Source organism: Artemia franciscana, chromosome 21, assembly GCF_032884065.1.
Source record: "Artemia franciscana chromosome 21, ASM3288406v1, whole genome shotgun sequence".
In the NCBI taxonomy this organism is placed as follows: domain Eukaryota; kingdom Metazoa; phylum Arthropoda; class Branchiopoda; order Anostraca; family Artemiidae; genus Artemia; species Artemia franciscana.
The window spans coordinates 23,678,573-23,750,661 of NC_088883.1; the positions used below are offsets into that span (position 1 = coordinate 23,678,573).

The window sequence follows — 72,089 nt, forward strand, 5'->3', positions numbered from 1 at the left end:
CAGTCCTCTGTGTTTGTACTTGAACTTGTACTAAATCCTGAGGTTGGCATATGCCAATAGCAAGAACTCGCCGTTGGATATTACTATGTAATTAATTGAGGCTGGGCTTTATTTACTAGTATTAGTAGGGAGTGGGGTGGAATGCCATGGTTAGGTATCCACTGGGTTTGTCAGGCTGTTACTATATGCTGGCCAGGATTGATGACATTTTGATCATCATTTTTAGCTAAAACTGGTTGAGGGTAAGCACTTTGAAGAATTTCACTTAAAAAAAGACAACTCACATTTTACTGATTACAAATTAGAATTTTCTGATGGTACATTTCTTAGCTGTTTGGTGACACTGCTGCACTGAAGAAAGTGACTATTTGGTGATCATCGATGCTCTGTCTGAGTCAGACATAAACTAGCAATTAGTGCTGTTGCTAAGCAGCAATCAATGGCATTGATGACAATTGTGCATCATTTTCACCTAAAGTTGTTGAGGATAAACACTTTGGAGAATATTAGATAGAAACGAATCACTCGCAATTAACTGGTTACAGATCCTAATTTGGATATAGCATCCATTTTGCTGTTTGGTGATATTGCTGCACACAAGAAGGTGACTATTTGACGACTCCCAGTGCGTTGTCGGATAGACTGAGAGCACAACTTGACATTTCTTAAAACTAGCGATCAGCACTGTTGCTAAATGTTTTGTCTCAGTATATTTGTTTGTAAAGATGGCTACTTTTACCTTGGAAAGCAGGATAATTAGAATAATCACCTTTCGAATAAAAGGCCACACAAACACATTTTTACTTGCTTGAAACAACTGCAGACATCACTGAAAGTCACTAAATTCATTTAATCCTGTTAAGACACTTCAAGCTGATTCTTCTAGGTCACTTGCACTGATAGTTCCATGCTGTAAATACATCTGAAATGGAAAATAAAATAATAATCCTCTCCCTGTAAACTAACTTTTCTTTTCAGTCCTCAGATAAAGTTTTCTTAGAAATTAGAGCATGCGCTCTGTTTCTACTGATTAAATCGAAAATACTTGCTTGACAAGATTCGTTTCCAACACCTCTATGATTTAGACATAACAAATATTATAATGTCTGCTTATAAAATTTGTAATTTTGAATGATGTTTATCATATCACTCAAATAAAAGAATAAACATAAGAGACAATTGGCTTTAAGTTAAAAGCGGATATCGTCTTATTTTCGAGTAAAATATATTAAGTGGAAATGTTGGTTTAAAAAAGGCTGAACTTTATTAAGCATAAATATTGCTTTTTAACGGACTAAACCTTATAGACCAAAATCGGATTAACGTAGAGTAAGCTTATTTCCCGGGAAATATTCAACTCTGCATGGAAAAATTTTCTCCTCCCCCGCATAAAATTCCTCCATAGAAGGTCCCTCCCGAGTAAAATCTTTACTATCCTAGGGAGATTAACCCCCAGACGGCTCTATCCTCCCTGCCAATTCCTCCTTTCTTGCGGACCTTTTCGCTTTGAATAAATATCCTTAGGACACTTTCAGTTGAAAAAATAAGTTATATATTTTATTTCTGATCGTTCTTTCAAGCTATGCCAAAAACCCCACACCCTAAAAGAAATTTTTCATAGGTCGTCCCCTCTCCCTCAACGAAAAGTCTTTCCTACTGAAAATTTCCCCATGGAAAATTTATTCTGGTGATAATCTGCGCATGGAAAAATTCTCCTGCAGAATAATGATGTTTATCCTGCCGATTGTCCGAAAGGTGTATCTCAAAAATAGATTTGGGCTTGAAGTTGGAAGTTTCTGAGAATGCTTAAAGGAGAAAATGGATGGAACGAAGGGCTATGCATCCATGCTACTGCTGATACCAGTAGGAAGTTCACTTTTAATCATGGATCCCTAATCCTATCCAACAGTTGCAGTTCCGTTTTTGTTGTAGTTCTACTGACAGAAATTTTACTTCCCAATCCTTCTGTTTGAAGCTAGTGTTTCCACTTGGCATTGTACAGAAAGAAGTAGGCAGAAGTATGTAGATTGGAAGTAGAAACGAAATTCAAATATAAGTAGAAAATAAGTAGTTTACGTATAATTTGTTTGAATATTTGAATAGGAAATTAGACTTTCCAAGGCTCATATAAGGCTCGGATAAACGACTTTCATTGCAAAACCAGCACAAAAATTGAAAGGGATAAAATCAGATGAAATTAGATCTACGTTGTATGGGCAACGTGAGGTGCTACGGCAACGTTTGTTCAGCTTCGCCAAGCAAAGTGTTGCGAGAGCAACACTTTGGTTTTGTTTCCTCGTTTCGATTAAACACTGAAGTTGTTAATCTGTAAGGATCATAAAATAAACAAGTCCCCTACATGTCTTACCACTGGAACCAACATGGTCTTACAATCAAATACACCGGCAACAAATAATAGATACACCAACTAAGCAAACTCATTGCCAAGATAATTATGAACTATCAGCAGACTGTTGCTTAAAACTTCCGTATATGTCTCTCAATTGGTATTGGCCTATTTTTGGTTTCAGTGTGTACCTTAATAATGAAGTTACCCCTTTCAAACTTTCAAACTGGTACATCTCATGAAGAAAATTGTCTACCAAAAAATGAATGACATATACTATGATCAGCTCATCAAGAGCTATCGACTGCCGTCAAAAAAAAATAATCTGTGTTAGTTCAAAAGTTGACTTTTTTTGCCGTAAGCCAAGTTTCTAACATCATCACTTAGAAAGGAGCAAAGGATAAACTCTAATTTCTGTAGCACTGAGAGAACTTTTAAAGTTTAAGAGGCACATCTGATACCATTTCTTTATAGCAATCCCAAGTGCAAAAAAAAAAACAACAAAAAACGAATGATAAACTCAGTCGATGTTTCTGTAAATTTTTCTATTTATCACTATTATCTATTATCACTTATGAGAATTTTTCAATTATCACTTAAGATATATTGGCTGTGGGGCCGGCATTGCCTGACATTCGTCAGGCAATGCTCGAAAGTTTACTCGTCCGTCGATACAGAGCACCAACAAACACGTAAAAAATGCTAATTCTGTAAGCTTTCGTCGGGCAACGCTCGAAAGTTTACTAGTCCATCGGCAGAGAGCACCAACGAACACATAAAAAAGCTAGTTCTGTAAACTTTCATCAGGCAGTGCTCGAAAGTTTATTTGTCTGTCGGGACAGAGCGCCAACAAAGACAGATTAAAGCAAATTTTTTACAGCATATAAGAAACAAAAGTTTGTCAACTTTAGTTGGACAATGCTCAAAATTTTACTAGTTTGTTGGAACAGAGCGCTAACAAACACAGATTAAAGCAAATCCTTTAAAGCATATAAGAAAAAAAAGCTTGTCAGTTTTTGTTGGACAACACTCGAAAGTATACGGGTCTGTTCGCACAGACCACCACTAGCAAACACAGAATGAAGCTAATTCTGTCAACTTTCATCGGGGAAGAATATAATAAAACATACATAGCGCCAACAAACACATAATTAGTCGGGCAATTCCCGATAGGGAATTGCCCGACAACATCTCTGTTTATACGTAAAAAAGCAGCTGACCAGAAATTGCAGCAATTCGGAATGTCAGAAATACAGCATCGGGGATGAAACCGATGGTGGGTAAAATTCTAGTTAATTGACTTTTTGTAATCTCGGGAAGGGTTTAGATTAGAAAATGAAACTTTCAGGGATGGGTCTACAGGCTAAACTATGTCCCGGGAAGGTATTTTAAAGTACCCACCTCCCCTCCTTCTCCCTCTAGAGTACCCTGAAATTTGTCTACATGACAGGTCTATACCTATTGAAATTTTGACAGAACAACATTTTACCTTAATTTTCAGTTACTAGTTGCTTTTTCTCTGCCTTTAGTTCTGAAAAGGCAATTCTTGTTATTTGAGTAGAATTTTGAGCCATATCAATGTTTGTTTGTTTTTTTCAAAATTTAGGAAATGTATTTGCATATCTTTAAAACCTTATAAAATGGAATTGAGCAAAGCTATAAAGCTGAAAACAATTTTGCTGTACTTCAATTAAGCAGAGGATCTATTTTGCAAGGTTTCACTTTTATAACACACATATTTTTAAAGGTCATCAAACGTCAGGGCCCTCTAGAGGTAGGGAGAGTGGAGTTGGTTGGTTCAAAATACCTTCCCGGTACATACTTTAGTCTGCAGATTCATCCCTGAAAGTTTAATTTTCCTAACCTAAGCCCTTTCTGAGATAGCAAGAAGTCAATTAACTAGAATTTTACCCCGATGGAGCCGAAGATCTCGCGGTAAATACTACATTAAGTATATTCGTTCTCAATTCGAAAGAGAATAGGGTCGAATCCATATACAACCCTAAGTGAATTCTTAATGTTGTCGAAATACAGAAAATGCTATTTCACTAGGAAACCAAACTGGTTTTTTGTGAACGAGGGAAGCTCAAATTAGACTGCCATTTGTATCAAGTTCCAAAATGTCAAGGTAAGTGTGATTTTGAATTAGTGCAACATCGTATCTATAAGATACGAAAGTTCGGTGTATTGTATTGTGTCGTGCTTCGATAAGAGAATATGTATTGAGGACAAGGAAAAAGCCAGAACTTGGACGAAGCTTGTTTGTGAAGTTTGCAAGGAAAGAAAGAAAGATGAGATATTTTGAATTCAACCCATATTATCAAGCTACCCACTAGCAAAAGCATCATTCTGAAGAACTGAAAAACAGAACTGAGGTGAAGATCAAGCCAAAGAAAATGCAAAAGACGACCCTGTTTGACATTCCGAAATAGCTTCGGCCAGGTGGCTCGCAGAAAACCCCAGAAGAATCTGTGGTTGACGATAGTGATCTTGAACAGCAAGATGTAAGCATGAGTCAATTTAGCGCAGTGAAAAGCATTGAATCAGTCTTTAGAGGTGCCTCTTCTTTTAGTGCCTCAGAGTCACAGCCTCCTCGCGTCCTCGTTGTAAGTGTAATTCTACACGTAATAAGTTAGAGAGGTAAATCTCCCGAAATTTGGACACTAAACGCATAAACTAGCTGTTACAAACTTATCTGATTAACTAATTGTGGGCAAATTTTATCGTCAAACAGAGCTGAAAAATATGTTTCCCTAAAGATGTAGTTATCGCCTTTTGAGACAATTTCAGTTGTACGTAATTAAGACGAACTAAATACTAAAATGAAGGAGTATTAAGAATTTCAGGTAGGGAGAAAGAATAAAAATTTGATTAGTAGACGATTACTTTGAACTAACAAATAAGAAATAATTAGCAATTCTTTTAGCTGAGCAGTTGCAGGTTGTTCGGTTACAAAAGATAGCCCGGTGTATGAGGCAGCAATTGTTCTGTTCCAAATATTGAGCGTCCTTATATTGAATCATTTTTTGGTACAAGAAACTGGATATGGAATAATAATAATCATAATTTATTTCTTACCCACAACAACACTATAAAAGTATTAAAATGTGGAGTACAAACAATTAAATACACACAAAAAAAGCAAAACATACAAAAAATGAAAAGTAATAACAATATAAATTTTTTACGTTAGGCTAATACAACAAATTAAATAATACACACAAAGGGGATAGGCGCGCAGAAGCTGTACTGGAGAGTTGTCTGTGAAGAATCTCCAACTTTAAAGTTATATCAGGAACTGAAATTTTTTTAACAAGAGTCCGGTTTTTTGTCCAAGGTTTAAGATACAGAGGAAATTTGCAAAATTTGAAATAATTTATCCGAATTCTTTTTAAATTACCATTATTAAGAAGGGGAAAAGACCGGAAGCATAAAGGACAGAATGATCACAGAAAGTAGAATAAAGCTTAGCCATTGCACGTCTATTATACTTCCCTCTATTTGCAACAATTTTTGCATAACCAATCTGAATCTTTTTACTTATATCACAAACAGTACGCTGACGTAAGCTCAAAAGATTGTTAGTAATAGAGATACCAAGCCAACGAATACAATCAACAAGAGGGATAGTGAAGTTATTACAGTGAAGGGGAGTAGCAGTAGTACAGTTATAGGGAAGAAACTCACATTTATCTATATTAATTGAAAGGCCAATATCAGAGAAAGCATCAGAAACTATAGAGACCATTGTGGAAAGACCCTTTTTGGAACGGCTAATCAGAAGCAAGTCGTCAGCATACGCAAGATAAGAAACATCCGCAAGACCAGAAAGGTATGTACCTGAAATCTTAGCCAGCACACTAGAAATACAAATCTTAAAAAGCGTAGGGGACAGAACACCACCCTGCCTAACTCCCCTTCGCATTCTTATAATAGTGTCTGGTGCAGATCTTAATTGAAGAAACGAATTTGAATACCAAAACCTAAGAAGCAATATAACAGAGAGATTGACCCCAGAATTATACAAGGAAAAAATGAGCTGACTATGGACCACGCTATCAAACGCTTTCGAAAGATCCAAAGCACAAATATAAAGACCATTTCCCTTGGAAGAATTATCAGCCAATAGAGAAGACAGAATCTTATGCGCATGCTGACAACCCACCCCACTCCGAAAACCAAATTGGTTCTCATCCTCAATAATATTACTAGTCAAAAATGGTAGAAGGATATACTCAAAAACCTTACTAATATTACAAGATACAGTAATAGGTCGATAGCAAGAACAATCTGTCGGTGAATTTCTCCTTTTTAAAATTGACAAAACAGTGCCACACAGAAAACTCTCAGGTACGTATGAAGTACATAGACACATTTGAAAAAGAAGCTGAAAGTGAGATATAATGGGGGTGCATTCAATCGGCATATGCATCTTAGAAATACCATCCTTATCTATTTTAAACTTTTGAATCAGATTTTAAACTTTTAACAGCATTAATTACGGAAGAAAAAGATATGGGCACTATATGGCGTTGCGAAAACGTTGAACTAAATAGGGGGAGGGGTAAGAAGGCGAGTATATACAGAATGTACTGAATAATTAATCACTGAAAAAATCGAAGAATAATGTTTATACCAAGCTGAAGGTGGAAGGCAATTACTTGTCATAGTTTCATCATTTATCTTATCAGGATTGATCACTTTTCGCCAATCCTCCCTACTTACAGGGAAATCCATACCGCAGTAACGTGCCGACCTCAGATAACATTTATAATTGGTTTTAGTTTTACGCTTGATATCAGCGACACACCCAGAACTTGGCCGACCACATTCATTCCATATCTGGAGCCATAATTTTGCTTTATTTTTTATCGACTTTAAACAAGGGTCCATTGACCAGATAGGTTTTTGTGTTCCTTTATGAATACGTTGTCGAGGTACGTTAGCTTTTTCTGCCCTTTTCATACACATCACAAGTTGGTTATAATAACAGTCAATATCGGCTTTACCATTCGTATGTACCTGGCGCTGAAGAAGATGATATGGAACACGTATGGTAGAAAGAAGGGTTGTCAAGGTAGAGATGTAGTGCGGTATATTGGCTTTGCTCCAATTACTTTTTTCAAACCGCTTCGATTTTTCTCGCGAGCAATTGGTTTCCGATAGATCAATATCCATTGTAAATGTCGCTGAAATTGGCATGTGGTCAGTATCTTGCTCGTTAACATGAATAGAAGCAGAAGAGATAATACCAGGCGAGCAAATAATATGGTCAATATCACTTGTGCTTCCAGAATGATGAACATATGAAAAATTGTGGGATTTGGGCACAACCTGGTACGAAGGAAGACACTCAAAAAGCAATTCACTTCTCACAAGCAATTCACTTCTCACAAGCAATTCACTTCTCACAGAAGATCGATTAATATCAGTATTTAGGTCCCCAATTATTATATACTGTAGAGAGTTTAACAGTACCTGATTCACAAGATTCTTAAGCAGACCACACGCCTTTCCGAATTTAGTTAAGGATCTGATCGAGTATCCTTCATATGGGAGATAAGAGTTTATAAATACAATTCTGCCGACAAGCACAGCCAAAAACAATTCGTCGGAGTAGAAGAGTACTGGGGAGGGTAGATGAATGTCCCGTTTAATGACACAGGCTAGTCCGCCGGAAAGGCGACCGCCAGTAGCTTTTGCTGGACTCAGGAACGCAGTATGATGCTGACTTCGACGCAAAAAATTCAAACTTCAAGCAGTGAGAAGATGCTCCTAGAGGCATACCAAATCGTAGGAACAGTACAACTCATAAAAAAATCCTTATCTTTGGTGCCATTTATAAAGAACGAAATAACTGAGATTGATGCACTCATGGTTGAAAGGTGGATTTGCACTTTATTCGATTCTTAATAACGGGGCAGGAAAAGATATAGGAAGGGTGTTTTTTGCAGCAATTGGCGCAATTGGGATCAGCAATGCATGGCTCATCTTTTGTTGATATGTGTGGCCCTCCACAACGAGCACATTTCAGGAGAACGCTGGGACAGAAGTACTGTAGATGGTCTAGTGATCGGCATTTAAAACAGCATTTGGGTAGGTCCTTAAACTCATAAACAGGAAAAATTTCATAGCCTACTCTGAGGCCATGCTTGAAAAACGTAGATTGCGCAAAAGAATCCAAAAACTCGATTTTCACAGACTTAGATAGGCCCAATCTCTTATCATCTTTGATACCGTGTTGGCTTCCGAGTACCGTAATGTCAACGTCGGTAGGAATATTACGTGATATACCAAAAAACCGCTTGGAAACCACTTTTGTTGTAGTACCGGAGATTAAGTTCTGGATTGACGAGCAGAACTCCTCCGTAGCAGACTTGTCCATATTAATATACCACTTGTCATTGATGGGCTTCACGCTATGTACTAATTCATGTCCAGTAATTTGGTCTATAGCAGCTTTTCGCTTAAGAGGGTCAGATAAGGCGTCCGGCACCTTTGAGACGATAACTGTTGCATGCGAATCTAGCACTGAAGCCGGCTTGGGTAATTGGGGGAAGCTCAGTTCATAATTGTCAAATTTTGAAGACATTACCAAAACAACTTCATGGATCTCATTAAATTTTGAGAATAAAGAGGTGTAGGCAGTGGCAGGGAGGCAGGGTACTTCCGTAGGACGCTTTATAACGAATGTCGGAACATCAGTGTCAGTCTTGTCAAGAGATTTTAATAAAGTAATTATGTCGCTGAAATGGCTAACCAATGCATTATTTCCCTTCCGAATAGGGAAATCTTCATGACCAGGACAAAGCTGCCACAATAACGTCTTTGCCACCTTGACCGAATTAGAGTCAAAAAACTCGACTCCGTGCCTTTTAATCACGTCATCCTCTGCTCCAGCTAGCCAATTGCTCTGTATAAAATTCAATACCGGTGAACAAACAAGGACAGGATTACCGTCACTGGTAACAGGCATCACGCTGGTTCAATTAATTCAATAATAATAGCTCGATATTTTTGTTCTACAATTCATGCACAAATAGTTCTTTTGATAATCCTCTTATGTAGGTCAAGGTTACATGTCACTTTATCCTTAACCAGCTATTGCGAAACCTTGAATTATAATGAACTAATTTTCATTCGATGAGAGCTTATAGCCGAGTGTTGAAATAGTTCACAATTCTTAAGCTAAAACTCTAAGCTAACTTAAGCTAAAAGCGACCCGGGTCAATAGTAACCAAAACTCTAAAATATAGAATTTTGATACCAATAGCTACATCAAAACAATCACATTTTGATGCTGATTTTAAATATATAAGTCATCAAGTTTAGTCTTGTTCATCAAAAGTTACGAGCCTGAGAAAATTTGTCTTATTTTCGAAAACAAGGAGGAAACACCCCCTAAAAGTAATAAAATCTTAACAAAATCACACCATCAGATTCAGCGTATTGGAAAACCCTAATGTAGGAGTTTCAAGCTCCTATCTACAAAACTGTGGAATTTTTATTTTTTGCCAGAAGGCAGATCACGGAAGCGTATTTATTTGTTTGGGTTGTTTTTTTTTCCAGGGGTGATCGTATCGACCCAGAGGTCCTAGAATGTTTCGAGAGGGCTAATCCTAATGGAAATGAAAAGTTCTAGTGCCCTTTTTAAGTGACCAAAAAATTGGAGGACACCTAGGCCTCCTCCCACGCTAATTATTTTCCCAAAGACAACGGATCAAAATTCTGAAATTGCTATTCTATTTAGTGTAGTCGAAAAACCTTATAACTATGTCTTTGGGGACAACTTACTCCCCCACAGTCCCCGTGGGAAGGGCTACAAGTTACATACTTTGACCAGTGCTTAAATATAGTAATAGTTATTGGGAAATGTACAGACATCTTCAGAGGGATTTTTTTGTTGGAGGAGGGGTTGAGAAGAGGGGGTATGTTGGGGGAGTTTTCCATCGAGGAATTTGTCATGGGGGAGAACATTTCCATGAAGGTAGCGCAGGATTTTCTAGCATTATTAAAAAAAAAAAACACTGAAAAAATAAATACGAAAAGTTTTTTCAGCTGGAAGTAAGGAGCAGCATTAAAACTTAAAACGAACAGAAATTATTACGCATATGAGGGGCTCACCTCCTCCTAATACCCCGCTCTTTACGCTAAAGTATTTTTAGTAATTTCAACTATTTATTCTACAGCTTTTGTGATTCAGGGGTCATTCTTAATGAATTTGGACAAATTTTAAGCTTTAGTGTAAAGAGCGAGGTACTAACGAGGGGGTGAACCCCCTCATATATGTAATATAAACATGAGAATACAAAAGTTTATTACGTAGGCTAATTTATAAGTTACGTATATCTTTTACTAATAAAAACATTTGTAAATAATCAAAAGTTCTAGTCGCCTTTTTAAGTAAACAAAAAATCAGAGGGCAACTAGGCTTCATCCCCTGCTGTTTTTTTTCTCAAGATCATTCGATCAAAACTATGAGAAAGCCATTTAGCCAAAAAAAAAAAAAAATATGCAAATTTTGTTTTAATTATTCCTCTGTGGAGAGTCAAAATCAAAACATGCATTGAGTCAAAAACGTTCAGAAATTAATAAAAAAAAACAATTTTTTTAACAGAAAGTAAGGAGCGACTTTAAAACTTAAAACAAACAGAAATTACTTCGTATATGAAAGGGGCTGCTTCCTCATCAACGTCCCGCTCTTTACGCTAAAGTTTTTTACTGTTTTGAAAAGAAGAGTTGAGAGAAAGAGTCAAACTTTAGCGTAAAGAGCGGGGCGCTGATGAGGAAGCAGTTTTTTACTGTTTTAAAAAGAAGAGTTGAGAGAAAGAGTCAAACTTTAGCGGAAAGAGCGGGGCACTGATGAGGAAGCAGCCCCTTTCATATAAGAAGTAATTTCTGTTCGTTTTAAGCTTTAATGTCGCTCCTTACTTTCAGTTAAAAAAAACTTGTTTTTATTATTTAATTGTCATCAAGAATGTGGGGTTTGACTCATAAGAAGGAAGCAAGAATTGGTTGAAGTTTTCAAATGAATATATTGGAGCAAATGTTTCTACACAAAATGCCATGTATATTGACAGAGGAAACAAAAGTTTGACTTAGTTTATAGTCGGAAGTATTTTTCTAAGGAGGAACCGTCTGAAGACCTTTCGTTAAAAACCTAATTTAGAACTTAATTTTGCATTGGGTTTATACTACTTGTCGAAAAATGAAATACTTTCTCAGAAGCAGGGCCGTATCTACAGGGAGTTTATTCCCCCCCCCTGAAGTGTTTGTCAGACTCGTAAACACAGCGAAAATGTATCTAAACCAATTTTGATGTTTTTTCGTACCCCCCCCCCCCAAAAAAAAAAACAACAACAAACAGAAACTGCCTTGCTTAGAAGTCATACAGACAATTTTTTGCCCCTGGATCAGTGGCGTAATTTTGTCAAAAATCCAGGGGGGAAGGGAGTTGGAGAAAATTTGACCAAATCAAGTGAATTTCAAACAGTTCGTGGTAACGAACTGTAGCAAGGAACGACCCGGCTCAATAGTAGTCAAAACTCTAAAAAATGGAATTTTGATACCAATAGCTACATCAAAAGAATCGCATTTAAATGCTGATTTTAAATATATAAGTTTAATCAAGTTTAGTCTTACCCATCAAAAGTTAAGAGCCTGAGAAAAATTGCGCTATTTTAGAAAATAGGGGAAAACACCTCCTAAAAGTCAAAGAATCATAACAACATTACACCATCAGATTCAGCGTATCAGAGAACCCTATTTTAAAAGTTTCAAGCTCGTATCTACAGAAATGTAGAACTTTATATTTTTTGCCAGAAGGCAGATCACGGATGCGTGTTTATTTGTTTGTTTGTTTTTTGTTTTTTTTTCAGGGTGATCGTATCGACCCAGTTGTCCTAGAATGTTGCAAGAGGGCTCATTCTAACGGGAATGAAAAGTTCTATTGCCCTTTTTAAGTGACCAAAAAATTGGAGGGAACCTAGGCCCCCTCCTACGCTAATCATTTTCCCAAAGTCAACGGATCAAAATTCTGAGATAGCCATTTTATTGAGCGTAGTCGACAAACCTTATAACTATGTCTTTGGGGGACAACTTACTCCCCCACAGTCCCCATGGAAGGGGCTACAAGTTAAAAACTTTGACCAGTTATTACATATAGTAATGGTTATTGGGAAGTGTGCAGGCGTTTTCAGGAGGATTTTTGGTTGGGGGGAGGGGTTGAGAACAGGGGGGTATGCTAGGGGAACTTCCTATCGAGGAATTTTTCATGGGGGAAGAAAATTTCCATGAAGGGAGCGCAGGATTTACTAGCATTATTTAAAAAAAAAACAATTCAAAAATAAATATGAAAAAGTTGTTTTTTTCAGCTGGATTTAAGGGGCAGCATTAAAACTTAAAACAAACAGAAATTATTACCCATATGAGGGGCTCACCTCCTCCTAATACCTCGCTCTTTACGCTAAAGTATTTTTAAGTTTTGCCAACTATTTATTCCACGGCTTTTGTGATTCAGGGGTTATTCTTAATGAATTGGGACACAAATTTAAGATTTAGTGTAAAGAGAAAGGTACTGACGAGGGGGCGAATCCTCTCATATATGAACCCTCTCATATAATGAGAACCCTCTCATATAACCTTCTCATATAGATCTTCTAAGTGGAAAAAAGGTATCTGGTTACAGTCCTTGCAAAATAACAGAAGAATAAACGGTGAAAACTTCTAATCTTCGGAAACGGACAAACAAATCAGAAAAGAAATTACGCAGCCATGAATGGGAGATATATGACCAAAACGAAAGAGAATCCGAGTTTGTCTAAGGGTGATCAAGATTACGGACCAAATTGCAACAAGTCTGATATTAATACCGATGAATTTCAAATCGCAAAGGCTGCTTATGTTGCAAAAAATATGAATCTTGATGGAGCCAAACTGCAGGAGATCTACGAAAAATACAAAGGGGCAAAACGATAACTGGTTATTTGAGAGGAGCAAAAGGGTTACTGCCACTTATTTTCATAGAATAGCTTCTCGAAAAAAAAAAACTCAAACCACACCCATTGTCAAGAATATCCGAATTATAATTTCAAATCTATTCGAATGCTTAGGGGAATTCAACTGGAGGCTATTGCACTGACGGCGTATGAGCATAGAAAAGGAGTATCATCTGGCAAGTACGCAGAGGGGGGGGACTTCGCCCCCCCCCCGAAATTTTATGAAATGCTTAATTTCCCCATAGGTTCTTGGGATTTCTGGCAAAAGTAGGACATTTATTAAGAATCTAGATACATGTGTGAAGCCTTTTTTGGGGGATTTTACAGCATGCAATTATCCGGTCAAGTCAAGCCCAATTATTAACCCATTTTCTGTCTAACTTTTTACCCTTTTTGAAGTAATTAGCAATTGTACTGTTAATTTTTTTGTAAAGAGTTTGCTTTCCACAGCAAAACAGAATTATTCTTGATATTAGGGCGTTTATCCCCCCCTTTTCAGGATAAAGTACAGCTTTTAATGGATCAATTTTGGAAACTATCATTTTTCATTAAAATATACATTCTTGCAATAGAAGAACTACCCCCCACATCACCAGTATTGCACTGTTAACTCTAAAATTTCCCTTTCAGTGGGATATAATAGACTGATCACTGGTTCTAAATCGCTATGAACATAACCTGAGCCTAAAATGTACTTTTGAGGCTTCAGTCTTCTTCCCCCTATCCACTACAATACTACAGATTAATCTGTATTTTCCGATATACGTGCTGTTTGCGTTACTAAATAAATAAAAAAAATGTTACTTTATATCTGCTGTTTCGAAGGTTTTGGCCCCCCCACCCCGAAAAAAATTCCTGCATACGTTCCTGAGTATCATTAATCAAAGGAGATCAAATGGGACTACTCGTTCATCCAAATATCCAGTTTCTTGGAGCTTCTCTTGATGGTCGCTTAGAAAACGGCACACCAGTTGAAGTGAAGACTTTCCATAATATTCCCAGAGGAATAATTATAAGGGAAGTGGCACCCCAAAAAGGATTGGTAAAGAACTTTTTCCTATGGTCACACAATTCAAAATTGGAGTTAAAGAAAAATCACAATTGAAATGATCAAATTCAAGGTCAGCTAGAAATAACCAATCAAGAAGAATGCCACTTGGTGGTATATCATGAGCGTAATGTGGAAATTTTAACTATTCCAAGATCAAAATAGTATTTTTTGTCCATATTACCAAAGCTTCAGTAGTTTTGGAGCGATTGCTTACTTCCGGAAATATTAGACTCGCAGTTGATTAGAAACATGCCACTTAGAGAGCCTGCCTTAGTCCGGGCTGCAGCAAATCGCAAAATGAAACAGACTTTGGAGCCAGAAGACAGTGGGTGTGAGAAAATTACTTGGCCCTACACTGAAAGTGAATTTCCCATTGACATCCGACACGTGAAGAGCATTGACATGTGAATAGTTTATAGATTGTTTAGGGGTCATAATGGATTAGTAGCAGTGCTGTCAACCTTAACCTATTAGGGTTGACTGAATAGTAGACTATTATAGTTAACTATTAGGGTTGGTGAATAGCATATGTATATAAGCGAGTAAGTTCTATTAAAGAAATTTCAGCCTTCTGTCGAAACCCAAACCATGTTGATAAATAAACCCTAATTACATTGAGAACTATTTTTTTTTGTCAATGGTATATAAATATAAGTAGTTTCAACAATTTATTAAATACTCCTATGGGATTTCCTTTCTCCCTTACCTGCATTTATGACCCTAGGGCAAGGGTGCCCAATGTTTATTACGTACCTTCAGGAACATATCACTTTCAATGACATTAATTTAATACTATATGCATTACTCCGCAAAGCAAAGTATGATTACCCCGGTTCCAAACCCGGGTAATCAGTCATTTATGAACGGACCTATAAGTAATCAACTATCTGAGATAATGGGGGAAAACCAAATTATTCTAAGATTCGGCACTATCTATATATATAAAAATAAGTTGTCTGTGTGTGGATCAGGTGACGTCATATTTGTCCGCATATGACGTCTGAATTATTTCACACTAATACAAAAGAAGAAAAAAACTAAAAAAGGTAAAAACTACAAAAAAAACTAAAAAGAAAAAAAAAACTAAAAAAGCTAAAAAACTAAAAAAAACTAAAAAAAGGTAAAAATCTAATAACTAAAAAAAAACTGAAAAAAAATAAAAAAAGGCAAAAACTACAAAAAAAATAAAAACTAATAAAAAAACTAAAAAAGCTAAAAAACTAAAAAAAACTAAAAAAAGGTAAAAAACTTAAAAAAAACTAAAAACTAAAAAAGAAAAAAACTAAAAAAAAGGAAAAAAACTAAAAAAAAGGAAAAAACTGAAAAATAAAAGAGAAAAAGAAAACTAAAAAAATATGAATAAATATATATAAAAATAAGTTGTTTGTGGGTTATGTCTGTCTGTCTGTCTGTCGAGTGACGTCGTGTTTGTCCGCATATGACGTCTGAATTATTTCACACTAATACAAAAGAAGAAAAAAAACTAAAAAAGGTAAAAACTACAAAAAAAACTAAAAAGAAAAAAAACTAAAAAAGCTAAAAAACTAAAAAAAACTAAAAAAAGGTAAAAAACTAAAAACTAAAAAAAACTAAAAAAAGGCAAAAACTAAAAAAAAACTAAAAACTAATAAAAAAACTAAAAAAGCTAAAAAACTAAAAAAAGGTAAAAAACAAAAAAAAACTAAAAACTAAAAAAGAAAAAACTAAAAAAAAGGAAAAAACTGAAAAATAAGAGAAAAAGAAAACTAAAAAAATATTAATAAATATAAAAAATACAAATATAAATATAATATAAATTAGCAATCAACAAAGCACCGAGACACAAATGACGACCGGGACACAGGGAGTATAAATGACGACCAGGACATAAGTAAAAAAAAACTAAAAAAATGGTAAAAACTACAAAAAAACTAAAAACTAATAAAAAAACTAAAAAATCTAAAAATCTAAATAAAATAAAAAAGAAAAAAAAGAAAAAAGGAAAAAAATAAAGGAGAAAAACAAAACTAAAAAACGAATGTATATACAGACCGGGACACCGGGATACAAATGACGACCGGGACACAGGGAATATAAATGACAACCGGGACACAGGGACACAACTACAATGGGGACGCCTGGGGGCACAGGGGGATATAAATGACGACCGGGACACCGGGACACAAGGAATATAAATGACGCCCGGGACACTCAAAGAGAAATCACAGACTGGAACACCGGGACACAAATGACGACCGGGACACAGGGAATATAAATGACGACCGGGACACAGGGACATAACTACAAAGGGGACGCCGGGGTGCACAGGGGGATATATAAATGACGATGGCGACTCAGGGAATGGTCGATTAGCAATCACCATCAACAAAGCTCAAGGGCAATCATTAGAATCATGAGGTATAGATCTGAATACGGATTGTTTTCCCATGGACCATTATATGTTGCATGTTCAAGAGTCGGTAAACCTGACAATCTATTTATATGCACAGACAATGGGACAGCAAAGAATGTTGTATATTCGCAAGTTTTACGTAGTTAAAAACATATATATATATATATATATATATATATATATATATATATATATATATATATATATATATATATATATATATATATATATATATATATATATATATATATATATATATATATATATCTATATTCACAGGTGGGACATAGGGACACAACTACAATGGCGCGTAACTAATATGGCGCGTAACGACTTACGCGCGCGGGGGGGCTTGGGGGGGGGCGCGAAGCGCCCCGACCAACTAGGTGTTGGGGTGGCGCGAAGCGCCACCCCAACAGCTAGTTAGGAATAAAATAAGATGCCGTGGAACTAAAATGGACGAATAGACTATAACTTTAGATTAAAAAAAAATAATGTTCATGCATTTTATAGGCCTACAATCAGTGTTTCTTTACTTTTAAAGGCCAATAATGTTTAAAATAATGTGTATTTAAGAATGATATTCTTTTTAAAAAATAATGTTCATATATTCTATAGGCCTACAATCAGTGTTTCTTTACTTTTAAAGGCCAATAATGTTTAAAATAATGTGTTTTTAAGAATGATATTCTTTTTAAAAATAATGTTAATATATTCTATAGGCCTACAATCAGTGTTTCTTTACTTTTAAAGGCCAATAATGTTTAAAATAATGTGTTTTTAAGAATGATATTCTTTTTAAAAATTATGTTCATATATTTTACAGGCCTACAATCAGTTTTTCTTTACTTTTAAAGGCCAATACTGTTTAAAATAATATGTTTTTAAGAACAATATTCTTTTTTAAAAATAAAATTCATACATTTGATAGGCCTACAATCAGTGTTTCTTTACTTTTAAAGCCCAACAACGTTTAAAATAATGTGTTTTAAGAATGATATTCTTTTTAAAAACTATGTTCATACATATTATAGGCCTACAATCAGTGTTTCTTTACTATTAAAGGCCAATTATGTTTAAAATAATGTGTTTTTAAGAATGATATTCTTTTTAAAAATAATGTTCATACATTTTATAGGCCTACAATCAGTGTTTCTTTACTTTTAAAGGCCAATAATATTTAAAATAATGAGTTTTTAATAATAATGTTCTTTTTAAAAATAATGTTCATACATTTTATAGGCCTGCAATCAGTGTTTCTGTACTTTTAAAGGCCAATAATGTTTAAAATAATGTGTTTTTAAGAAAATTGTTCTTTTTAAAAATAATTTTAATACATTTTATAGGCCTACAATCGGTGTTTCTTTACTTTTAAAGCCAAACTGTTATCTGCTTTGTAACAACTATATAACCAAAATTGTATGATTAGTCAAAGCTGTATGATTAGTACAACACTTTTAAATAGTAAAGGAAGAATATCTTAAATTGGCAATTTTAAAGAAAACTGATAACAAAAAAAATTCACTGCCAAAAAATTTTGGAATCTTGAGGCAAATCGAGAGGCTACTTTACAATTCTCTACGTCTTCTAAAAGTAGTTTTATTACTATTTATAAAATTAAAGGTGTTCCCACGAATAAATTTTTTATGAAGCTCTAAAGAAAAAAAATGCATGGCCTGGAGGAAGCAGCTGCCGACCCCCCCCCCCTTCATATAGGAAATTACGCCGCTGCCCTAGATCAATTAAGAAATGGCTTGCAGATTGTGATAATAAGGGGTACTTGTAAGCACCACAATTACGCTCAGGGCCCTGACTAAGTCTTAGGCTGTATTTTCTGCTTTTGTGATAGAAGCTCTTGTACTCTTTACGAAATCACACATCTTTTTATGCATTAAGGGGTTAGAAAATTCATACGCATGGGGCTTTTCTTTTATCTTGTGGTCCAGACTGACCTTCAAATCAAAGGAAATTTCGGTTAATTTTGAAGAAATTCTTACCATAGTTTTAACTTAATCTACACGGGAAAATAAGAATAACAAGAACAGCTAAGAAACGTAAAATTATATCCAAGACATAGTGATAACATGTACATGTATAAATGCATTCGTTTTCAGCATTTGAGTTTTTTTAGTGCATTCAGTATATAAACACTAATTCTGAATGACATCATCTTTGAAACCATGTATGCAGTTTTGTTTACCCGTCGACCCTTTTTAGAAATGACTCGCATATTGCCATATTTTGTGGTCTTTTTTCTGTCTAGAAATTAGGGTAATAAAGCTTCCCTACATAATATTGATATAGCCCCTGTGTTACCATTGCTGTAACATTAAACTCAAAATACAAGAAGTCCTCAAACTACAAACAATTTTTTTTTCAGTTGCCTGCCTCCAGGATAGGCCTACCTTATTTCTGTGGCTAAATTTTTAGACCATGTAACAACCAATATTAAGATATTCCCGATATGAATACATGACGATATGCCAAAACAACCCAGCTCCCATTGAAGCTTCAGATAAATACATAAGTAGTTCCAAGGGAGAGACGAGCGAAGGGCGGAGGTAAAAATTGATATAACCCGCAAAGGCGTTAACGGAGATTTTGTTCAGGGGGGTGGGGGTGGTGGGAGAGTGGTAAAAAACCTTCAAAACACATAAAAAGTAAAATTGACATTTAATCTCTTATGATATCTGGGAATATTCTTGGTCTGCGCTGCTATTATGGAAGTAAAGAGTAACATTAAACCTAAAAAGGAGCAGAATTTATTCTTTTTTGAAAGAGAAAGGCCCCTTCTTATGAAAGAGAAAGGGAGATCTTACCAGATCTCCCTTTCATCGTCACAGTAACTTTGGAGGGGGCTCATCAATTTTGTTTTGACTCGTTTTAACGTTAGATAAGAGTTTTAACTTTGATCCAACTTTTTGCTTACATTTGAGTATAGAGGAAACATATACAAAGTAGAGACAATAGGGAAAATCTTTTCAAGACAGTGGAAATCAGTTCTGTGGATATTTCGGCCCTATGTCCAAGGGCCGTCTTCGGCACAATATAAGAATAAGAGAGAAACTCTATATACATTTATAAATAAACTTACATCAAATTGTGAGAATTAAAACTAAATAATTAAAAACACTTTTTAAAACTTTTTTAAAATAGCCCTAGCATCCTTACTTCAACGAAGTTCAACCAGGACTGGCAAAAAGAATGAAATGAGAATATAAACTCATTCAAACTAAAGAGAACAAAATGATTAAATGCAATTTCTTAGAGCCAATCTTGCTTGTTTAGCAGCCTGTCTCAAAGGCCTGTCTGAAGACGTTCCTTGGACATAGGGCCGAAATATCCACAGAACTGATTTCCACTGTCTTGAAAAGATTTTCCCTATTGTCTCTACTTTGTATTTGTTTGTTATGGAAAGGCAGCGTGGTCTTCGTCGCTATTTTTGAGTAAGGAGGGGGTGCTATAATTCTCTGGGTATTACCAGCCCTGGTAATTTCTCTGTATATATTGGTATAATGCAATCAATATTGAACCCCATCACTAATTGATTGTTTGCAATATAATACAAAACTTCCGTTCTTTATAATAATAATAATCGTAGTATTAATAACAATAATCATAAAATTTACTATATGCAAAACTGTAAGAGCAGTGATATAACACCAACAAAAAGGGACATGAAAAGCTAAGGAAGTAAAAATTTGCCGGAGGGCTCTCCCCTTCCGTAAAAATGCAAATTGTGTTCTTGTCTTGAGAAGGCATGGGAGTTACAAAACGGGAGTCAGACCTACTCATGTTAAGTTTCACACTTGGAAGATTATTTTTGCTCATTCTTAGTTTAATAGAGCTCTTTTGTCTTTGAAAAACCTATTTTGTGGAAGGTTGCTTACATTAATTACACTTGAATAAGCTTCAAATTATTCGAATAATAGATGTATTACCTCGTAGCAAATATCCAAACAAGGTAAAACCCATGCAAAAACTGACCTAATCTTTCAATGAAATTTCATACTTGCGAACAACTGTCGAACTAGCCACGCCTAGTTATTTATTGCGTCTGTCATTTGTAGCTGAGGACAAAAAAAAAAATAGAATAATTGTCACAAAGCTAAATACAAGAAGAAAAGCATACCATCAAATTCAACCTCATTACAAAATATAATATGTGTAGCTTCACTAGCGGATCAGGGGGCCTGGGGAGACCCTAACCCCCCTCCCCTTCCAAGATTTTCCTCGTACCTTTTTACCTTTTCTTTCTTTTTTAGGATACATTTTTCAATTTGGTCAATTATTGGCATCTTTGTCACATTGCCCCCACCCCAAGATTTTACAAATTGGTGAACTTGTCACATTTTGCATTGCCCAAGATTTCTTTCTAGATCCACCCCTACCCCTTACGCAATTCTTCTTTCTAAGATTTTGTTTTTAATTAAGAACGCTTACTTCTACCAAGACCTCTAAGAAAGATAGTACTCTTCTTTATCCTTTTAAATGCAAACTTGTTTTTTAATATATTTTTTTCAAAAAGTAGTTTTTCAAAGAAAAGTAAAGAGCACTCTTAAGGGGTGAACGGTTTCCACAGACAACAAACATACAATTCAGCTTTTATAATAGGTGGATTCGGAAATAAACGGGTTTTAAAAGGAATGACCTAGGTTTTAAAAGGAATAACCTTTTAACTGAATGTGTTGTGATAACGAATGGACTTTGGGGGGGGGGGGACAGCTTGGCCTCCAATCAGCTTTTACTCTTAAAAGGGACACTAGAACTTTAATTTTGAATCCAATTAGCTCCTTTAATGTTTCAATGATGTTTATAGCTATTACAGAGCAACACTGTCGATGGTAACTGTAACTGTACTGATAGTATCAGTAGCATACACATAGTGCCTTCTGGCTAGTTCAAAAGTCACCAAAACCTACCCTTGAAGGTCTAACTCGAAAATATAAGCCGTTCTTGAGAAATTCCTATGTCACCTTTTTCAAAATCCATATACTAATAGTTTATTTAGATTTAGTTCAGCATTTGACTAAATACTCTTTAAAAGCTTCACATTTTATACTCACATTAATGCTTTTAGCTTGGGTAGTAGCGATATTTGCAGTGGCTATAAAGGAACTATGCGCGTAGCAGCTTTGGTCTCTTCAAAACCCTCTCACCTGCTGGAAGTTTCTACTTGTTACCTTTAAACTACGCTGAACAAAATGCCTATATTTAAATTTTGTTTGGATGGGTTTGGGGAAATGATTGGTGTAAGGTGAGGGGTGGTGGTGGTGGTTGCCCTCAAATTAGAATTATAATTATTCTAATATAATTCTCTAATATAATTATATTATCTAATATAATCTAATATAATTATAATTAGAATTATCTATTTTAGCCAATTTTCAGAAGAATACCAAGATACATTGGAATACTCCACCTCCATTCTAATTACCTTATATTTCTGCTTGGTAAGATTAAATTTTATTTATGATACTAATGAAAGTGATTACCATAGCATAAATGTTAGATCTTAGCATACTCATATTAGAATTGAGACATTTATTATTTTATTATATATTTTTTTTAGGGCATTTTTACCTTTCTATAATTTTTATCTTTTAGGCATCATCGTAAGCCTATTTCTTTTCAGCTTATTCCAGATAACATGCCTTTTTCAAATCCATCGTACTGATTTTAAATGATTAGAAAGAGCTACCAGGGTCACGATTGATTTCACCGATATCCCCGACAATAATAACTGCTCTATTTTAAGCTTCAATAATTTGAAAATGAATAGACTAAATGCCACGAATAACAAATTATCTAATTTTGAAAACTTTCTTTTCATGAAGAGGAAGAGTATTTTCTGGTAATTCATCTTATTTTCGCTTCAGATAGGCTTTATTTTGGAATCTGTTGCAAAAGTGCTCGATTTTACATCTGTGTTGTAATTAGACATTCTTTTTCCATATTTTTTTTTTTTTTTTTTTTTTTTTTTTTTTTTTTTTATCAGACTTCGTATTAAAATTGTTTACTTGACAGGTTGGAATTTTTGTATTCCACCTTATAAAAATTCTCACAAAACATTCATTTCAGTCTCTTTTTTGTCTTTCAGTTTTGAAAAATGCAGTTTCTGTTACTTCAGTGTTTACAAAATATATTTATGGTGACTTCAAAAAAAACCTGAATCCCCCAGAGAATGGCCTTATCTAGATAAAAATAAAAAATGAATCATTCGAATTAGCATGGTCAAAAACCTTGAATAGGGGAATTATAGTCCCCCATCTTGAACAACAAGGAAAACCACTTTTTTTGCATCGGTAGCACCAATCCGTCTCTCATCTTTTATATATATATATATATATATATATATATATATATATATATATATATATATATATATATATATATATATATATTATTTATTTTTTATTATTATTTTTTAGGCCTAGCGGGTTACAAGAACATCTTAGAGAGATGCTTAATGGATCTATTAAAAGTTTTTGTTTATATTTACCGGATTTTTAAAAATTCTACCATCTTTTAGATTTCACAATGGTAGCCAAGTTTCTTGGGAGAATTTGCAATGAATTATTTGTGCTGGTTGAAGCAGTAGCTGCAACCTAGTAAAGAGCTAACTACTGCCCATAGTAACTTAGAGTTAAAAATGTTAAAATAGTCTTTTTTTCTTCTTTTTTGCAGGTCTAGTAGGCTACTAGACATAATAGAAAGATGTTTTAGAGCTCCCTCAAAAGCTGTCTTTCATACGCACGTGGTATATATAAATTCTGTCATCTGCAAGCGCCATATGGCATGAAAAATGGTACTATTTACGCCATTTCTCAAGTGGTGGAGCTAGCGGGCTACTGGAACATTATAGAAAGATTTTTGACAGGTCATATCAAAGAAATATTGCTCATATCTAAGTTCTTCCTATAAATTCCACCATCGGGAAGGTCCAAATACCACTAAAAAAAAACTTTAGTGTCAAGTCTCAAGTGGAAAAGTTAAAGCTAGTGGGCTACCCGAACGTTTTAGAGTGATGTTTGATAGCTTATTTGAAAACTTTCGCTCATATCTACGTGCTTTTTTTATCAATTCTACCATTCGTAAGTGATGTACAGCACTGAAAACAACACTTTTGGCGCCACTTCTTAAGTGGAAAATCTTGTGAATATTTCCTACAAACACCAATACATTAAACTAGATTATAAAAGGCCTGGTTCTGTTAGAACAGCGTTGGTTTTCAAACTAGATTATCATGCGGTCGATTCCTGCTTGGACTTTTGGACGGTTTTTCCCTTCTTGTGATTACTTTTCAGATAATCAACTATCTATGCAAATGTGATGTACTCTTTTTTTAAAGTATATCCCGGAAAGGCTCATTTTAAAGCTATTATTCGTATCTACGTAACTTTTATGCAATTTACCATCCATGAGTGCCGTATAGAACTAAAAACAGCCCTTATGGTGCCACTTTTTAAATGGAAGAGTTTGGAAGCATAAAACGGTAACATTACAATAATTATGGTCCAAAGTCCTTAACTGGAGGTTTATAAGAGCCCACCACGCATACTCCGCCTCAAACTCTCGAAAAAAGTTAATAAAACTAAAATTAATTAAAACAAAAAATTTTTCAACCAAAAATCTAACAAAAATTAAGCCTGAACGATCAACAGTTTTGAATTGAACCTTCAAACTCTATAATGAAGCCTGTATGCTAGTTTTAACAGCAGTAATCAAACAGTTCGTGGTAACGAACTGTAGTAAGGAGCGACCCGGCTCAATAGTAACCAAAACTCTAAAAAATGGAATTTTGATACCAATAGCTACATCAAAAGACTTACATTTTAATGCTGATTTTAAATATATAAGTTTTATCAAGTTTAGTCTTACCCATCAAAAGTTACGAGCCTGAGAAAATTTGCGCTATTTTAGAAAATAGGGGGAAACACCTCCTAAAAGTCATAGAATGTTAACGAAAATTACACCATCAGATTCAGCGTATCAGAGAACCCTATTGAAGAAGTTTCAAGCTCCTATCTACAAAAATGTGGAATTTTATAATTTTTGCCAGAAGGCAGATCACGGATGCGTGTTTATTTGTTTGTTTGTTTTTTTGTTGTTTTTTTCTTTTGTTTTTTTCCCAGGGGTGATCGTATCGACCCAGTTGTCCTAGAATGTTGCAAGAGGACTCTTTCTAACGGGAATGAAAAGTTCTACTGCCCTTTTTAAGTGACCAAAAAATTGGAGGGCACCTAGGCCCCCTCCCACGCTAATTATTTTCCCAAAGTCAACGGATCAAAATTCTGAGATAGCCATTTTATTCAGCGTAGTCGACAAATCTTATGACTATGTCTTTGGGGGCAACTTACTCCCCCACAGTCCCCGTGGGAGGGGCTACAAGTTACAAACTTTGACCAGTGCTTACATATAGGAATGGTTATTGGGAAGTGTACAGGTGTTTTCAGGAGGATTTTTTGGTTGGGGGAGGGGTTGAGAACAGGGGGATATGCTGGGGGGACTTCCCATCGAGGAATTTTCATGGGGGAAGAAAATTTCCATGAAGGGGGCGCAGGATTTACTAGCATTATTTGAAAAAAAGCAATGAAAAAATAAATATGAAAAGTTTTTTTTTCAGCTGGAAGTAAGGAGCAGCATTAAAACTTAAAACAAACAGAAATTATTACCCATATGAGGGGCTCACCTCCTTCTAATGCCTCGCTTTTTACGCTAAAGTATTTTTAAGTAATGCCAACTATTATTCTACGGCTTTTGTAATTCAGTGGTCATTCTTAATGAATTGGGACAAAATTTAAGATTTAGTGTAGAGAGAGAGGTACTGACGAGGGGGCGAATCCTCTCATATATGAACCCTCTCATATAATGAGAACCCTCTCATATATGAGAGAGCGGACCCTCTCATATAACCCTCTCATATATATCTTCTACGTGGAAAAAAATATTTGGCTACAGTCCTTGCAAAATAACAAAAGAATAAACGGTGAAAACTTCTAATCTTTGGAAACGGACAAAAACAAATCAGAAAAGATATTACGCAGCCATGGATGGGAGATATATGGCCAAAACGAAAGAGAATCCGAGTTTGTCTAACGGTGATCAAGATTACGGACCAAATTGCAACAAGTCTGATATGAATACAGAAAAATTTCAAATCGCAAAGGCTGATTATGTTGCAAAAAATATGAATCTTGATGGAGCCAAACTGCAGGAGATCTACGAAAAATACAAAGGGGCAAAACGATAACTGGATATTTGAGAGGAGCAAAAGGGTTACTGCCACTTATTTTCATTGAATAGCTCCTCGAAAAAAAAAAGCTCAAACCGCACCCATTGTGGGTTCGGATCAAGAATATCCGAATTATAATTTCAAATCTATTCGAATGCTTAGGAGAATTCAACTGGAGGCTATTGCACTGACGGCGTATTAGCAGAGAAAAGGAGTATCATCTGGCACGTACGCAGGGGGGCCTTCGGTCCCCCCCCCCGAAATTTTGTGAAATGCTTGAAGCCTTTTTTGGGGAATTTTACAGCATGCAATTATCCGGTCAAGTCAAGCCCAATTATTAACCCATTTTCTGTCTAACTTTTTATCCTTTTTGAAGTAATTAGCAATTGTACTGCTATTTTTTTTTTGTAAAGAGAGTTTGCTTTCCACGCCAAAACAGAATTATCCTTGATGTTAGGGCGTTTATCCCCCCATTTCAGGATAAAGTACAGCTTTTAATGGATCAATTTTGGAAACTATTATTTTTCATTAAAATATACGTTTTTGCAATAAAAGAACTACCCCCCACAGCACCAGTATTGCACTGTTAACCCTAAAATTTCCCTTTCAGGGGGATATAATAGATTGATCACTAGTTCTAAATCGCTATGAACATAACCTTCAGGAACCTATCACTTTAAATGACATTAATTTAATAGTATATGCATTACTCCGCAAAGCAAAGTATGATTACCCCGGTTCCAAACCGCGGTAATCCAGTTATTTATGAACGGGCCTATAAATAATCAACTATCTGAGATAATGGGGGAAAACCAAATTATTCTAAGATTCGGCACTATTAGGAATAAAATAAGATGCCGTGGAACTAAAATGGACGAATAGACTATAACTTTAGATTAAAAAAAAAATAATCTTCATACATTTTATAGGCCTACAATCGGTGTTTCTTTACTTTTAAAGGCCAATAATGTTTAAAATAATGTGTTTTTAAGAATGATATTCTTTTTAAAAATAATGTTCATATATTCTATAAGCCTACAATCAGTGTTTCTTTACTTTTAAAGGCCAATAATGTTTGAAATAATGTTTTTTAGAATAATATTCTTAAAAAAAAATAATGTTCATACATTTTACAGGCCTACAATCAGTTTTTCTTTACTTTTAAAGGCCAATACTGTTTAAAATAACGTGTTTTTAAGAACAATAATCTTTTTAAAATAATATTCATACATTTTATAGGCCTACAATCAGTGTTTCTTTACTTTTAAAGGCCAATAACGTTTAAAATAATTTTTTTTTTTAAGAATGATATTCTTTTTAAAAACAATATTCATACATTTTATAGGCCTACAATCAGCGTTTCTTTACTTTTAAAGGCCAATAAGGTTTTAAAATTAATGTGTTTTTAAGAATGTTTCAGTGTTTCTTTACTTTTAAAGGCCAATAACATTTAAAATAATGTGTTTTTAAGAATGATATTCTTTTTAAAAACAATACTTATACATTTTATAGGCCTACAATCAGCGTTTCTTTACTTTTAAAGGCCAATCATATTTAAAATTAATGTGTTTTTAAGAATGATATTCTTTTTAAAAATAATGTTCATACATTTTATAGGCCTACAATCAGTGTTTCTTTACTTTTAAAGGCCAATAGTATTTAAAATAATGTGTTTTTAAGAATAATGTTCTTTTTAAAAATAATGTTCATACATTTTATAGGCCTACAATCAGTGTTTCTGTACTTCTAAAAGCCAATAATGTTTAAAATAATGTGTTTTTAAGAATATTGTTCTTTTTAAAAATAATGTTACTTAATTTTATAGGCCTAAGATCGGTGTTTCTTTACTTTTAAAGCCAAACTGTTATCTGCTTTGTAACAACTATGTAACCAAAATTGTATGATTATTCAAAGCTGTATGATTAGTACAACCCTTTTAAATAGTAAAGGAAGAATATTTTAAATAGGCAATTTTAAAGAAAACTGATAACAAAAAGAATTCACGGCCAAAAATTTTAGAATCTTGTGGCAAATCGAGAGGCTACTTTATAATTCTCTACGTCTTCTAAAAGTAGTTTTATTACTACTTTTAAAAATTAAAGGTGTTCCCACTAATAAATTTTTTTATAAGGCTCTAAAGAAAAAAAAAATGCAAATTCGTTCGCCCTATTCATGTTAAAGCTTTTCAATGAAGCCACAGTATTTTTTTCATCAAAGAATCTTTTCCTGTCTGTTGTGAATAAGCATAAACCTGGGAGAATGACCTTAACAAATTTATTGATCGAGTCTTCAGATGGTGATGGCTGAAAATTTAATGGAACAATTCCAGCCAATCAGACAGTTTCGCCTAAAGAACTATCGTGGAAACAGTTAGGAAAGGGGAAAGGGGAAACAAGGGGATGCGCACTCTCGGATTCTCATTAGATACGTGAAAGGTAAACTTCTAAAATCTAAAAGCCTTAGGAAAATATGTTTACAATCGAAGTTGTAAAACAGGAGCGGATCTACAACAAAATCTGGAGGGCCTTTTGTGAAAGGCCACCGATGAGAAAAACATTGGGGGGGGGGGCAATGGGACAAAGGTGCCAATAATTGACCGAATCAATAAATTTATTCTAAAAAAGAGAAAAACAAGGAATGAGGGTGACTTAAGAATTTTGGGGGCCTGAATCCACCACTGTACTAAAACGTATGTTTATAAAATTCCGATCGGAATTACCTTTTGAATAATTAATCGCTGCTATTATGATGAGTCGCTAAATTCAATGCAATATTAATTATCCTATATGCTATGAAAAGAGATCTTGCTCTATGAGCAGACATATCAGCAAAATGAATTTGTGTACAAGGAACCTTTAAAAAGGGATCAAAAATTTGACGGGTTTATTTCTTCTGATTTAATTACCAGAAAACCAAAAAAAAAATCATAAGTGACACCTGGTAGCTTTTTTTGTAAATGGTCTGGAGCGTAAAAAACCTAAAAATTGGAACAAATTTAAAGTGGTATAAATTAAAAAAAAAATATTAAAAATTTATTGACCGGATTAAAAATTCTAGATTTATAAAATTTACTTCCCTACTATTTTTAATGCGTTTTTAAATTTTGGTGTCCAGCGGGGCATAAATAAAAGCAACGAATACATATTGAACTCAAATTATAGGTGTTTTTATGGCAATTGGTACTTACTAAGTGACACATAGCGTTCGCAATTTCTGTCGATCTGTCTGTCGGCTTCGCTTTCGCTAGTTCGGGCACTTCCAGATAAACTAGGACGGTGAAAGTTGGCAGGCGTATCATGAACCAGACTAGAATAAATTAGAAATAATATCTTCCCCAATTGAACCACATGAGGGGGGGGAGCGAGCAAAGGAGATAGTTGAGAGGAATTTTCTTTGCTGATCCAACAAGAGCTAAGAGCTCATTTGGCACTTGTGACGAGGCCAGAAGAGCTAAGAGCTCATATGGTATGAGCTCTAGCAAAATCCTAAGATTCAATAGATAGATTTAAAAAGGAAAATCCGAGGCTTGATGTCGGTCGGGAAAATAAGAGCTCTGAGACACGAGGTTCTTCTAAATATTAAAATACATTAAGATCCGATCAACCACTCGTAAGTTAAAAATACCTCGTTTTTTCTAGTTTTTCCTCTTCCTTCAGCCCCCCAGATGGTCAAATCAGGGGAAAAGACTTTAGGAAGTCAATTTGTGCAGGTCCCTGACATGCTTACCAATTTTCATCGTTTTAGCCAGTCCAAAAGCACCGAACTCGCCAAAGCACTTGACCCCCCCCCCCAATTCCCCCGAAGAGAGCAGATCCAGTCCAGTTATATGAATCTCGTATCTACGATATTTGCTTATTCTACACACCTCTGTGGGTTTTTGTGGATTTGATAGAGATAATAAAAAATAAACTGTCACATCGACTTTTCTAAAAACCTCTATTTCAAGACCATAGAGATAAATGAAAATATGAATGGCATATTGTTTGAAACAGCTTGATTATCTAAAAGAAAATTTCGAAGAAAATTTAACTTATGTCGTCTAATTTCTTCAAAAACTTGTTTTTAGTTTTTTTTTTTCGAAAACGAACTCTATTGAAACGACAAACTTTTTTTTTTTGGCCATATTACAGCCTATAAATTCAATAATGATCAGGGATTGGTAAATGGTTGTAATGATGTATTTTTAAAGAAGATATTGCCTTTTTTATTACATAAGAAACTGTCTTCTGATGCCATTGTTTTTCATTCGATTACGGCCATATATTGTTTTAAATACATTTATCTTTGGACACAAAATTATTTCCTGTTACTTAGGAGTGTGGATTCCACATTGAATCTTATTTACAGAATTGGGTTGACAACGACTTGATGTATTACGATTTAGATAATTTTCTGGCAAGGTGTATGTCAAGGGCTCGTAGATAACTATGCATGGAGTATTTAAGATACCAAAAGGATTACGTTTCAATTGCCTAATTTTCTAACCCTCAATCCGCCTATAATTAAAAACCAAAAGAGTCTTCGGGACTTGTTATCTAATTCTTCTTAGTTTTCACGTATACTTTCAGGTTACAACTTTATTATTTGTCCTACTGCGGAAGGGGGGATAGTAGTCCTAGTAGTGGGGGCTTAAAAAGGTGCTTAAAATTTTTGTTCCATGAGTCTCCTCCCGATCTTGTAGGACCTTTGGTTTGATGGAATTACTCCTGAGAAAACTTATACCATCGAAACACATATTAAAAACGCTTCCAAAGGGAAAATCCTGCCATAGAACTTTTTTCCTGCTGAAACTTTCCTCGGGACAATTCCACTTCAACATTCACCCCGTATGTAAAGAGGAAGAAAGACAAAAAAAAAGAATTAGGGAGAGGAATTCATGGTAATTCTTCCCAAAAATTTTCTTCCCATTGAAATTACCCTAGGCAATCTCCTCCTCCCCTGCATAAAACTCCCTCGTAAAAAATATCTGCATGGTTCCTAATAGTAGTGGCCAGTGTTTACCCGAACCCCCTCGTGGAAAGTACCCATCGGACAACACCCCCCTCTTCATGCACGCATGTAGAGATGCACGCCCAAAGAAGAAAAAAAAATTAAAAAAAAGAATTTGGCTGAGAAATTCTAGGTAATTCTTCCCAAAAATTTTCTCCCACTGAAAATATCCTAGACAATCTCCCCCTCCTCTGCATAAAACTCCCCCGTAAAAATATCTTCATGGTTCTTAATAGCGGTGGCCAGTTTTACCCCTTACCCCCCGGGGAAAATAACCCTCCGGAAAACACCTCGTTTCTCCGTGGAGTATATAGGAAAATGGAACATGATGGTTTCTAATAGGAAAAGAAAAATGTTAACTTTTTCCATGAAAAAAAAAATATAATAAACAGTCCAGCGCAATAACGCTGCATAAGTAAAGAACGATGTTGGGATTGGGATGATCCATTTTTAATTTTTTTTTTCTTTTTTTGATCATGGCACTTCGTGTATAAGAAGTTGACGTTGAAATGTTGAATGGCTCATTCTATCGAAAATTAAGAGGGTTAGTGCCCATTCTAATAGTCGAAAGTGACTGAAGGGCAAATAGATCCCCCCCTCCCACTCCTATCATTTGCCCAAAAACCTCCGACCAAGATCTTGATAGCAATTTTGTTCAGCGTAGTTGAAACGTCTGGAAATTATCTTTGAGGATGACCCCCCCCCCTCAGAGTCCCTTTTAAGAGTCAAAAAAGATCGTGGGCAACTACCCCCCCCCCCTCAATTCATATAATTTTTTTCGAAATGCAACTAAAAGACATTTTGAAATAGCCATTTTATTCAAAATAGTCCGAAAATCATATAAAAAGGCTTTCCGGGGGGCATTTTCGAAGGGATTGATGTTAACCTTCAAAGGAGGCTCATTTGGTTGAAAATTGTTTTATTGTTTTGTACTTTGGGAGGGATGGACATACATCAAAGGTTGTATTTTAATGCCAAAACATCTAAGCTCTCATTGAGCCTTCAGAAAAAAACAGAATTAGTTTTAAAGCAATGACGAGGGGAGGACGGAGGTAAAGATTGATATATAAACCCCAAGAACATAGCCAGGATATTTTTTTTTTTTTTTGGGGGGGGGGGTATATATCCTGGAGAGGAGTACAACAAAGACTTTAAAGACACATTGGAAACCGAATAAAATTGATATTTCATCCTTTCGACTTTCATTATACACCATTTTATGATACATTCATTATTTTCACCGTTTTACATTAGTAACTAGTTGGTGGGGACGCTTCGTTTCTTCGCACATTCTTCGCTGTCCTATTGTATGTGCATATAAATAGAATGTCAGGTTTACCGACTCTTGAACATGCAACATATATTTGTCCATGTGAAAATCAATCTGTATTCAGATCTATACCGCATTTTTCTAATGATTGCCCTTGAGCTTTGTTGATGGTGATTGCTCATCGACATGCGTCCCTTTCGTCATTTATATATCCCCCTTCTGTGCCCCCCGGCGTCCCCGTTGTAGTTATGTTCCGTCGTTATTTATATTCCCTGTGTCCCGGTCATCATTTGTGTCCCGGTGTCCCGGTCTGTAATTTCTCTCTGAGTGTCCCGGTCGTCATTTAAATTCCCTGTGTTCCAGTGTGTTGATCTTGATTTTCGATTTGGGCACACCAAACGACGTCATTTGGAAACATGAGGTATATTTTCTGATGTTTAATAAAAAAAAAAACGGTTAGATTATGACGTAGTTGCTGTAAGCAGTCTTCAATGGCTCTGGTGGTGCAGCCAGTTGAGGAAGCTTAACTTTTCCTGAGGCGTAACACATCTACTAACGCTATAAACATCGACTGGGCTGTACCTGATTCCTCGGCACGCTTTCTTTTGGCATTATCTCTTTGAGCCGCAAGGCAGTTTTCACGTTGCTCTTGTGATTCCTCGGCACGATTTTTTTTGGTAATTTCTCTTTGAGACGCAATCCTGTTCTCACGTTGTTCTTTTGAGTCCTCGGCACGCTTTCTTTTGCTTCTTTCTTTTATCCGCAAGCCTTTTGGGATTATCTCTTTGAGCCGCTTCTTCGGCTGTTTCTTCTGCCACTGTAGGATTCATACTAAAATTTCTCGCACGATTTGATTCCTCGGCTGTTTCTTCTGCCATTGTAGGATTTATACTGAAATTTCTATTTGAATCGCCCCATTATATACTTATAATGATGCATATACAAAGCCTTATATACTTATAATGACGTCATATGCGTACAAACAAACAAAGATACAACTTGTTTTTATATAAATAGACTAGCTGTTGATGTGGTGCTTCGCGCCACACCAACACCTAGTTACCCCCCCCCCCCCCCGAGTCCCCTCGCGCTCGTTAGTCGTTACGCCCCATATTAGTTACGCACCATTGTAATTGTGTTCCTGTGTCCCACCTGTGAATATATATATATATACTAGCTGTTGGGGTGGCGCTTCGCGCCACCCCAACACCTAGTTGGTGGGGGCGCTTCGCGCCCCCCCCAAGCCCCCCCGCGCGCGTAAGTCGTTACGCGCCATAATAGTTACGCGCCATTGTAGTTGTGTCCCTATGTCCCACCTGTGAATATAGATATATATATATATATATGGTTTTAACTACGTAAAACTTGCGAATATACAACATTCTTTGCTGTCCCATTGTCTTTGCATATAAATAGATTGTCAGGTTATCCCCCTGTTTCCCCCGGTGTCCCCGTTGTAGTTGTGTCCCTGTGTCCCGGTCGTCATTTATATTCCCTGTGTCCCGGGTCCCGGTCATCATTTGTATCCCGGTGTCCCGGTCTGTATATACATTCGTTTTTTAGTTTTGTTTTTCTCCTTTATTTTTTTCCTTTTTTTTTCTTTTTTAGCTTATTTAGATTTTTAGATTTTTTAGTTTTTTTTATTAGTTTTTAGTTTTTATTTCTTTTTAGTTTTTTTGTCCCGGTCGTCATTTATATCCCCCTGTTTCCCCCGGTGTCCCCGTTGTAGTTGTGTCCCTGTGTCCCGGTCGTTATTTATATTCCCTGTGTCCCGGTCGTCATTTGTATCCCGGTGTACCGGTCTGTATATACATTCGTTTTTTAGTTTTGTTTTTCTCCTTTATTTTTTTCCTTTTTTTTCTTTTTTAGTTTATTTAGATTTTTAGATTTTTTAGTTTTTTTATTAGTTTTTAGTTTTTTTTTCTTTTTAGTTTTTTTGTAGTTTTTACCTTCTTTTTAGTTTTGTTAATTTTTTTTTTTACTTGTGTCCTGGTCGTCATTTATACTCCCTGTGTCCCGGTGCTTTGTTGATTGCTAATCGAACATTCCTTTTGTCCTGGTCGCTTTCTCTTTGAGTGTCGTCATTTATTTTTTTCTTTTTTAGTTCTTTTAGTTTTTACCTTTTTTAGTTTTTTTTTAGTTTTTAGTTTTTTTAGTTTTTTACCTTTTTTTAGTTTTTTTAGTTTTTTAGCTTTTTTATTTTTTTTATTAGTTTTTAGTTTTTTTGTAGTTTTTGCCTTTTTTTTTAGTTTTTTGTCCTGGTCGCTTTCTCTTTGAGTGTCGTCATTTATTAGTTTTTTCCTTTTTTTTTTTTAGTTTTTTATTGGTTTTTACCTTTATTTTAGCTTATTTTTCAGTTTTTTCCTTTTTTTTAGTTTTTTTTTATTTTTTATTTTTTTTAGTTTTTTACCTTTTTTTAGTTTTTTTAGTTTTTTTAGTTTTTTAGCTTTTTTACTTTTTTTATTAGTTTTTAGTTTTTTTTTGTAGTTTTTGCCTTTTTTTAGTTTTTTCAGTTTTTTTTTTAGTTTTTTATTGGTTTTTACCTTTATAGTTTTTTTAGTTTTTTAGCTTTTTTATTTTTTTTATTAGTTTTTAGTTTTTTTTGTAGTTTTTGCCTTTTTTTAGTTTTTTCAGTTTTGACGTCACCTAATCCAGTTTTTTCAGGTGACGTCACCTGACACATCCATCCACACATCCATCCACACATCCACAGACAGACAACTTATTTTTATATATATAGATATATATATATATATATATATATATATATATATATATATATATATATATATATATATATATATATCCTTTGACTCTTTTTGTGGTTTGTTGACTCTCGGTAATCCTAAGATTCTGGTTATATCAATCACGTATCTAAGGCTTGTGTTTATTCTTCCCACCAAGTTTCATCCAGATCTCAAATGAATCAGAAGAATCAGTATTTTTGGCTGATTCCTACTATTCAAAATTCCTTACGTGTAGCCATCAAAAGATGGAATCCTTATAGCTACAGTGCAGTATTTATTTGTTTATTTGTCTACTTGATTTAATTCATACGGTAACGGTATTGAACCAATGTCGTAGAATATCAAGAAAGGGCTCATTAAAAAAAAAAAAAAATCAAATATAGTGTTCTTTTAAATTCTTTTTTTTTTAATAATTCCGAGTGAAATGAACTGAAAATAACAACAACGTAATAAAATTAAATAAGAGGAGTTAACCCTTCTTGAACCTAAATAAAGAGTGACTAGTAGATAAAGAGCTACATCAAAATTATAAATAAATGAAAATTAGCATACATATGAGATTATACTGTCACCTTAACCTTTGGCTCTGCGCTAAAGTATTACTTTTTCATTTTTTTTAAACTAAAAGATTTCTTCCAATTATGAATTGTTGTGTTAAGAAGGCTTAGAAAAATTTAGTCTTGGCTTCAGTTCATATTAAGGAATAAAACGTAATAGTTTTCATTTGTTATTCCTAAATTATTTTGCCTTTGTTTTATTTGTATGTAACAGACATTTGTGACAGCTTAGATTCTTCTTTTTTTGTCTCTAGGCGTTTACAACCCCTCCCCCAGAAACAGCTCCACACGGTAAGATACCCCTTCTGCAGATATATTCCTCCGAAAAAAAAACCCCTCGGGAAGAGGGTTTTCCGCATGGGCACTTCCAGATAAGCTAGGACGATGAAATTTGGCAGGCGTATCAGAGAACAGACAAGATTAAATCAGATTAAATCTTGTTGAGCTTCAGATAAAAACAGAATTAGTTCTAAAGCAATAACGAGGGGAGGATGGAGGTAAAAATTTATATATAATCCCCAGGAACATAACCAGGTCATTTATTTTTTGTTGTTGTTTTTTTGGAGGGGGGGTATTCATTATAGAGGAGTACAATAAAAGCTTTATGGACACATTGGAAAACGGATGAAATTGATATTTCATCCGTTTTGGCTGATGGAAATATTCCTGGTCTAGGCTGTTCTTATGAAGGTAAAGAGAAAGATTAAACCCCAAAATGAGCAGAATTTATACCATTCAAAAGGGGGATGAAGACTGTCCCCTCTTCATACCCACTATCCCTTCATAGTCGCAAAAATTTGCTTGGGGGTTAATTGCATCAGAAATGGCACTTCAGACGGATAAATCGTTTATATAAGAGTTGTGGACGTGTTTTTAATCGAAAGAGGTAAAGTGAATACTCATTAGATATTGATGCTAGAAACTGATTCAAGCTGAGGGATTTTCTTACCCTGCAAAGGAAATTCTAAGATCTTCTAGGGATGAACCCAATAATTATTGCCAAGGTGGTTTAGTGGTTGCTTTAAAACTTTCTTTAGTGGAAAATATTGCTTGCTTATTTGTCAGGTTTGGGGTGGAGATTGTGAATTTATTTAGAACCAATGACTATAATTCTTTGGGAGATGAACATTCTAGTTGTAAATGGTTATGAATCCACAAAAAACGCAGTTCTGTGAGAAAAATATGATGTTCTACTGGCCGGTTCCCTTTTTAGCACGAGCCTGACAGGGCAAGATAAGTATTTTCGTTAAGACCAGCACTACGAACACAACTTATAAAGGGGTCAGAGCTTTGGAAAAAGGTCAGTTGGTGGAAGACAAAAAAGAAGTTAGGGTATAAGCAACAGAAGAGACTAAAAAAAGAAAGTCAAGAAATAGTGCACTTCTAAATAGCGAAAAAAAATTTTTGGCGTTGCTTTTTATTACTTATGTTGGGTGGTTTAAACGAGGAACAGTATAAAATCTAGAAGATCATTACTGGTATAAATCAATCTAAAAATAGGGGAGAAATCTGTAAAAAAAAAAATTGACAAATTTTGGTCTGGTTGGTCTTTTGTTTGTATTTTTGGGTTGCTGTCTAATCCCGATCTTTATATATCCTTATGATCTGGTTGTTCTTTATCTATTAATTCTCTTGACCTACTTCTACGTTCGGTTTTAGGTTTCTGGGCCATACCTCATAGGGAATTGATTTCTTATTGTTTGCGACATATGAAATTTCATGTATTTTATGTATTTTATTGCTTTTTCCAAGTCATATCTTAATGTGTTATAAGTTTTGCCTCTCTCTTTTGAACTGTAGTATAAAAACAGTGTTTACAAGAGTGTGGTACATGACTTTAAGTGATTCGGCTCCGCTTAGAAGGAATTTGGCTGTGCTTACCAAATTCAATCATGCGCAGGCCGATATCAAGGTTTATGTTTTATTCATAGCTCGACCTTTCGTATACTGTAGCCTAACCGTGAATCCTGAGCAAGGTCAGTAAGATCGAAATTTTGAAGCAACAGAACGTGAGATGTAAGTCATTTTGCTTCTTTTTAGTTAGTGTTATATGAGGTCAATATAAACTTTCTGAACTTTACAGTCTGTAAATTGTTCCTTGGGCTCTTTTTGTATTTTTTTTTACTCTCAGTAATCCCAACATTACTTCAATAGAACTAAATAATATCGTTATTATATTTTAAGCAAAGCTGCTGAAAATCAAGTCATGACAAAAGGAATATTCATTAGCAACTGGATAATAAAAAGAGAACTACACAAGCCTCTGTGAGCAGTGGGGTCAATTTGTAAAATCAAAAAGGGGAGGGAGTCAAATTCGTCGTTTTTTCAGTTTTCCAATGAAAAAAGCAAAAACACAGACGTTTCAATAGAAAAATCTTCAAAATAGGCTTTTCCTTAATTCTAGAGAGGTGAAAAATATGTCTACCGAAACTAAAATCACTTCTGGAAAGCGTAATAAAGTAGTTCGTGATGACAAACTGTTAGCAAAAGAGCAAACCTAACACTAGTATCTTAAACTAAATTAAATAAAAAAAACATTTTTTTAAATGAAAGTAAGGAGCGATATTAAAACTTAAAACAAACAGAAATTACTCCGTATATGAAAGGGGCTTTTCCTCCTCAACGCCCCGCTCTTTACGCTAAAGTTTGACTCTTTCTCTTAACTCTACTTTTTAAAACAGCAAAAAACTTTAGCGTAAAGAGCGGGGCGTTGAGGAGGAAAAGTGTCCCTGGATCTGGTCGGGATTTAAAATAAGAGCTCTGAAGCACAAGATCCTTTTAGGTATCAAATGTCATTAAAATCTGATCAACCGTTCGTAAGTTCAAAATACCCCATTTTTATAATTTTTTATAAATATCCCCCCCCCAAACTCCCTCAAAGAGAGCCAGACTTGTGCTTATTCCTCCCTCCAGGTATCATCCTGATCTGTCCACTCTAAGTGTTTCCAAGATATATGGTTTCTTCCTCCAGCTAGGTAGGTAGGTAGGTAGGTATGCGTTTATTTCATCAAATAAAAATTACTAAAATTGCACTTACAATCAATAATATACTGCTCAATTTAGGGACCTAAAATGTCCCTGTTCAGCAGCAAAACTACAACAAATAAATCATAACTATTCATTCAAAATCAAAGAAATACGAAAAAAAAAAAAAAAAAAAAGACGAAACACTATACAATCTCTAAACAGCCATCTCTCATCATAAAAAAAAGGGATAAAAATTTAAACAATATAATTTATATTGTATTGCTCCTCCCAAATGTCACAGGATCCAGTTAGGATTTAAAATAAGAGCTCTGAGACACAAGGTCCTTCCAAAAATCCAATTTTATGAGGATCCAATGACATGTTCGTAAGTTAGAAATAACTCATTTTTTCTAATTTTTCAGAAATACCGAATTGGCTTCCTCTACAACTCCCCCAAAGAGAGTGAATCCGGTCCGGTTATGTCAATCACGTATCTAGGGCTTGTGCGCATTCTTCTCATCAAGTTTCATCAAGATTTCTCCACTCTAAGCGTTTTCCAAAATTTCCAACCCTCCCCCTCAACTCCCCCTAATGACACTGGACCCGGTTAGGATTTAAAATAAGAGATCTGAGTTACAAGATCCTTCCAAATATCAAATTTCATTAAGATCTAATCGCTCCTTCCTAAGTTTAAAATACCTCACTTTTCAAAATTAACCCTCCCTCCCAACTCATCCAAAGAGAGCGGATCCATTCTGGTTATGTCAATCACGTATTTAGGACTTATGCTTTTTTCACATCAAGTTTCATCCCGATCCCTCCACTCTAAGTGTTTTCCGAGATTTTAGGTTTTCCCCTCCAACTCCCCCGATGTCACCAGATCTGGTCAGGATTTAAAATAAGAGTTTTGAGACATGATGTCTAAATATCAAATTTCATTAAGACCCGATCACATTTTCATAAGTTAAAAATGCCCCGTTTTTCTAATTTTTCCGAATTAAAAGTTCCCTCACTCCCCCCAGATGGTCGAATCGGGGAAACGACTATTTCTGATTAAATTTGGTCTGTTCTCTAATACACCTGCCAAATTTCATCGTCCTAGCTTATATGGAAGCTCCCAAACTAGCGAAACCGGGACAGACAGACAGACCGACAGAAATTGCGATCGCTGTGTCACTTAGTAAATCCCAAGTGCCATAAAAATAAGATTCAAAAAATAAATGAATCAGAAGAATCAGTATTTTTGGCTGATTCTGACTATTCAAAATTCCTTACGTGTACCCATCAAAAGTTGGAATCCTTACAGCCACAGTGAAGTATTTATTTGTTTCTTTGTCTACTAGTTTTTATTCATACGGTAACGGTATTGAACCACTGTCGTAGAATATCAAGAAAGAGCTCATTAAAAAAAAAATCAAAGAAGGTGCTCTTTTAAATTCTTTTTATGGCTCTTGGTATTAACCAAGTGACACATTAGCGATCGTAAATTCTGTCGGTCTATCTGTCCCGGTTTTTATGGCACTTGGTATTAACCAAGTGGTATTGGTATTAACCAATAAAAAACCAAGTGGTATTGGTATTAAACAATAAAAAATTGAGGTATTTTTAACTTAAGAACGGGTGACCGGATCTTAATAAAATTTGATATTTAGAAGGAACTCATGTCTCGGAGCTCTTATTTCAAATCCCGACCAGATCTTTTGATATTGGGGGGAGTTGGAGGGGGAAACCGGAAATCTTGGAAAACACTTATAAATGTCGTAGATGCGGGATTGATGTAACCGGACTGGATCCGCTCTCTTTGGTGGAGTCAGGTAGTGGGGTTCAGTGCTTTGGCAAGTTAGGTGCTTCTGGACGTACTAGGACGATGAAAATTGGTAGGCGTGTCAGGGAGCTGCACAAATTGACTTGATAAAGTCGTTTTCTACGATTTGACCACCTGGGGGGCTGAAGGGAGTGGAAAAATTAGAAAAATTGGGGTGTTTATAACATATGAGTGAGTGATCGGATCTTGATGAATTTTAATATTTAGAAGGACCTCGTGACTCAGAGTTCTTATTTTAAATCCCGACCGGCATTAAGCCTCTGATTTTCCTTTTAAAGTAATCTATTGATTTTTAGAATTTCGCTAGAGCTCATACCATATGGGCTCTTGACTCTTGGCTCTTCCGTCCTCGTCACAAGTGCCATATGAGCTCTTAGCTCTTGTTCTAGTTTAGGCACTTCTAGATAAGCTAGGACTATGAAATTTGACAGGCGTATCAGGGACCATACCAAATTTAATTAGAAATAGTCGTTACCAAAATTTGACCACTTGTTGGGAGTGAGTGGACTGTTAATTCCCCATTGGAGTACTGACCACCTGAGGCACTGAAGGGGGAGGAGAAATTAGAAAAAATTAGGTATTTTTAACTTATGAATGGGTGACGAGATCTTAATGAAATATGATATTTAGAAGGATATTGTGACTCAGACCTGTTATTTCAAATCCCAACAGGATCCGGTGACATTGGGGGGAGTTGGAGGGGGAAACCTAAAATCTTCAAAAACACTGAGAGTGGAGGGATCGGGATGAAACTTGGTGGGAAAAATAAACAGAAGTCCTAGATACGTGATTGATATAACTGGAACGGAACCGCTCTCTTTGGGGGAATTGGGGGGAAGGTTAATTCTGAACAATTGGAAAAAATGAGGTATTTTTAACTTAAAAGGAGTTATCGAATCTTAATGAAATTTCATATTTAGAAAAACTTCGTGTCTCAAATCTTTTATTTTGAATCCCGCCTGAATGCAGTCTCATTGAGGAGAGCTGGGGTGGGGGAAACCGGAAATCTTGGAAAAGGCTTAGAGCGGAGGAGGAAACTTGGTGAGAAGAATAAACACAAGTCCAAGATGCGTGTACGACATAGTTGGACAAGATCTGCTCATGTTGGGGAAGCTAGGGGGAAGGATAATTCCGAAAAATTAGAAAAAAGGCGTATTTGTAACTTAAGAACGGGTGATCCTATCTTAATGAAATTTGATATTTAGAAGGATCTTAAGCTTCAGAGCTCTTTTTGTAAATACCAACCAGATCTGGTACATTGGGGGGAGTTGGAGGGGATATCAGAAGTCTTGGAAAACGTGAAAACTGAGGTATCTTTATCTTACGAATGGGTAATCGGATCTTAATTAAACTTGATATATAGAAATAGTTTATGTATCAGATGTCTTATTTTTAATTCGAATTAGATCCAGGATATAGGGGGCCGGAAGGGGGCGGGGAAACAGAAATTTTGGATACCAGAAATCTTGTAAAACGCTTAGAGTGGAGAAACTTTGGGGAAGTTGGGGGGGGGCATTAATTCAGAAAAATTAGAAAAACTGAGGTATTTTTAACTTAAGAACGGGTGACCGGATCTTAATGAAATTTGATATTTAGAAGGAACTTGTGTCTCAGAGCTTTTATTTTAAATCCCGACCAGATCTGGGGACATTTGGGGGGGGGGGAGCTGGAGGGAAAAACCGGATATCTTGGGAAACGCTTAGAATGGAGAGATTGGGATGAAACTTGGTGGGTAGAATAAGCAAATGTCGTAGATATGTGACTGATGTAACCAGACTGGGTCCGCTCTCTTTGGGGGAGTTAGGGGGGGGGTCCAGTGCTTTGGCAAGTTTGGTGCTTCTGGACGTGCTAGGATGATGAAAATTGGCAGGTGCGTCAGGGACCTTTCCCCGATCCGACCATCTAAGGGGCTGAAGGGAGACGAAAAATAGAAAAAATGAGGCATTTTTAACTTGGGAGTAGTTGATCGGATTTTAAGGAATTTTGATATTTAGAAGGACCTCGTGTCTCGGAGCTTTAAATCCTAACCTCTGATTTCACTTTTAAAGCAATCCATTGATTCTTATAATTTTGCTAGAGCTCATGCCATATGAGCTCTTGGCTTTTGGCTCTTCCGGCCTCGTCACAAGTCCCATATGAGCTCTTAGCTCTTGTTTTTCTTTCTTTTTTGATAAGCCCGAGAGAAATGAACTGAAAATAACAACAAATTAACAAAATTATAAGAGGAGTTAAACCCTCTTGAACCTAAATACACAGTGACTAGTAAATAAAGAGCTACATCAAAATTATAAATAGATGGAAATTAGCATACATATGAGATTATATTGTCACCTTAACCTTTGGCTATACCCTAAAGTATTACTTTTTCATTTTTTTTATATTTTTTTAAATTAAAATATTTCTTCCAATTATGAATTTTCATGCTAAGAAGGTTTAGAACAATTTAGTCTCGGCTTCAGTTCATATCAAGGAAGAAAATGTAATGCTTTTCATTTGTTATTCTTAAATTATTTTTGCTTTGTTGTATTTGCATGCAACAGAGATTTGTGACAGCTTGGATTCCTCGTTTTTTGTTTCTAGGTTTTAAAACCCCTCCCTCCAGAAACGCCCTCACATGGTAAGAAACTCTTTCTGCAGATATATTCCTTCGAAAAAAAACCTCGGGAAGAGGGTTTTCCAAATGGGACAATTTTATTTGAGTTTTATTTTTATTTTGTTTGGTTGGAAAATCCTAAAGTCCATCGTCTGAGGTTCTTATGGCACTTGGTTTTTGCCAAGTGACATAGCGATCGAAAATTCTGTCAATCGGTCTGTCGTTCGAGTTTTGCTAATTTGGGCACTTCCAGATAATTTGGGCTCGGACGATGAAATTTGGCAGGTGTATCAGAGACCAGGCCAGATTAAATCAGAAATAGTAGTTTTCTCGATTCAACCATCTAGGGGGAGTGTGGGGGGGATTAATTTGGAAAAACTTGACAAAATAAGGTATTTTTAACTTACAAATGGGTAATCGAATGTTAATGAAATTTTAAATCCCGAACAGATTCGGTGACATTGGGAGGGAGGAATTGGAGGGAAAAACAGGTAATCTTGAAAAACGCTTAGAGTATAGAGATTGGGATGAAACTTTGTGGGAAGAATGGGCACATGTCCTTGATATATTATTGAGATAACCGGACCGTATCCACCCTCTTTGAGAGAGCTGGGGGTATCTCTAGTTTGGGCACTTCCTGATAAGCTGGTATTGATTCCTGATTCCTGATAAGGGAGGGAGTGGAACAACGGCTAATTCAGAAAAATTTTAGAAAAATGAAGTATTTTTTACTTAAAAACAGGTGATCGGATCTTAATAAAATTTAATATTTACAAGGACCCCGTGTCTTAGAGCCCATATTTTAAATCCCGACTGGATCCACTGTCATTTGGGGGGGGGGGGAGGGGAAACCGGAAATCCTGGGAAACGCTTAAAGTGGAGAGATCGTAATGAAGCTTGGTGGGAAGAAGCTCTTGGCTCTTCCGACCTCGTCACAAGTCCCATATGAGCTCTTGGCTCTTGTTCAAATACTTCAAATAAGCGCTCAAGGATTGTAATAACAAGGCAACAGCAACAACAAGGCAAGTAATAGTACTTTAATCTTTGATTTAAAGAAAACAGAAGCAGTTGTTTTCACTATTAAAAGAGTATTAGCTAAACCTCATCTTGTTTTTAGCGGTAATGTGATGAAAATAAAAGAAAAAGCTAAACATTAAGGAATTAACTTAGATAGAAAATTACTTAGGACAGAACATATCAAAAATAGAATAAATACTTTGACAAAATTAATGTGCAGAAAAAAATAAATTGTAAGAATACTCAATTCAGCTCAAAGACTCTATAGATTTAAAAGTTCCATTTATTCTAGGTTTATTTTTAGTATTATCAGTCCGTATCGTTCAGTAGTATTGTCCCGTAGCATTATTAGCAGTGAGATACTCATAATGGTTTAATCACATAATAAAATTCATTCATTTATTCATCTGCAGTCTCCAATAAACCTGTAACAGGCATTTGATCATCCTAAATCCATTGCAATCCTTTAATTTCTTTAATCAAACAGTTCGTGGTAACGAACCGTAGTAAAGAGCGACCCGGCTCAATAGTAACCGAAACAATAAAAAATTAAATTTTGATACCAATAGTTAGCCTACATCAAAGGAATTGCATTTTTATGCTAATTTTGATCAGAAGTTCAGAAATTACGAGCCTGAAAAAATTCGCCTTAATTTAGACAAATAGGAGGAAACAACCTCTAAGAGTCACATAATCTTAACGAAAATCACACCATAAGATTCAGCATATAAGAGAACTCTTCTATAGAAGTTTCAAGCTCCGATCTACAAAAATGTGGAACTTAGTATTTTTTTTTTGGCCAGAAGACAGATCATGGATGCGTGTTTATTGGTTTTTTGTTTTTGTTTTTATAGCCAGGGGTGAACGTGCCGACCCAGTGGTCCTATAATGTCACAAGAGAGCTCATTCTAACGGAAATTAAACGTTTATTTCGTAATCTAAGTGTCCTAGAAAATTGGAAGGCACCTTGGCCCCTCATACGCTAATTTTTTTTTCAAAATTACCAGATAAAAATTTTGGGAAAGCCATTTTGTTTAACTTAGTCGAAAAACCTGATAATTATGTCTTTTGGGACGACTTAATCCCAAGGGGAAGGGGTGGAAGTTATCGGGGGGCTTGGGGGGTCGCGAAGCCCCCCATCAACTAGTTAATAATAAAAACATTCGTAAAAAATAAAAAGTTCTGGTTCTTTTCAAGTAATCAAAAATTGGAGGTTAACTAGGCCTCCTCCCAACCCCTTTTTCTTATCTAAATCGTCCAATCAAAACTATGAGAAAGCCATTTAGCAAAAAAAAATAATAATATGTAAATTTTGTTTTAATTATTCATGTGCGGTAAGCCAAAATAAAACATGCATTAATTCAAAAACGTTCAGAAGAAACAATTTTTTTTTAACTGCAAGTAAGGAGGGACATTAAAACTTAAAACGAACAGAAATTATTCTGTATATGAAAGGAGTCATCCCCTCCTCAACAACTCGCTATTTACGCTAAAGTTTTTTTTATTGTTTTAAAAAGAAGAGTTGTGAGAAAGAGTCAAACTTTAGAGTAAAGAGAGATAAGTTTAAGAGGGGACAACTCTTTTAATCTACAGAATAATTTATCTTCGTTTTAAGAGTTAATGTCGCTCCTTACTTGCAATTACAAAAAAAAACTTGTTTTTGAATTTAATACTATGAAAAGAGATTCGGCTCTCAGACCCGACAAGTCAGCAAAATGAAATTTTGAACAAAGGATCTTTAAACACGAGTATAAAATTGGACCAGTTTATTGTTTCCTCTAATTTAATTTCAATAAAGTACAAAAGAATATTTAAAGCAAAACCTGGCAGTTTTATTTTTACCTGGTCTGAAGTATAAAAATGGTGGATATGAAGAAATCGAAAATAATATAAATTAAAAAAAATTAATTGGCCAGATTGAAAATTCTAGATTTCTTTATTTTATTCCTAAGTAATTATTTTTGTTTTTATATTTTGAACTCTTAATGAGACTTAGTAAAACCGACAAAGTCAAAATTAGCTTCAAATTGTACCTCGTTTTTATTTAATGTACTCCAAACTTTTCAGCTTTTTAATCTGAATCGTTAATTTTATTTCTATCTATGAACAAAAAATTACATTTTGATTTTATTTCTACTGCCTAAACTGCGACTTGGCAACCTACTGTTGATGTAGTAATATCAAGGAGGCACACTCGTGCCTCTATAAAGAGGCGACACACGACAATGTTAAGCGATCTTCGGTTCCAGTGGTCGCAGACGGATGGGGAGGGATGCATTTCGTAGCCCGAGCTCCAACTAAGAAACCTGCAAAATTTCATCCCCCTCGAACTTTTTCTTCATGGGGAAAATCTGGCCGAAAGTTTCGACCTGTCAACCCAAGCCCCCCTTTAACGTTGTCCGATCGGGCTGAAATTCACAAGTTAAGGTCCCCTAGGGCCCAGGAGCTTATCCGCGAAATTTCAGCTTGATCCGATAACTCCTTCCCCGTTTTCCAGAAACCACGCATAGCCACTTAAAATTCATTTACTTTTTTTCCTAGACGCCTACAGGTCACATCCGACATCGGATCTGGGTGTACGAAGATTCATTCGATGCGGAATTCTCCGAGTAAGTGCCCATGAAAGTTTCGTAGGAAAATCTTAACCCCCTGAAAGTTTCGACCCTCCAACCCCCCCACCCCTTTTAACGTTGTCCGATCGGGCTGAAATTCACAAGTTAAGGTCCCCTACGGCCCAGGAGCTTATCCGCGAAATTTCAGCTCGATCCGATAACTCCTTCCCTGTTTTCCAGAAACCACCCATTAGCTATTTAATTAACGGATTTCTCTCCATAAGAGCCCATGTTAATTTGAAATTTTTAAAAACTATTAAGAAGTTATATTTACGCACATGCAAGTTATTAGCTCAGTTGGTAGAGCGTGAGACATTTAATCCTCGGGGCAAGGGTTCAAGTCCCTTACGGGAGGTTTTTTTTTCACAACATCAAAAAAATTTTGATAACACCTGGACAGCTTATCATTTGAGAGATAACAGAATATTAGCTTCTTATGAGCAAAAGAAACATTTCGGTCATTCTATCTATTTTTTTTCTATTTTATACAATGATTTAAAAGCGGGGGGGGGGGGTTCCTCTCCTAATTCCTGTACGAGGAGTACAGGAATTATTAAATTACATCCACCATGGATTGTAGAAAAACGTACAGAATTAATATGAAAATAAATTAAACCTGTACAAAAGAGTCTTTAAAAGCGGGGGGTTTGCCTCTCCTAATAGTCTTCTTATAGTCCTAATAGTCTAATAGTCCCATGTTAATTTTTGAAATTCTTAAAAGTTACGATTATCAACATTCAAGTACATCAAAATAATCAGCTCGGCACGGCGAGAATGACTGCAAGCATCATAAAAATCCAGCTCCATTCCAGATGTCCGAAATAAGCGTGATATAAATGTGCTTTAAGTATATATTTTATAGCCTTTAAGTGCTCATTGCCAATTTTTAGGCGAATTTTCAAATGTTTTGAAGAAGTTTAAGTTTTCTCGATTTAATGAAACGTGGATATTTACTTATTTTATATAAATAGTTGCTAAATAAGATAAATAATATATAATTTTCTATAATTACCTAAAGATGTTTCCTATATGAGAAGGCATTTTTAGAATAAATTCTTTATTATAGGCTTTTGGACGTAGCGATCAAAATAAAAGTGTATACTTTTGTTAACACCTGGACTGCTTATCATTTGAGAGATAACAGAATATTAGCTTCTTATGAGCAAAAGAAACATTTCGGTCATTCTATCTATTTTTTTTTCTATTTTATACAATGATTTAAAAGTGGGGGGGGGGGGGGGTTGGGGGGCAGCAGCCACCCAACTTCCTCTCCTAATTCCTCTACGAGGAGTACAAAAGTCGAACCTTAAAACGTACAGGAATTAGAAGAGGCAGTTGGGGGGCTGCCGCCCCCCAAACCCCCAGCTTTTAAAGACTCTTTTGTACAGGTTTTTTGTTTTTTTTGCTAACCCCCCGCTCTTGGCTTCGGAAAGGCTCTCTTTTAATTAACAAAAAATTGAAATGAATGAATAATGGAATAACTTCGAAAAATGTTAAACACAAGAGGACAGGAGAACCATTGCGCCGAAACTAGTAATTAGTAACAATGAAGTCCCCCCACAAAAAAAAAACTGTACAAAAGAGTCTTTAAAAGCTGGGGGTTCGGGGGGCGGCAGCCCCCCAACTGCCTCTTCTAATTCCTATACGTTTTAAGGTTCGACTTTGGGACGCAGCCTCTTTAACTCTTTAAGAAAACGAAGTTTTTTTCATATTATTGACATTATACGTCTGCCACTCACCAACATTTTAGATATCCGAATTCTTTGTCCAAAACCAATTGAAATACCTTCACCACCGCTCATAATGCCAAAAATTTCGTACTTAAAACCTTTTCAAATCCGCCGCTGGCCGCTTGGCAGTAACGCTTAGCAGGATTCCGCCGCTTGGCAGTTCGTCCAAGCAACGTATATCAGCAACCTTCTCTCATTAATAATAAATGAGGCAATGATCTATCAGAAATATCTTACTCAATAATCTAACAAGAGCTAAGAGCTCATATGGCACTTGTGACGAGGCAAGAAGAGCTAAGAGCCAAGAGCTCATATGGTATGAGCTCTAACAAAATTCTAAGAATCAATAGATTGATTTAAAAGGAAAATCAGAGGCTTAATGCCGGTCGGGATTTAAAATAAGAGCTCTGAGTCACGATGTCCTTCTAAATATCAAAATTCATTAAGATCAGATCACCCACTCGTAAGTTATAAATACCTCATTTTAAAAATTTTTCCTCTCCCTTTAGCCCCCCAGATGGTCAAATCTAGAAAAGCGACTTTATCAAGTCAATTTGTGCAGCTCCCTGACACGCCTACCCATTTTCATCGTCCTAGCACGTCCAGAAGCACCAAACTCGCCAAAGCACTGAACCCCTCCCCCCAACTCCCCCAAAGAGAGCGAATCCAGTACGGTTACGTCAATCACGTATCTACGACGTTTGCTTATTCTATCCACCAAGCTTCATCCCGATTCCTCCACTCTAAGCGTATTTCAATATTTCCGATATCCTTCTCCAACTCCCTCAATGTCAACAGATCTGGTCGGGATTTGAAATAAGAGCTCTGAGACATGAAATCCTTCTAAATATCAAATTTCATTAAGATCCGGTCACCCGTTCTTAAGTTAAAAATACCTCAATTTTCCTAATTTTTCCAGATTAACACCCTCCCCCAGCTCCTTCAAAGAGAACGGATCCATTCCAATTATGTCAATCACGTATCTAGAACTTGTGCTTTTTCTTCCCATCGAGTTCCATCCCGATCTCTCCACTATAAGCGTTTTCCAAGATTTCTGTTTCCCTCCTCCTACCCCCTGTGTCCCCGGATCCAATTCGAGTCGAAAATAGTGCATCTGAGACATAAAATCCTTCTATATATCAAGTTTAATTAAGATCCGATCGCCTCTTCGTAAGATAAAAGTACCCCGATTTTCACGTTTTCCAAGAATTCTGGTTTCCCCCTTCAACTCCCCCCAATGTCACAGGATCTGGTTGGAATTTAAAATAAGAGCTTTAAAGCACAAAATCCCTCTAAATATCAAAATTAATTAAGATCTGATCACCCGTCCATAAGTCACAAATACCTCGTTTTTCCGAATTATCCCCCCCCCCCAATTCCACTAAAGAGAGCGGATCCGGTCCGGTTATATAAGTCACGTATCTAAGACTTGTTTTTATTCTTCCAATCCAGTTTCATCCTGATCTTTCCACTTTAAGTATTTTCCAAGATTTCCGCCCCCTCCCCTCCAATGACGCTGGATCTGGTTAATATTTAAAATAAGAGATGTACTACGAGATCCTTCTAAATATGATCTTTCATGAAGATCCTGTCCCTTCTTCGTAAGTTAAAAATACATCATTTTTGCTAATTTTTCAGAATTAACCCTCCCCCCCCAATTCTTCAAAATAGAGCGAATCAGTTTCAATTATGTCAATAAGCAGAAAGACTTCTTCTTATTTTTCCCACCAAGTTTCATCCCGATCCCTCCACTCTAAGCGTTTTCCATTATTTTTGGCCCCCCCCCCATACTCCCCCCAATGTCACCAAAATAAGAGTTTTGAGACACGATATCCTTCTAAATATCAAATTTCATTGAGATCTGATCACTCGTTCGTAAGTTAAAAATACCTCATTTTTTCTAATTTTTCAGAATTATCCCTCCCTCCCGAACTACCCCAAAGAGAGCGGATCCGTTTCGGTTATGTCAATTATGTATCTAGGACGCGTGCTTATTTTTACCACCAAGTTTCATCCTAATCCCTCCACTCTAAGTGTTTTGTAAATTTTAGGTTTCCCCCTCCCAGCCCCCCGAACCCCCAATGTCACCAGATCCGGTCGAGATTTCAAATAAGAGCTCTGAGACACGATATCCTTCCAAACATCAAATTTCATTAAGATCTGATCTACCGTTCGTAAGTTAAAAATACTTCTTTTTTGTTGTTTTTTTTTTCGAATTAACTGACCCCCGCCATTCCCCCCAGATGATCAAATTGGGAAAACGACTGTTTCTAATATAATCTTGTCCGGTCCCTGATAAACCTCCCAAATTTCCTCGTCCTAGCTTACTTGGAAGTGCCTAAAGTAGCAAAACTGGGACAGACAGACTGACAGACCGACAGCATTTGCGATTGCTATATGTCACTTGGTTAACACAAAGTGCTATAAAAACCCGAAGTGTTTCTGATAGAAGTAAAAAAAAAAAATAAGTTTAAGCTTAAAACGAATAAGAATCATCGTTCCACGATTTATGCATCATATCAATACAAAACTAGCTCAAATAAACTAACTCCCGATATTTCTCTGTATTTTTCAAATTCTGAAAAAACAACAACAGTGATATGCTGAAAACACAGAACTGATGTCATTGAGCAGATAGGGGGCAAAGGCCCTTCCAGACCCCAGTTTACCCCTTCCAGACTCCAATATCATCCCCAGCTGAAATTTAGTTTCTTCAATTAGAATAGTTTTGCAAAAATATTTTTCTTAACTGAGAACAATAAGTTTTGTTTATTTGAAATGTTTGTTTGCTTCCATAAGAAAAACTTTTTTCTTAAGATTGATTTTTTTTCGGTTTTTTTTTTCTGAATAAACACTAAACCTTCCACCCAACGCTTTGTATAACTTAGGTAGCATTAAAACTTAAAACGAACATAAAATATTACATGCAAAAGAAGGTTTTTTCCTCCACAATACCTTACTCTTTACGCTTTTAAGTATTATTAGTAATTTCAACAATTTATTTTATGGCTTTTGTGATTCAGGGGTCATTCTTAAAGATTGGGGATAAAATTCAAGCTTTAGTGCAAAGAACGAGGTATTGACGAGGGGGGAAACTCCCTCATATACATAATACAAATACACAAATATAGAAGTTCGTTACGTAAGGTAATTCGCTAGGTACGTATGTTTATTACTAACAAAACGTTGGTACAAAAAAATCTAGTTGCACTTTTAAGTAACCAACAATTGGATGGCAACTAGGCCTCCTCCCCCACCCCTTTCTTATCAAAATCATCCGATTAACGCTATGAAAAAGCCATTTAGCAAAAAAAGGGACAAATTTCTTTTCAATTATTCATGTGCGGTGAGCCAAAATTAAAACATGCATTAATTCAAAACGTTCAGAAATTAAATTAAAAAACAAATTTTTTTAACTCCAAGTAGGCCTAAGGAGCAACATTAAAACTTAAAACGAATAGAAATTATTCCGTATATGAGATGGGTTGTCCCCTCCTGTTTTAAAAAGTAGAGCTGTGAGAAGGAATCAAACTTTAGCGTAAGTTTTAATGTCGCTCCTTACTTGCAGTTAATTTTTTTTATTTAATTACTTTTAAGATTAACCGAAACAATAGAAAACGTTCCGTTAATCAAAATATACATTTCACATCTGTCACTGAAAACAAGGAAAGACATACCGCCACCCTCGAATGAAGCATTCTTAGGCATTGGGTCTCTAGCCCAATCCCAAAATTAAAGTAAAGTGTCAACGACGAAATCACAAAAGAGAAAAGTGCTCCGTTTCTTCAATTAAAAACCGTTTGAAAGTGACTCTCAGTGTAACAGAGAAACCTGGCTTCTGAGAAGTAATTTAATACAAAAATAAAAAATGATGGGAGGCTTTGGTACCTGAACCGTAGGTAAAATTTCACCTCAGGGTTGCATTTTTATGACCAGCAAGGGTACATGGACAGGTTGTCTTCGAACGAGAACCTTTCAGGTACCTTTCAAAATTTGGAAATCATCTAGCAGAAGTATGTGAATGCTAAAGAAGGTAGAAAAATTTGAGATGGTGGTGGCACATCTATTATGAGTCGAAAAAATATCTCTACCATAAAGGACGAGGGACATTGACTCGTTTTTTGTTTTCAAATAAGGTCTACGAAGCGTATTTGGGGAGGGTGTGTGGGTCAGATATTAGACCTCTTTTTCCTAGGGGGAGGAGGTCGTAATCGGGAAACGGGCATTTTTAGGCCAGTAAATAGCTATTTTATCAGGGAAAAGGTTTCCTGAAACTTTACAGGGGAAGCGATCCTGTCTTAACGTTCCAATTTAAGTTAAATATGGTTCCCGCAGATCTATGGACCTGGGCGAATCCGGCATTCGCTCCTGAAATACTCCCCCATGCAAAAGTTTGAGCAGCCATATTGAAAATACAAAATTTTGAATTTTTTAGAAATATCTCTACCATAAAGGACGAGGGATATTAACTCGTTTTGAAAATTTTTTGAAAAATACAATTATGAAAAAGATGGTTATCTCAAAATTTTGATCGGATACATTGGGAAAAAATGGGGTGGGTGATATCTTGTTGCCCTTCAACCACTTTTGACTCTTATATACAGCACTACAACTTTTAACTTGCAGTCTAATCAGCCACCTCCGAAGTTTATACGGCCATCCCTTCCATAAAAAGAGCCTCTAAAAAAAGATAATAGTACATTGAACCCTTTTGGCTTTTTACTATAGGCAACGCTATAGCATTACCTCTGACTGAAACAGGTGAGTATATTTTTCAATATTACTACTACTACTACTACTACTACTAATAACTCACTGCAGCGTCAAGCCACCTGAGGCCAACACAGCTACGCGCGCTCCTCCTCCAACCCAATCTATTCAAGGCCTCCCTCTTTACACCCTCCCAGAAAGTTCCCATTTGATTTCAATCTTTATTCATAATGAATTCGGAATGAATTTAGTATCTGAACTGGGAATGAATTTAGTATCTGAACTAAAAGGAACTAGCTTATGAACCTAATCGGATTACTTTTTGTACTGTATTGTGATTGCGCAATTAACTTGCGGACTTAATTGTGAGGGATTGCTCACTTCATACACAGTGAGTTATTATTAGTGTATAATTGAATATATTGGTGTTATCGCTGATTAAAAACTGTGATTAAGTTTGTGAATCTGCAGTATCTCATCGGAATAAATGACGGGGAAAAAGCCCCTAAGGCTACCACCCGAGAAGGATACTCCCACTGAAACCCTTAGCCGGTCGCCATTCCAGCCTACCTATAAAACTCTTCCTAGAACCCCCCCCAACTACGCGATCCAAAACTGTTAGCCACTTGTCAGGAATTCAGGCCTTAGCCGAAACTAACTCTAATGAAAGAGGTGAGACGCCTGGCAAAAAGAGGAAAAAGGATGAAACTCGTTCACCAACGATAGTGCAACCCCTCTCTTCAAGTGTCCCAGAAACAAGTGCTAACGATCACCCCAATTATTATACTGTCTCAATCAAGAAAACCAATGGCCAACCCTTTTCAAAAGATCGAATAATGCAAATTAGGAAAGCTGTCTTTCTGATCACCAAGGTGAATTTTGAACTTGTTTTCAAGCAGGACGAGTCTATTGATATTTACTTTACGTCTTCTCAGGCGGCAGACCATGTCCTGTCAAAATCCAAAGAAATAATTCTTGATGGCTCAAAAATTTTAGCCACAAAAAAAGATGTGGAAAAGTTACACAAGTATGTGCTGTATGGTGTTGATACCAGTGTAAAAGTGGAGGAAATACAAACTGAACTAATAGATTCTTCAGGTCTTCTCATCAATCCTTCAACTGCTATAAGGCTAAGTTTAAACAAAGAAGGTTTTCTTCACCCTAGCCGTTCAATCCTCATTTGCTGCAAAGTTGAGCTAAGCGGAGAAATATTCTTGTACGGTATGTCTCTTTTTTACAAGATTTATAAGCCTAAGCCCCTACAATGCTCCACTTGTCTAGCCCACGGCCACAGCAAAAAACACTGCAAACAGTCCCATCCGTCTTGCCTTAAGTGTGGGAAAACAGGCCACGCAATTAGTGAATGCCCTGAGTCAGAACCTTTCTGCAGAAATTGTAACCGGAAGGGACACACAGCCCTCCAAAAACAATCTTGCCCAGCTCACCAAAAGCGAGTTGTAATCCTTAGAACATCTGATAAAATGAACCTACCCTACTCAGTTGTAGCTGCAAGAATCCCTTGGCAACCCACACCCCATCGGCCCAGTAGAAGCCAAGCAACAGTTGCTGTAGCAGATGCAAAGACAGTATCATTTCCAAAAGAGGCAAATAATGTTCATACTCAAGGTTCTAGTCATTCCCCCCATCCCTTACCTAAGTTTACTTCAACATCCTGCCCTCCAAAAGATTCATCTAAAAATAGCCAAGAATGGCAAAGGCTTGCAACTTATCTCACAGTCAGTCACTTAATTGAGGTTAGTAATGAAGCTGAGGAAACCAAAAATACTCTCAAGAAGAAAGCTATCACTAAACTCCTAGGTGATGACATATTAGAAACAGCTATGGCTCAATTATCCTCCATGAAAAAGGACATAGATTCCACATCAAAGCTAGTTAAGTCTGTCGACTCAACTGCAAATCAAATCAATGCAGGCTCTGAAATTGCCACAACCCCCAAGACGGTAATCGATGCCACTGCCCTAGTCAAAGGCAAGAAATCTAAGAAAAAAACGGCAAACTTTCCATCCCAGTCCAAAATTACCACCAATGATATTTCGTCGGCTGAAGAAGATTTCCAATATTCTAATCAAGTAGATGATGAAACTCAGACCACAATGGATGTTTAAATGTGCACCGTACAAGATTTTACGTTTCTCACGAATTTATCACTGTGTAATAATGTTGTTTTTAACTATTACGATGACCAAAATAATTTGCCCACCAGCCCCTTAGCTAGCCCCGATAGCCCTTTAAACCAAATTAACTGTGAATATCTCGACACTTTTGATTTTGTAAAAAATGTGAAACCTAAACTAATGAAAGAGACCAAACTTAATGTAATTTGCTTTAACATCAGAAGTATACGGGATAAGTGGGCTAATTTTAAAGACTTAGTTTTAATTAATGGTTACTGCCCTTTCGACGTAATTGGAATAACGGAAACATGGCTTTCAGAAATTGATGATAAGAATGAATTTTCCCTCCCTGGTTTTCAAGCTATTCATATTGAAAGAAAATTAACCAAGTCCTCTGGCGGCATTTCTCTTTACATCCGGTCAAGTCTAAAATTCAACAGGCTATTAGACTGTGAATCCTTATTCTCCCAACCTATAAATAATAGATACATTTATTCAATAATCGTAGACATAAGTGTTGACGAGAATTCTCTTATTTTTTCATTATTTTATAAGCCCCCCTCATTTCCGACCCCTTTCTTTTGTAACCTATTTGATGATTTTTCTAGTTTTATTAATTTACCACAAAAGAAGGCAATAGTTTTTGGGGACTTCAATTGTAATTTACTAAATGTTAGCAATAATAATGATTGTGATACCTTTTTTGAAACATTCACCTCAAGTGGTCTTCTTCCCACAATCCTTTTTCCTACTAGAGTTGATCCTGTGAGGTCTACAGCTACTGTAATTGACAACATTTTTGTATCCACTTCCCTGGGAAACCACCTGTCCTCCAAAATAATATTTTCTGACCTGTCAGATCACTTTCCAATCTATCTCTCGCTACCCTCCCTACCAACTACTCAGCCCTCTAGAACTAAAACCCCTACGTATAATAGAATATATAATACTGTGAATATGAACAGGTTCACGGATCGTTTGAAATCCTTTGACTGGTCCAAGGTTTTGGATTGTCAGGATGTTAATTCAGCCACAAATGGTTTTACACAAGGACTGAGTGATCTTATCAGTTCAACCTTTCCAGTTCGTAAATCAAACCGAAAAACTAGCCATATACGCCCCTGGATGTCAAATAGCCTGATAATCTCTTCATATCGAAAAAATGACCTATATAAGTTAGCTTGCAAAACCAGTAACGTTATTGGCCTGACTAATTATAAAAAATACAAAAATTTATATACCAAACTTGTCCGGGAAGCAAAAAAAAATTATTATTATTCGAAAATCTCTCATTGCAAAGGGAACTTGCAAAAAATTTGGTCAACAATAAATGAAATTCTTTCAAAAAAAAGAAGTTCAAGATCTTTACCTCTTAACCTTAAGGACATCAGTGGCAGATTAATTGACCCAAGTTCAGTACCGGATGCTTTTAATAATTATTTCACTAATATTCCAAATGCTAACTCCTGTTCCTTCTCCCAGTCAGTTCAACCTAGCAAGAATCCTGGATCTATGTTTTTCTCTCCAACTGATCGTAAAGAGGTGCTTCAAGTTATCAATTGTCTCTCTAATAGTAGTACACCTGACTTCTTTGGCATAAGTAATAAGCTTCTTAGGACCGTATCTTCCTATGTTTGTGAACCCATTGTGCACATAGCAAACCTGTCTATGACCAATGGAGTCTTCCCAGAAATATTTAAATCAGCAATTGTTATCCCGATTCATAAAAAAGGCGATCCGTCTGAGATAAGTAATTATCGTCCAATCTCACTTCTCCCAGTTATATCTAAAGTGCTCGAGAGAATTATATTCCGACGTCTTTCTCCCTTTTTATTTGGGATTCATTCTTCAGATTCGTTGATTTCTCCTCATCAATATGGCTTCCGTTCCAAATTTTCAACTGCTCATGCACTAATAGACGCCACACAGTTTATACGTTCCCAACTTGACCTTAAAAAATACTGTATTGGGCTTATTTTTGGACTTTTCTAAGGCCTTTGATATGGTTGATCACAGTGTTCTATTAAGTAAACTCAACAACTTAGGGATTCGTGGAGTCCCTTTCTCATGGTTTGGCTCTTATCTCTCTGGTAGAGTACAGAGTGTGAGTCTGGGCGGGTTGACTTCACATCCCCTACCTGTCCGAAGGGGCGTCCCACAAGGCTCTGTTCTTGGTCCAATACTTTTTCTCCTTTATATTAATGATTTGGTTACGGACCTGGGTCCATCAGTGCACCCAGTACTTTTCGCTGACGATAGCAATTTTTTCATCACCGGTCCTAATTTACCATCCGTTGTCGCCTCTACTCAAACCCTTCTGAATAGAGTAGAGGAGTGGTGTCTAGTTAACTGCATGACCATTAACATCAAGAAAAGTCAGGTTGTATTATTTCGAACCCCTTACAAAAAAAATGAACCTCAGCAAGCACTTGGCCTAAAATATTCTACCAATCTCCTCCCACAGGTCGAAGTTGCCAAGTTTCTTGGTGTTCACATAGACTCCTCCCTATCATTTGCAACACACGTGTCCTACATCAGAGCCATAATTTTGCGACAGGTAAGTATGATTAATCGTGCGAATTATTTTCTTCCTCCCGATATCCTTGTCACCCTTTATTACTCTTTTATTTACCCATATATCTCATACTGTGGATCTGTTTGGGGCAACACTTTTCCTTCAGTTACCAATAAATTAAAATCTGCCCAAAACCGTGCCATCAAAGCAGTTTTTCGGCTGCCCCGACTATATCCCACCCAGGACTTGTACTCCGATTTTGGTATTATCCCTTTTGAACAAATCATCAAAAAATTAAATCTATACCTTGCATACTCCGCTTACCATAAAAATCTTCCTCCTCAATTATTATCTTATTTTAATATTAATAATTCTGAAGGCCTCTGTCTCCGTTCATCCAACCGTTCCTTCATTGTCCCCAAGTTTGTCTCTAGTTCCGCCCAGCGATCCCCCATTTATAAATCTATACTTCAATGGAATATAATACCCTCCAGTGTCGAGCTATCCACAAGTTTTCGCACGCTGTATAGCAATGTACTAAAATTTTGATATTATAACTCTCTAAATTCTTATTCAATTTGCTTTAGTTACTCATGTTTTCTCTTTTCTTTTTTTTTTTTTTTCTCTCTCTTCTTCATTTTCAATTTTTTGTGGTTATGGTCCTCAACAAGTTCACTTCCAGGATCTTTATTATTATTGGTGTTATATTGTAGTTTTATTTGAATAAATTGAATTGAATTGAATTGAATATCCCAACCCAGACGAGGACGACCTGCTTTCCGTGAAGCCCCAGACGGTTGGCCAAAAAGGACAATCTTCGGCAATCTATCATCCTTCATTCGTAGAACGTGGCCTAACCATCTCAACCTTTCTTTCATTATATCCCTAGAAAACGGGATTGAACCACATTCTTCGTATAGCGTTTGCATGTGACGTCATTATAAGTACACGAGGCTTTGTATATGCACAGACAATGGGAAAGCCAAGAATGTTGTATATTCGCAAGTATTACGTAGTTCAAAACACATACATAAATCTATCTATATTCATAGGTGGTACACAGGGACACAACTACAATGGCGCGTAACTAATATGGAGCGTAACGACTTACGCGCGCGGGGGGGGGGGGCTTGGGGGGCGAAGGGCCCCCACCAACTAGGTGTTGGGGTGGCGCTTTGCGCCACACCAACAGCTAGTCTATATATATAAAAATAAGTTGTCTGTGTGTCGAGTGACGTCGTCATTTCTAAGAAAATCGTTCAAAGACAAATTTTTAATTGTAAGAAGATCTTGGACGGAAAAATGTTTAATTGTAAAATGAATAACCCACAATGGCAACAGCCAAGGAAGCTGTCAAAAGACAAATTTTTAATTGTAAGAATATCGTTGACGGAAAAATGTTTAATTGTAAAATGACTGAAGAACCTACAATGGCAATAGCCGAGGAAGCTGCTCAAAGAGTCTATGCCAAAAAACTTGCGGCTGATAAAGTAAGAAAAGAAAGCGTGCCGAGGAAAAAATAATAAAAGGTAGAAAACTGAAAAATAAAGGAGAAAAACTAAACTAAAAAAAATAAAAATAAAAAAAATAAAAAGGTAAAAGTACAAAAAAAACTAAAAAGAAAAAACTAAAAAACCAAAAAAAAGGTAAAAACAAAAAATAAAAATAAAAAGAAAAACAGGGGAAAAACACAAAAATTTATTTCATCATATACCAATTCAAAAACGAATGTATATACAGACCGGGACACCGGGACACAAATGACGACCGGGACACAGGGAATATAAATGACAACCGGGACACAGGGACACAACTACAACGGGGACGCCGGGGGGGCACAGGGGGATATATAAATGACGACGGCGACACAGGGAATGTTCGATTAGCAATCACCATCAACAAAGCTCAAGGGCAATCATTAGAATCATTAGGTATAACTAAAAAAAAAAATAAAAAAAAAGGTAAAAAACCTTTTTTGTATATACAGACCGGGACACAAAAAACGACCGGGACACTGGGACACAGGGAATATAAATGACGACCGGGACACTCAAAGAGAAACTACAGACTGGGACACCGGGACACAAATAACGGCCGGGACACAGGGAATATAAATGACGGCCGGGACACAGGGACATAACTATAACGGGGACGCCGGGGGATATATATAAATGACGACGGCGACACAGGGAATGTTCGATTAGCAATCATCATCAACAAAGCTCAAGGGCAATCATTAGAATCATGAGGTATAGATCTGAATACGGATTGTTTTTTCCATGTATGTTGGGGGAGTCAGAACATCTTAGTTTAAAAGAAATATACCCCTGTTCTGAAAGACTGGGACATGTTGACAATTTCTAATGATAAATATCACGGGACCAACAATTACCGACAGCAGTTACGTCCGGACTCGTGGTGTTCATTCTTGTATATGTTGCCACTGTTGGATCATTTACGACAACTAGCGACCTATTTGTAAAAATTAATTCCAGTTCCTCCCCTTTTTCGTCTGCAATATTATTAGAAAGCCTAAAAGGACTTTGGGCATTAAGTTCCCCATCTAAAATTAATGCAGACGCATTTATTACTTTCTCAATCAGTTACAGACATAAAGAAGGATTTTCGTAAGAAGGAGGACAGAAAGGTGACACAACTGTAAAGGTCTTTTTACGAGCATATATATATATATAGACAACAACAGATTCATTTGTCGAGACACAAAAATAAAGATCTGCTTTCAGCGTATTTACAACAAAATTTGTTGCGCTATAAAATATTTTTGAAGGATCAAATTTTGTATCTACGCACACGTTGGCCAGGAGGCGTTTTGTCAGCGGAAATAACAATTTTATGCGTATCAATAGGCATCAAATCGATGGCTGTTTTGAACAGACGCAATAAATTATTATTTTCGTGGAAAAGATGTTGCAATTGCGAAACGATAGTCCTTTCAACGTCGGGAGAAATTTCGCAACGTGCATTCAATTCAGAATTTCTATCACTGATGAAGTACAGTTGTAAAAATTTATGATTCTCGCCTGAGAATGGTAGACGGGTAGAATGGTAGACCTCTATGATAAATTTGCCCTTTTACTTTGAAAGTAGACATAAATTGATAAAAAAAAACTTGTTTTATTTTTATTTAATTTCTAAGCGTTTTTGAATTAATGCCGGTTTTGATTTAGACTCATCGTACAGGAATGATTAATATATATATATATATATATATATATATATATATATATATATATATATATATATATATATATATATATATATATATATATATATATATATATATATATATATATATATATATATATATATATATATATATATATATATATATATATATATATATATATATATATATATATATATATATATATATATACTAACTGTTGGGGTGGCGCTTCGCGCCACCCCAACACCTAGTTGGAGGGGCGCTTCGCGCCCCCCCAAGCCCCCCCGCGCGCGTAAGTCGTTACGTGCCATATTAGTTACGTGCCATTGTAGCTGTGTCCCTGTGTCCCACCTGTGAATAGAGATAGATATAAATATATATTTTTAACTACGTAAAGCATGCGAATATACAACATTCTTCGCTGTCCCATTGTCTGTGCATATAAATAGCATTTATATTCCCTGTGTCCCGGTCGTCATTTGTGTCCTGGTGTCCCAGTTTGTAATTTCTCTTTGAGTGTCCCGGTCGTCATTTGTGTCCCGGTGTCCCGGTCTGTAATTTCTATTCAAACAATCCCTGTGTCTCAGTCGTCAATTATATATCCCGCCTGTGCCCCCAGCGTCCCCGTTGTAGTTGTGTCCCTGCGTCCCGGTCGTCATTTATATTCCCGGTCGTGATTTGTGTCCGGGTGTCCCAGTCTGTAATTTTTCTTTGAGGTTCCTGGTCGTCATTTATATTCCCTCTGTGTCGGTCGTCATTTGTGTCCCGGTCTGTAATTTATCTTTGAGTGTTTTTTCCTTTTATTTTTTTTAGTTTTTTACATTTTTTCAGTTTTTTTTTCTTCTTTATTTTTCAGCGTCACTATGAAGTACATATCGCCGAACCTTTGTTTTTTAACTTAAATCTGGTAGGCATTGATGACCTTATCCAAGTCAAAATCCCAAACCCAATCATCATCGCTATCATTTTCAGTTTTGATATGTTTTGACTCTCGCTTTCCAGGTGAATTTTCATCTAACTGCGCGGTTTTGCGTTCTTTAGCCGCAAGCCTGTTTTCTTGCTGTTCTTGTGATTCCCCGGCACGCTTTCTTTTCTTACTTTCTCTATCAGCTGCAAGCCTGTTTTCTTGCTGTTCTTGTGATTCCTCGGAACGCTTTCTTTTCTTACTTTTCTATCAGCAGTAAGTTTTTTGGCATAAACTCTTTGAGCAGCTTGCTCGGCTGTTGCCATTGTAGGTTCTTCAGTCATTTTACAACTAAACATTTTTCCGTGAACAAATGTCTTAAATACCGTTAATGACGTCACCGTCAAAGCAAAAATGACGACAATTAATTTCATGACGTCAGCCGACACAGAAACATGACGTCACCTGATCCACAGACAGACAGACAGACAACTTATTTTTATATATATAGATATATATATATATATATATATATATATGGCACTTACCCCAACACCTAGTTGGCGGGGCGCTTTGCGCCCCCCAAGCCCCCCCCCCCCGCGCGTAAGTCGTTACGCGCCATATTAGTTACGCGCCATTGTAGTTGTGTCCCTTTGTCCCACCTGTGAATGGAGATAGATAATTGTCCATGGGAAAAACAATCCGTATTCAGATCTATACCTCATTATTCTAATGATTTGTCTCTGAGTCCCGGTCGATATATATATATATACTAGCTGTTGGGGTGGCGCTTCGCGCCACCCCAACACCTAGTTGGTGGGGCGCTTCGCAAAACCCCAAAGCCCCCCCGCGCGCGTAAGTTATTACGCGCCATATTAGTTACGCACCATTGTAGTTGTGTCCCTGTGTCCCACCTGTGAATTACATTTAGACCTTAGATCCTCCTGTGCCGCCAGAGACACCCAGGGCATCCACGAAGAGCCTCCAGTCATCCCGCATCTGCGCCGCTGCCCAAACATCTTCCCACTGGGGCTGGATCGTCGTGTGGATGCTCGACAAATCCCTTTGGTAGGTGCGACGCAGCGTGTTCTTGGGTCGACCTCTCCTGCGAGTTCCCTGGGGTTGCCAATCTAGGATCTGCCTAGGGATCCTGTCTTCTTTCGTACGGATCACGTGCCCAAGGTGTCGCCATCTATGTTGCCGGATGACGTCTGTGACCCTGGGCTGGCCTATATATATATATATATATATATATATATATATATATATATATATATATATATATATATATATATATATATATGTTTTTAACTACGTAAAAAATTCGAATATACAACATTCTTCGCTGTCCCATTGTCTATGCATATAAATAGATTGTTAGGTTTACTGACTCTTGAACATACAACATATAATTGTCCATGGGAAAAACAATCCGTATTCAGATCCATACCTCATTATTCTAATGATGTGTCCCTGTGTCCCAGTCGTCATTTATATTCCCTGTGTCCCGGTCGTCATTGTGTCCCGGTGTCCCAGTTTGTGATTTCTCTTTCAGTTTCCCGGTCGTCATTTATATTCCCTGTGTCCCGGTGTCCCGGTCGTCATTTGTGTCCCAGTCTGTAATTTCTATTCGAACAATCCCTGTGTCCCGGTCGTCATTTATATATCCCGCCTGTGCCCCCGGCGTCCCCGTTGTAGTTGTGTCCCTTTGTCCCGGTCGTCATTTTATATTCCCTGTGTCCCGGTCGTGATTTGTGTCCGGGTGTCCCAGTCTGTAATTTCTCTTTGAGGTTCCCGGTCGTCATTTATATTCCCTGTGTCCCGGTCGTCATTTGTGTCCCGGTATGTAATTTCATCAGTTGACAAACATGACGTCAGTCGACAAATAACTTCATGACGCATACAGCTCAATCCTTAAAATGACGTCAGTCGACAAACATGACGTCAGTCGACACACAAACATGACGTAACTCGACAGACACACACACACAGACAACTTATTTTTATATATACAAAAGGCCCTGTCAAGATTGTGGCCTCTATTAGGTTTTCCATTGTTTTTTTTTACGGCAAGTCGCGTGCCATTGCAAAGCTTTGGTGGGTTGGTATTTCTTAAAAGTATTATTGGTACGCCTATTTTTAGTTGTAGCACGTGTGGTGGAAACCCTGAAAGATCCACGGGATTTAAAAATTCAGATGGATAATTAACCGCTTCATTTGGTTCCAAAACTGTGTCGACTGACTTGTAAAGGACTGCCTGGTCTCGAATCTTGGTCAACAATATTGTTGATTTCGTGGACGTCTATATTTTTGGGTGCGAGAATCGCTCTTTCACTTAGCCATTTATTATTTTATAATTTTTTAGAATATTCGGAAATACTTTTTCAATCAATTCATTTTTGGACTTCACTAAATTATAGAAATCAGCAGGTAGTTGTATACGTCCTGAAATTGAGTCTACTGGGAGCTTTCCGTTTCCAATTGCCAGTAATTGATCTGAAAATGTTTGACCAGAGTCATCGTTTTGCAATCGGACACGCATATTTGTAGTTAATTTTAATGTTTTTACGTGTGCCCATAAATTAGAATTTTTCAGGCAAGCATTCATTTCGTCTGCAGGAGTTGATCTAGGTATTATAGGTAATGTTTGCCTGAAATCTCCCGCAAGCAATATTAATGTGCTGCCAAAGGGTTTCGACTTCCCTCGCAAATCTTTCAAGCATTGATCCAGAGCCTCGAGCAATTTTTTGTGTGCCATTGTGCACTCATCCCAAATAATAAGTTTGCATTGCTGCAATACTTTACCCATCCCAGATGATTTGGAAATATTGCACATGGGAGTTTCTGTAGAATGCAAATTCAGAGGCAATTTCAAAGCGGAATGAGCAGTTCTTCCACCAGGCAGCAATGTTGCGGCTATTCCGGACGACGCAATTGCCAACGCTATATCATTTTTGATCGAATTGATGCCAGAATCAGTTTTATCACAAACGTTTTACCAGTACCTCCTGGCGCATCCAAAAAGAAAATTTCTCCAACGTTGTTATCGACACAATGCATTATCGTATCATAAATGCATTCAATTCAGAATTTCTATCACTGATGAAGTACAATTGTAAAAATTTATGATTCTCGCCTTAGAATGGCACGCTTTCTGTTCTTTCTTTCTCTATCAGCCTCAAGCCTGTTTCCTTGCTGTTCTTTTGATTCCTCGGCACGCTTTCTTTTCTGACTTTCTCTATCAGCAGCAAATTTTTTGGCATAGACTCTTTGAGCATCTTCCTCGGCTGTTGCCATTGTAAGTTCATCAGTCATTTTAAAGTTAAACATTAATAGATTTCTACGTGAACGCATGTCTTAAATATCTTTAATGACGTCACCGTCATAGCAAAAATGACGACAACTAACTTCATGACGTCAGTCGATACAGAAACATGACGTCACCTGACAGACAGACAGACACACAGACAGACAACTTATTTATATATATATATATATATATATATATATATATATATATATATATATATATATATATATATATAAATATATATATATATATATATATATATATATATATATATATATATATATATATATATATATATATAAAAAATTTAGTCTTGGCTTCAGTTCATATTAAGGAATAAAACGTAATAGTTTTCATTTGTTATTCCTAAATTATTTTGCCTTTGTTTTATTTGTATGTAACAGACATTTGTGACAGCTTAGATTCTACTTTTTTTGTCTCTAGGCGTTTACAACCCCTCCCCCCAGAAACAGCTCCACATGGTAAGATACCCCTTCTGCAGGTATATTCCTCCGAAAAATACCCCCTCGGGAAGAGGGTTTTCCGCATGGGCACTTCCAGATAAGCTAGGACGATGAAATTTGGCAGGCGTATCAGAGAACAGACAAGATTAAATCAGATTAAATCTTGTTGAGCCTTCAGATATAAACAGAATTAGTTCTAAAGCAATAACGAGGGGAGGATGGAGGTAAAAATTTATATATAATCCCCAGGAACATAACCAGGTCATTTATTTTTTGTTGTTGTTTTTTTGGAGGGGGGGTATTCATTATAGAGAGGAGTACAATAAAAGCTTTATGGACACATTGGAAAACGGATGAAATTGATATTTCATCCGTTTTGGCTGATGGAAATATTCCTGGTCTAGGCTGTTCTTATGAAGGTAAAGAGAAAGATTAAAGCCCAAAATGAACAGAATTTATACCATTCAAAAGGGGGATGAAGACTGTCCCCTCTTCATACCCACTATCCCTTCATAGTCGCAAAAATTTGCTTGGGGGTTAATTGCATCAGAAATGGCACTTCAGACGGATAAATCGTTTATGTAAGAGTTGTGGACGTGTTTTTAATCGAAAGAGGTAAAGTGAATGTTCATTAGATATTGATGCTAGAAACTGATTCAAGCTGAGGGATTTTCTTACCCTGCAAAGGAAATTCTAAGATCTTCTAGGGATGAACCCAATAATTATTGTCAAGGTGGTTTGGTGGTTGCTTTAAAACTTTCTTTAGTGGAAAATATTGCTTGCTTATTTGTCAGGTTTGGGGTGGAGATTGTGAATTTATTTAGAACCAATGACTATAATTCTTTGAGAGATGAACATTCTAGTTGTAAATGGTTATGAATCCACAAAAAACGCAGTTCTGTGAGAAAAATATGATGTTTTACTGGCCGGTTCCCTTTTTAGCACGAGCCTGACAGGGCAAGATAAGTATTTTCGTTAAGACCAGCACTACGAACACAACTTATAAAGGGGTCAGAGCTTTGGAAAAAGGTCAGTTGGTGGAAGACAAAAAAGAAGTTAGGGTATAAGCAACAGAAGAGACTAAAAAAAGAAAGTCAAGAAATGTGCACTTCTAAATAGCGAAAAAAAATTTTGGCGTTGCTTTTTATTACTTATGTTGGGTGGTTTAAACAAGGAACAGTATAAAATCTAGAAGACCATTACTGGTATAAATCAATCTAAAAATAGGGGAGAAATCTGTAAAAAAAAATTGACAAATTTTGGTCTGGTTGGTCTTTTGTTTGTATTTTTGGGTTGCTGTCTAATCCCGATCTTTATATATCCTTATGATCTGGTTGTTCTTTATCTATTAATTCTCTTGACCTACTTCTACGTTCGATTTTAGGTTTCTGGGCCATACCTCATAGGGAATTGATTTCTTATTGTTTGCGACATATAAAATTTCATGTCTATTGGGATTTAAACTGAAAATAAAAGAAAAAAATCACTTCTGTAATTATGTATTTTATTGCTTTTTCCAAGTCATATCTTAATGTGTTATAAGTTTTGCCTCTCTCTTTTGAACTGTAGTATAAAAACAGTGTTTACAAGAGTGTGGTACATGACTTTAAGTGATTCGGCTCCGCTTAGAAGGAATTTGGCTGTGCTTACCAAATTCAATCATGCGCAGGCTGATATCAAGGTTTAAGTTTTATTCATAGCTCGACCTTTCGTATACTGTAGCCTAACCGTGAATCCTGAGCAAGGTCAGTCAGATCGAAATTTTGAAGCAACAGAACGTGAGATGTAAGTCATTTTGCTTCTTTTTAGTTAGTGTTATATGAGGTCAATATAAACTTTCTGAACTTTGCAGTCTGTAAATTGTTCCTTGGGCTCTTTTTGTATTTTTTTTACTCTCAGTAATCCCAAGATTACTTCAATAGAACTAAATAATATCGTTATTATATATTAAGCAAAGCTGCTGAAAATCAAGTCATGACAAAAGGAGTATTCATTAGCAACTGGATAAAAAAAAGAGAACTACACAAGCCTCTGTGAGCAGTGGCGTCATTTTGTAAAATCAAAAAGGGGAGGGAGTCAAATTCGTCGTTTTTTCAGTTTTCCAATGAAAAAAGCAAAAACACAGACGTTTCAATAGAAAAATCCTCAAAATAGGCTTTTCCTTAATACTAGAGAGGTGAAAAATATGTCGGTTATGTCAATCACGTATCTAGGGCTTGTGCGCATTCTTCTCATCAAGTTTCATCAAGATTTCTCCACTCTAAGCGTTTTCCAAAATTTCCAACCCTCCCCCTCAACTCCCCCTAATGACACTGGACCCGGTTAGGATTTAAAATAAGAGATCTGAGTTACAAGATTCTTCCAAATATCAAATTTCATTAAGATCTAATCGCTCCTTCCTAAGTTTAAAATACCTCAGTTTTCAAAATTAACCCTCCCTCCCAACTCATCCAAAGAGAGCGGATCCATTCTGTTTATGTCAGTCCTAAATACGTCAATCACGTATTTAGGACTTATGCTTTTTTCACATCAAGTTTCATCCCGATCCCTCCGCTCTAAGTGTTTTCCAAGATTTTAGGTTTTCCCCTCCAACTCCCCCGGTGTCACCAGATCTGGTCAGGATTTAAAATAAGAGTTCTGAGACATGATGTCTAAATATCAAATTTCATTAAGACCCGATCACATTTTCATAAGTTAAAAATGCCTCGTTTTCTAATTTTTCCGAATTAAAAGTTCCCTCACTCCCCCCAGATGGTCGAATCGGGGAAACAACTATTTCTGATTAAATCTCTAATACACCTGCCAAATTTCATCATCATAGCTTATATGGAAGTTCCCAAACTAGCGAAACCGGGACAGACAGACAGACCGACAGAAATTGCGATCGCTGTGTCACTTAGTAAATACCAAGTGCCATAAAAATAAGATTCAAAAACTAAATGAATCAGAAGAATCAGTATTTTTGGCTGATTCTGACTATTCAAAATTCCTTACGTGTACCCATCAAAAGTTGGAATCCTTATAGCCACAGTGAAGTATTTATTTGTTTCTTTGTCTACTAGTTTTTATTCATACGGTAACGGTATTGAACCACTGTCGTAGAATATCAAGAAAGAGCTCATTAAAAAAAATCAAAGAAGGTGCTCTTTTAAATTCTTTTTATGGCTCTTGGTATTAACCAAGTGACATATTAGCGATCGTAAATTCTGTCGGTCTATCTGTCCCGGTTTTTATGGCACTTGATATTAACCAAGTGGTATTGGTATTAACCAATAAAAAACCAAGTGGTATTGATATTAACCAATAAAAAATTGAGGTATTTTTAACTTAAGAACGGGTGACCGGATCTTAATAAAATTTGATTTTTAGAAGGAACTCCTGTCTCAGAGCTCTTATTTCAAATCCCGACCAGATCTTTTGATATTGGGGGGAGTTTGAGGGGGAAACCGGAAATCTTGGAAAACGCTTATAAATGTCGTAGATGCGGGATTGATGTAATCGGACTGGATCCGCTCTCTTTGGTGGAGTCAGGTGGTGTGGTTCAGTGCTTTGGCAAGTTAGGTGCTTTTGGACGTACAGGGAGCTGCACAAATTGACTTGATAAAGTCGTTTTCTACGATTCGACCACCTGGGGGGCTGAAGCGAGTGGAAAAATTAGAAAAATTGGGGTGTTTATAACTCACGAGTGAGTGATCGGATCTTGATGAATTTTAATGTTTAGAAGGACCTCGTGACTCAGAGTTCTTATTTTAAATCCCGACCGGCATTAAGCCTCTGATTTTCCTTTTAAAGCAATCTATTGATTCTTAGAATTTCGCTAGAGCTCATACCATATGGGCTCTTGACTCTTGGCTCTTCCGTCCTCGTCACAAGTGCCATATGAGCTCTTAGCTCTTGTCAAGGAGGCACACTCGTGCCTCTATAAAGAGGCGACACACGACAATGTTAAGCGATCTTCGGTTCCAGTGGTCGCAGACGGATGGGGAGGGATGCATTTCGTAGCCCGAGCTCCAACTAAGAAACCTGCAAAATTTCATCCCCCTCCAACTTTTTCTTCATGGGGAAAATCTGGCCGAAAGTTTCGACCTGTCAACCCAAGCCCCCCTTTAACGTTGTCCGATCGGGCTGAAATTCACAAGTTAAGGTCCCCTAGGGCCCAGGAGCTTATCCGCGAAATTTCAGCTTGATCCGATAACTCCTTCCCTGTTTTCCAGAAACCACGCATAGCCACTTAAAATTCATTTACTTTTTTTTTCGCCACGCCTACAGGTCACACCCGACATCGGATCTGGGTGTACGAAGACTCATTCGATGCGGAATTCTCCGAGTAAGTGCCCATGAAAGTTTCGTAGGAAAATCTTAACCCCCCGAAAGTTTCGAAGGGGGAGGAGAAATTAGAAAAAATTAGGTATTTTTAACTTATGAATGGGTGACGAGATCTTAATGAAATATGATATTTAGAAGGATATTGTGACTCAGAGCTGTTATTTCAAATCCCGACCGGATCCGGTGACATTGGGGGGAGTTGGAGGGGGAAACCTAAAATCTTCAAAAACACTGAGAGTGGAGGGATCGGGATGAAACTTGGTGGGAAAAATAAACAGAAGAGCTTTTATTTTAAATCCCAACCAGATCTGGGGACATTTGGGGGGGGGGGAGCTGGAGGGAAAAACCAGAAATCTTGGGAAACGCTTAGAGTGGAGAGATTGGGATGAAACTTGGTGGGTAGAAAAGGCAAATGTCGTAGATACGTGACTGATGTAACCAGACTGGGTCCGCTCTCTTTGGGGGAGTTAGGGGGGGTCCAGTGCTTTGGGAAGTTTGGTGCTTCTGGACGTGCTAGGATGATGAAAATTGGCAGGCGCGTCAGGGACCTTTCCCCGATCCGACCATCTAAGGGGCTGAAGGGAGACGAAAAATAGAAAAAATTATGTATTTTTAACTTAGGAGTGGTTGATCAGATTTTAAGGAATTTTGATATTTAGAAGGACCTCGTGTCTCAGAGCTCTTAAATCCTAACCGGCATTAAGCCTCTGATTTCACTTTTAAAGCAATCCATTGATTCTTACAATTTTGCTAGAGCTCATGCCATATGAGCTCTTGGCTTTTGGCTCTTCCGGCCTCGTCACAAGTCCCATATGAGCTCTTAGCTCTCGTTTTTCTTCTTTTTTTTTTGATAAGCCGAGTGAAATGAACTGAAAATAACAACAAATTAACAAAATTATAAGAGGAGTTAAACCTTCTTGAACCTAAATACAGAGTCACTAGTAAATAAAGAGCTACATCAAAATTATAAATAGATGGAAATTAGCATACATATGAGATTATATTGTCACCTTAACCTTTGGCTTTACCCTAAAGTATTACTTTTTTATTTTTTTATTTTTTTTAAACTAAAATATTTCTTCCAATTATGAATTTTCATGCTAAGAAGGTTTAGAACAATTTAGTCTCGGCTTCAGTTCATATCAAGGAAGAAAATGTAATGCTTTTCATTTGTTATTCTTAAATTATTTTTGCTTTGTTGTATTTGCATGCAACAGAGATTTGTGACAGCTTGGATTCCTCGTTTTTTGTTTCTAGGTTTTAAAACCCCTCCCTCCAGAAACGCCCTCACATGGTAAGAAACTCTTTCTGCAGATATATTCCTTAGGACAGAACATATCAAAAATAGAATAAATACTTTGACAAAATTAATATGTGCAGCTAAATGTGCAGAAAAAAATACATTGTAAGAATATTCAATTCAGCTCAAAGACTCTATAGATTTAAAAGTTCCAATTATTCTAGGTTTATTTTTAGTATCATCAGTCCGTATCGTTCAGTAGTATTGTCCCGTAGCATTATTAGCAGTGAGATACTCATAATGGTTTAATCACATAATTAAATATAAAAAAACTAGTTTTTTTAACTAAAAGTAAGGAGCGACATTAAAACTTAAAACGAACAGAAATTACTCCGTATATGAAATGGGTTGTCCCCTCCGCAATCCCACGCTCTTTACGCTAAAGTTTGACTCTTTGCCACAATTCTACTTTTTAAAAAAAATAAAAACTTTAGCGTAAAGAGCGTGGGACTGCGGAGGGGACAACCCATTTCATATACGGAGTAATTTCTGTTCGTTTTAAGTTTTAATGTCGCTCCTTACTTTTAGTTAAAAAAACTAGTTTTTTTTTATTTAATTTCTGAACGTTTTTGAATTAATGCATGTTTGATTTTGGCTCTCCGCACATAAATTATTGAAATGAAATTAGTATATTAATTTTTTTTTTTTGGCTAAATGGCTTTCTCTTAGTTTTGATCAGACGATTTTGAGAAATAAGGGGTGGGGAAGGAGGCCTAGCTGCCCTCCAATTTTTCGGTTACTTAAAAAGGCTACTAGAACTTTTAATATTCAACGAACGTTTTTATTAGTAAAAAATATACGTAACTTAAGAATTAACTTACGTAACAAACTTTTATATTCTTATATTTTTATTACGTGTACGAAGGGGTTTGTACCCTCGTTAATACCTCGCTCTTTACACTAAATCGT

The 72,089-nt window shown here is 36.3% G+C and overlaps 1 long non-coding RNA gene across 1 annotated transcript; it reads right to left on the reverse strand.

The window, feature by feature from the left end:
- Positions 1–23,229: 23,229 nt before the first annotated feature.
- On the reverse strand, positions 23,230–48,460 carry LOC136040862 (uncharacterized). The gene is made up of 3 exons (XR_010620903.1): positions 48,339–48,460; positions 29,210–29,328; positions 23,230–23,740 (listed from the first exon to the last, which is right to left on the reverse strand). It is a non-coding gene; the product is annotated as an uncharacterized LOC136040862 (long non-coding RNA).
- Positions 48,461–72,089: the final 23,629 nt, after the last annotated feature.